Consider the following 54,170-nt stretch of genomic DNA (forward strand, 5'->3'; position numbering starts at 1 on the left):
GAGTTGAAATCGTTGTGACCTTGATCTGCACAAGGACATTTCATTAAGTTGACTGTTGACACTGTGATAACATTCATCCTGTGCAGTTGTTGCATCCAGAGACAAACGATCAGCTGGTGAAATGACTCATGTCACTTTATCACACAGACACACACGCCAATGACGTGTATGACATGCGAGGGTGAAAATACTAAGAGGGAAATAAACTCATTCAGCTTAGCTGCAATTTCCAGTAAAAAAACAACAACATAGATGATAAAGTGGAAGACAAAGCTCTCTTTAAAAACTTTAATGTAGACAAAACAACACAGAGTGACATAAAAATAATAATAATGATGAAAGGAAAGTGGCATGCATAAACTATTAATCTCTTGTTTCCACATGAGTATTTTTTTTAATTTTTTTTTAAATGAAGGATAATATTTATTATACAGTATTTACAGCATAAATGAAAAGTCATGGCAATGTAAAGCAGGACCGACATTTTCAACACAAAAACTTAAAACTGCAGAGGAAACAGTCCAGCACTGGTTTGAAAAACAGATACCGCGCTGGTTCGTTTGTGCAACTAGCTGCAGTTTCTTTCAATCTATAACGTTTCCTTATGTATTTGACTTTGTTTCTTTGTGCTTTGACGCATGAAGGTTTTAATGGTGTCACCACACTGAGCTGAGATCAGTGAGGTTTACCAGGTTTAGCACAGAGAGACACTGACAGGGGTCGCCTGACCTTCTACAGATGGAAGCTGTGCTGGGTGTTTGTCATGTGACTGACAGTAAAAACAGCTGATTTGATACAGTCAGTCCTGGAAGTGAGTGTCTTTTTAGCTCATGGTGATCATCTCATATTTGTCTTTCAGACTGCTGTCCTCATCGTCGTCTTCCTCCTCCTCTTCCTCCTCCTCCTCCTCGTCCCCGTGGGGCTTCTCGGACTTGTCGCGGGAATGGTGCAGCTCAATAAACAGGTAGTAGACGACGGCCGCAACCACTCCACCCACCATGGGCCCCGCCACAGGAATCCACCACCAGTAGTCTCCAGTGCTGCAAACGGCAGAGAGTAAAGAGCACAGAGGTCACTGCAGGTCACCAGAGCCATCACTGGATCATTTACACTCACTGACTGAATCTGTTCTGTGCATATGACATTATATTATGCTGTCTCATGCCACCAGCTCAGGTCTTAATCTGGTTACTTTGGTAAAACCTGAATAAATAACCATCTACTTAAAGGCCCAGTGTGTAACAATTAGGTGAAATTATTTCCATTTGACAGAAACTGAATATAAAACAATTACACTGATGTTTTTTTATCAGTGTACAATCTGCTGAATGTCGGATTTTTGTTTTCTTTACGACACAATGAGCCACTTTCACTCAATACTATTTGAGTTTAAGTGATAAGGCTAACTGAAGGCTCTCATAGGTTCTCATACATGTTTGGAAGGGAGGGGTGAGGTGAGAGAGGACTTCACCAGCAGTGTTGGGTAGTAACGCGTTATAAGTGACGCCGTTACTTTATTCAGTAACTAATAATGTAACGCGTTGTTTTTTTAAATTCAGTAATTCCGTTTCCGTTACCAAACACTGCGTTACTCTGTTCCTTTTGGTGAGGTTTTACAATGGCACACAATTTCCATAACATTCTAGAGATCAATAAAGTTTAATTGAATTGAAAAACAAAGCACTTGTCGCCCTCTAGCGTCCCACATGTAATCAAACACGCGCCATGAAGAGGACTGGACAGGTCAGGGCACGGCATGATGGCGAGCGAGTAGGGGAAGATAAGTTTCTCCTCGTGGAGGCATTCACATTATTTTTAACTGTAAAGCAGAGGGAAAAGCAACATTTCGGTAACTTGTAGACTGTGTCCCGGTTCAAAAATACTTTCTACGGCGAACAACAGCAACAGCAATCTGCTGAAGCACCTGGAGAAGCGGCATGCTTCGACAAAGTTAGCAGCTAAGGTAGCTAACGCAGCATCCGAGACCGAGAGTCACAGCAGCGAGCACACACCCACTCCACCCAAGCAGCAGCGGTTGGAGTTCGAAAGACGGACCCATAGCCAGGCACAACTTGATAAAACAATAGCACGGTATGTTTAATTGTTTATTTTGATCTCTTTTAGCAATATCAGGCTATTATTCCAAGTAAAAAATTTACAAATAAAAACACGTGTTTTTCCCCTAAAATATGTAGTGGAAAACATGCTACCTATCTGTGTCAAGGGTTGTGTTTGTTTTAATCAACAGTTTGTATTATTCAGCATCAGTACAGAACTGAAATGACGGCTTGAGGGGAACTCAATCAATCCTTTATTTAATGGGAGCATGTAACTGAGTTACCAACTGAGTTACTTTTTACTTTTTGAAGGTGACATAGACCGGAAGCTCCAATTAACGCTGCGTTTGTGTGTGTATCTGCGTCATTACCTCGTTTATGAAACCCTAAAGTTTCAGAACAAACAATTCAGCCACTGCTGAGAAAATAGTGTTGTATTGTTTTCCTGGGCTCTGCGAAGGATCGACACTTCCTTAATTTGATGTCGTCATCAGAAATCCTCACCACCGTAGCGCCTCCCGGTGCGGGCACTAGTCCGGGCACATCCGGTTGCGTACATTCAACCGCAGAAGAAGAAGAACTACTCTCGTTGTAGCTGCTGAGATGCAGAGCATCCACCGTGCCAGAGGGGGAGCTGTGTATCTGAGAGCTGGCCTATCTATTACGTCACTTCCAGGTACCTGGCCAATCACAGGACAGTTGTAAAGCTCTCGTTGGCTGGCCAATCACAGCAACTGTTTGGTCTGAAACAGCGCGGCTGACGAGAGCGTCAGTGAGGAGATATTTTGATCGGCTCGTTTGCAGCGATTAGGAGGTTTTTAATCATGAAAACATGTTAATATATGTAAGTAGACCTCCATAACTAACATATATGTGTGATACAAGCATTCGATGTCACCTTTAAGTTACTATTTTTCAGTAACTAGCACAACACTGTTCTCCAGTAGATGGCGCTAAATCCCACACACTGTATCTATAAAGGCAATTCCAAATTGCAAAGTCATAACTTTTAAATATTCCTCATAGACTAAATGAATTTGATGTTGTGTAAAAAATCTGTTTTAATACAACACATTATGTCACATTTGTATAAAGTTACACCTACACGAAAGGATTTTTATCGTAACAGTGCTAACCACTAATCCACCGTGCCGTTTATATGGACGACATGCAATGGGCTGTCATGTAACGCGTCCTTTTGTCAGTTAATCAACATTTTCACACCCTTTTCAGTATTATACATTCTGTAATTCATGCATAAAATCCAACGCCTATCAGTTAAGTATATAAATCATTTGGAAGACAATCATTCTAGCATATTTTAACATATACAAACTATTCCATAAAGATCGCCTTGACCATTGCAACAGATACTTTTAACTATTTGCCTTAATCTAACTCACACAATAGACCCAATACAGTAGCAGAGTTACCTGAAAACCTCCATCCCCCACCCTGCCACAGCTGTGAATAGTCGGGGTCCCAGGTCTCTCGCCGGGTTCAGAGGGTATCCACAGTTCAGTCCCATGGAAACACCGATGGCCATGATGATCAGCCCTATGGCGAGAGGCTCCATGCCTTTAGGCGCGCCAATGTTTCCACCGTCGATGATGGCGAGGATGCACAAGACCAGCATTCCTGTCCCCACCACCTCAAGAAGCACAACGCTGTTTTGTTGACTTCACAGAAATACTTTTAATATGATGAATATAATTAATAACACTAGTAAATTCCCCAGCTTTTATTCTCCTCCCTCTCCTGCAAAAATATTATTTCATATTCAAGTCTATGCATCTGTACGTGCAAACAAATATACGAAAAAGAGTCTTCTCTTCAAGAGAAGGTTTATCATAAGTGCGGTGAATTATTTAAACAGAAAGTATTTTTGTACCATGACCCGTTCCTCACCTCCAAGTGCTATTGCTACATTTCGCTGACTCAGGAAACATTAACATAAGAACAGTTAGACGTGTTATTTTTTGCTCACTGCGCTAAAACCAAACAGACCGAAAAAGGGGGTTAAGTATAGATTTGGCCTCCCAGTTAAAATCAGTAAATGGGTCAAAAAAAAACCCGAGCAGAAGTGGGAGTGTTCTCAGACTAATTGGGCCAGTCAATGTCACATTAGTCGAATGAATCAGTGTGCATAATTTAGACTCAAAATCCTACAGACAATTCACAGTGGAGAGGATGTTGTTGATGTCACTTTGTCACCAGAGCTCACCTGATCGATGAAGCCGCCCAGGACTGACAGGTGTCTCGCAGGGTACGAAGCAAAAATATGACCTGTTGCATTGATTCCTGTCACTGACAAAATCCCACTGGTGAAGTCCATGAAAGCATCTGTGCAGAGGACAAATGGCCATCTTTAGTTTTAAAAAGCTTTTAATGTTCAGGAGAACACTTGAAACTTAATTCTATTAATAGTTATAGTTGAATTGCCAACGATCATCAGAATCCGAGCATCTTTGCTATCTTTGCTTTGTCTTCTTATACATAATGTGCAAATTAAAAAAAACGAAACTAAACTAAGTAAGCATGTATAAGCTCAGGTGTATTCACCGTAGTATAATCCAAACACTGTAGCAGCTCCAGTGAAGGCGCCAAGAAACTGAGCAAGGACATAGATGGGAAACTTCCAAATCTTCAGTTTGCCCAGAATCACCATGGCCAAAGACACGGCGGGGTTGACATGGCCTCCTGGGACAGAGGACAAAGGACAGAGAGGGTATGATATCCTCTTAATTAGTAGCAAGGAAGTCCAATTTACAAGAGGCAGCAGAGGGAGAGCAGCCCTAGGGACAGAGCTGGGTTTTGTTGTGTTTGTTCATGAAGCAGAATAATGGCCATTTGTTTGAAAATGATGCTATAAATACAAAACAAAGGAGCAACATTCCCTTCTTTCTTTTTCTTTTTTCTTTTTTACCAGTCTCTACTCACATAGCTTGCTTACTACAAGTTTAAAATAAAAAAGACCTTTGAGAAAAGTCTGTGATCTGGCTTTGTTAATATTAATAAATACTATTGTTTCTTTCTGATATAGAACTGGAGATGCTGCTCAGTGGAAGCAAACAGACAGACACATGTGAACATGGGCCTGTGATCAATGGACTTTTGAAGGACATTTAGTGCCCAGGGCGATGAATGACCCCAAAGAGGCTCTGCACTAGCACGAACAGATCAATGGTCAATTCACATCCGTTGAATCTGAACAGGAGTGCTGGCTCGTTCCTGTGGAGACGGCACACAGTTGGACAGGAAGCCGTAAAGTTACATTATTACACACTGCAGACCACGAGTGACAATGGTGAGATTACAACACATGCAAACAACCTGTTTGATATCACGGCAGCAGAGAAGCTGAATATGATTATAGATTATGAAAATGGATGATGTATTGAAGTCAATTTGACAGGATCATGATCAGCTGAGCAAGTAATTGATCTGGGCAACATCAATAATAATTTTTCATCGTGTTTTTTTTTTTTTTTTTTGAAATGCATCGCATCTGAAGTACCATATATATAAAAAACTACTTTCAAGCATATAAATAACACACAAATGTGTGAAATCACGTTTACCTGACACTCCACCGGCCACGTATGCTGCCATCATCAGTCCCACAGAGAAGCCTATGTGGACAGACAGCGGTTCACCCAGGGTGTTTCGACTGAGGACAGTTTGAGCTACTGAGCCACAGCCAAACAACTGACGGAGAAAACGAGAGTGACAGGTTTTTACACACATACTCTCATATTTGTGTGACTTACATCTCTCACTAAAAGAAAGGTTGTTAAAACATCTGAAGTCTAAGTTCACTGGACCTCAACAAATGAAATGAACATGAACATGAACATGAACAACAACCAAAAAAACACAACAATCATGAAGGATACACATCGCCAAAGCTTGTCAACCTTCTTAATTAATGCTTAGTGGGAATGAATGAATGATCAGTTACTTACAACCAAGACAAACGTCCCCAGAAATTCTGCCAGGAATTCCTTGAGTATTCCATGTTTGAGAGCACAGCGTTGCCTCATGCTTCTCCTGTGTTGTATTTCCATGTATCGCGGTGCAAAGTGCCGTCTAAAGTGCTGCCTGATGTCCAGCAGCGTGAACCTCTGGAGTTATTCAGAGTGCTCGTGTCGAATCTCCACCGCTGCTCGATCACTCAGCCTCTCAGCACAGAACATTGATCCATTTGTACAAATGCACTCTTCCTGTGTCAGTGCTGTCTGTCACCACACAGCCACTCACAGCACAGGGTTCAGGTAATCACCAGGTGAGATTTGGCTTTAAATTTCTCGTTTTAATCTTGTTTGTCGTCACTAATACAGATTCATGTAAACATCACACAACTGGATTTATTTAGTTTATGTTTTTTCCTTTTGCCCCAGCATAACTAAAAAAGGATTTTGATGAAATTTTGTGGTGATGTCCCAAGGTAGAAATAATTTGATTTCAGTAAAGATCAGATCCACATCTGGAGTCTTTCTTTTCCCATAATTGTTAACCTCACCAGATACATAAGTGTACTGACACTGTAGGAAACTATGCAGCCTTGGTGGAGGATTGTACCTTCTCGAGTTTCTGGAAGTATATAAACATGACTGAATGTCGGTAAAAGCATGTTTAATACATTTATTCACAAGCTTTAGATTTGAAGTTTGCATTATATTAACTCACACAAAATAAAAACATAGTTTGAGTAAATAAGTCAGAGTTTGTCAAGAATCAGTTTGTTAGATGTTGTGGTTTAAGCCGTGGCAAGGTGCCACACGGGAAAACATCGTAGAATCACACCTGAGTTGTTAATATGCAGAATTATAAAATCAACTATTCCTCAATCAGTCTGAGCCAAAATCGTCCGCATCGTTCAAATCGTCCTGCATAACCTTAATGAGAGGAGGAGATTTCTTCTTACGCCTGTCAATGCAAAGAAAACAACAAATTATGTCAAATTTAATGATGAAATGGAACTGTATCAAACATGGAGGCTCTGTGGCAGAAGGTGAGCGGTTCACCTCATTTCATTCCGCATTGTGCTCAGTTGGCCATGAAGCTGCTCGTTGGCCTCGATTTGTTCGTCCAGTTCTCTCTGTAGCTTCTTCTTACTGTGCTCCAGACGCTCGATCTCCTCCTCTGCCTCATCCATCTGCCTCTTTGCCATCTTCAGCCTCTGAGTCAGCTGTAGAGTTCACCAAAGTGAGAAACTGCTGTTTGTGACTGCTTGGCTTTTTTTCTTTTTTTTTTTTTCTTTCTTTACAGTTTTATGCCGTTGTTAATCTTACCTGGTCTCTCTGGCTCTGCAGGTTGACGTGCTCCTCATCCCCCTGCATCTTCATCTCCTTCACTTTGCGCTCCAGCTTGCGGTTTGCCTGCTGTAGGCTGTTGTTCTCCCTGACGAGGAGGAAAAAGCACCAAGAGATCACATCACTGCTGCAGCGTCCTGTAATTCAACACCTAGCAATAGTATTTGGACCAGACATCCTCTCACTCTGACCACAGGGAAAGTGATAGGAGCATCAAGTGTCTGATGGATCTATTATCCAAAGTGTCTTCTAGTGTTCCGATTAATAAACACAGACTCAAATATATTTATATCTGTCAATATTTGAACACTGACTGCTCTTCTCCTTGCAGCTTCTCCTCCAGTTCCTGGATGCGGCTGTTCAGTTTGGAGACCAGTGAATCCTGGTTGGTCCTCTGTGATCCTTCCAAATGAGTCACTCTGCTCTTCAGGTCTTTATTCTGACAAAGATCAAAATGAAGGATGTCGTAAATAAGGTACATTTATACTGTGTTTTTATGAATTTTTGCTTTTCTTGTGGAGAATGGACCTGAACATGGTGTGACATTATTCCTCCGACCTACAGGTGGTGGTAATGTCACACACAAAGAACACAGCAGGTTTTCCACAAGGATTTTTTTAACAATTGCATGGAACCCATTTGTGTGGCTTTAGGATCAATGCAATGAAATAACTGAATGTGAATAAGAAAATCTGATTGGATATCTTTAAGTAAATTTACACATACATTTCAGTGACAACACTGCGATAATAACAGATTGTCTGTGAGGCACGTACAATAGGTTTGCTGAGTAACGTATAGCTTTGGAGAAGCAGTGGAAGTTTTACTACTAAAAGTAGTTTGGGGAAGATCACAAGAAAAACAGAAAATTTATTTTTCTCATGAACAGTTTGTTAAATATTGTAATAATATTGTGCCCCTCTGTCCTAAGCCCCTCCCACCCGAGCATAGACAGACACACACATTTCATACAAGAGGCAGTTTCCCCTGTTCTCCAATGACTTTCATTTTTTTATTAGGTTGTTTCTGCTAAGTAGAAAAGCCATTAGCAGGGCTATCAGACACCTTGCCTACCCAGGCTTTAACCTGGGTTTTTTAGAAATAAAAATGAGTCATAAAACAAGGTCTATTGACCAGATTTTTCAGCTACATCTCATGCTCACGGTCAAAGGGATTGAGTTTCTCAGTTCTCACATGGAAAGTTGACAAGTTATCAAGATAACAGAGATTTATTTTGTCACGGATAAATCTGGTATATTCCAGAGGACATGCTACAAGTCTAAACTGCAATAACTCATAACAAAGCTTTTAAGGGTTAGAACCAAGCAAATATGAATTAAAATAAATGGCAAAGTTAATACAATCATAGATGTATATGGAGTCTCTGATTGAGGATGATCTTTAGCATTAGTGGAATTTGTGCTCAGAATGATGAAGCGGTAGATAATGGATGGATGGATGTCTCTTGAGGTGGGGGCAGAGTAATGGGGTCAGAGGTCAGTACCTGTCTCTCAAGACTCATCTTGTCACACTCCAGGTCCTGTCTGACTGATCGCTCCTGCATCAGCTCGTTCCTCATCTGATCCACCTGTCACACACACACACACAGAGAAAAGGTTTCACTTATAACATTAAACATGAAGCGAGAATGTTTGGTAAGTCAACAAGGGCAGAACAAACATATATATATGTGTATGGTTACGTTCCTTTTAAATTGAAGAGAAGGCCATACATTATTACAAAGCACGGGACAAGCTTTCTCAGGACAAATGAAAAATTTCCAGCTTAACTTCCTAATCCAAGAGGAAGTACTGTCTGTTCTGAGCGACCACATCAGAACTGAAGGCTAGTTCCTCTCTCTAATAACATCCAGAGGCCCAATGGAGGGGGTGTGAATAGCTGCTCATAATAGTTAGCTCTGATTTGTCTTCACTCTGCACCAAAAACAGTGTCTTGTATTAGTTAGTCTGCAGTACAATTCTCCCACTAATGACGTCCTACTTTACAGACACACTGAGGATCTTTATGACTGCATCGGATGAAGAATCATACATGAAGTGAGAGGAGTTTATCGTCATGTTTTCAGGCAGTTACAAAGTGAGTGAAGAAATAAAAACAAAACTTGTTCAACAAGCGAGTCTGAACGCACCAATCAGCGGCTTTCAGGGTCAAAGGGGGAAATCTGAGTACTCAGCTCTACATCTGTTTATGATAAAAACAGATGGAGGGCTGGGTGTTCACACCACATGCACATACTCTATCACTGAATGGTTGTTATTCATGTTTTTTTGTAAAAAGGGAGGAAGTAAACCTGCCTGCTCTTTGGTTTTGTCCAATCTTTCCATCAGACGGTCTGCACTGCCGCGCTCATCATTGAGATCTTCTGCAAGGCGACTGATTCGTCCCTGAGAAGAGAGGAGAACACAAACAACACAACTTGGGTGTGGGTGGAACACTGTCTCCAGTTTGAAGTAAAAGAAAAGAAATGAATCATTAAAACATTTCTGTGCAGATGTGAGTGTTTGACCCTTGAAGAGGGTGAGCGACAGACAGGAGATCCCTGAGAACAAACACCCAGACAGGTCTGATAACTTTACACAGTAAACATGGGCTTCATCGGCTGATACGCAATGTCAACAGTGAGCACACCAGAGTCACAGTGCAATGTTTTGTCATCAGCAAGACAAACAGTGCTGAGCTGTGAGATGTTGTTGCCAGGGCTCATTACAGTGCCCTTACACTTCACAGGAACAAGTGAGTGCAAATACTGGCACCTGAACAGATAAACACTTCACATTGATAAAGCATATTTGACTGTGTGAACAGAATACACAGAGAACCGTATATTAATGGTATTCACATGCAAATAACTCCAGTATATGTTGTGGTTTAATTAACACAAATAAACACATTTCTTACAACTTCAATATGTCATGTATTGTCTCTTGTATTGCGTTATAGACAAGGTTTAAGAATCAGGGAGAGAAACACCATCAAGTTTTTATCCTTTTGATTCCGATGTCTGCTAAATGAGAAAATACTGTATTTATGTATGTCAACATTAACAATGTATCACGTTTATTCACACTGATGTTGATGGAAATAATATGTCTTTTTGACATTTTGTGCTGTGTCAAGGAATGATGAGACTATTCTTTATGTTCTGGCTACTTCTCAGGTCAACAGGTTTCCTGGGTGGAAGTGCCTGGGACATTTACCTCCATGAGTTTGACCTGTCGGTCTCTGTCGTCCACTGTGGCTGCGTTCTTCTCCTCCAGCTCCCTCACCTTCAGCTCCAGCTGCTGGACTCGCAGCTGAGCGTCCTGCTGCTCCCTGCGACACCGCTGCAAATCCTCCTCCAGAGGAAGGAGCTGAGCACAGGACAGAGATCACTGAGTAAACACATTCTACGAGATAAGGCAAGGCATGTTTATTGGACATTGTTAAGAAAACACATAAAGTCTGAGATAAAATGTGTAAATTGGAAAGTTTAAGCCAATCCCGGAGGATCTTCATAGCAAAGAAATTATGAAACAAAGAGGTCATAAATCCTTTTTGCCTTGTCTTTGATTCAGCTTTTATTTTGATGACTAAGATAGTTGAACCTACAAACTGAAATATCTGAGAGAGCGTGAGTACCACACCTCTTCCTGCAGTTTTTTGGCTGCCTGTCGAAATTTCTCCAGCTCTGCTCCCTTTTCCTGCAGCTGCCTCCGCAGCTCAGCCAACTCCCTCTGATTCTTCTCTTTGGCCTCGTCGACCTGGTTCTGAAGTACGTCGGTGGACGCCTCGCACTCTTCCATGATGCTATTCATCTGAGCACACAGAAGAACAAAGAGCTTCCACAGTGAGATAAGTTGAGTGCCTTGCATTTGAAAAAGGGGATGGAAGATGACAAGCTTCAGGGTAAAGATAACATACTTTTTGGATCATGTTTGTCTACAAAAATGTGTAATTTTTACCACAGGACTCTTGTGTCACCTCTCACCTTTCTCTGCAGTTGCTCTACAGCACGGTCCTGCAGCCTCCTCTCATCTTCTAGTTCAGTTTTTGTCTTCCACAGCTCCTCTCTTTGTTTCCTCTCCTCCTTGAGCTTCTCCTTCAGGTCCCTGTGCTCGTGATTAAGTTTGGTCATCTTACTCTGTCAAAGGAAAACATAGACGAGGGAAAACTCTGGGAGTTTAACAAAAAACACGTCATGATATTAGATATAGGCTTAACCAAGCTGTTTCTCTTTGTTAGTTGTTCTTCAGAACAGGAAACATGGAAGGAGAGAGGGGATGAAAAACAATAATGTACTTATGTGGTACTAGGAAAATGGACTTGTTATGCATCAGTGACATGGCTGTTGCCATACCTGCACATCCTCCAACCGAGTGAGCAGCGATTGGTTGGACAGACACATCTCTTCCTCAGTCCTTCTCACATCCTTAAGCATTTCCTCCACCTGCTGCTTTTCCCTCTGAGGAACCAGACAAGGACATCTTTAATAAAACAAACTTCGACTTGCAAAACACTCCTCTTCACACACCCACACCTCCTCCTCACCTCCAGCTGCTTTGCTCTCTGCTCCAGCAGTCTCTCCGTGGTCCTTCCCTCCTGGATTGCCTGGCTCAGCTGATCCACTTTCTTGTTGAGGTCCTGCACCTTTCCTCTCAGCTGGTCTCTCTCTTGGCTCAGCTCCTTCAGCTGCACCTTAACTACACCTTTCTCCTCCTCTGCCTCAACCCTCTCTTGACCCACTACAGCGTTGCTCTAAAGGGCAGGTTTGAGAAAATTGTGAGAAGTGAAATCAAGCATATTCTAGTTTTTTGAAATCGAAGACTAATCAAAACAAGTGCATGCCTTCCCTGTTACCTCTTTAGCCAGCTCCAATTCCCTGAGCAGGTTATCAAGTTCCTGTTCATATTCATTCTTCAGAGCGGCCAAGTATTTGTCATGAGTTTCCACCTCCTCTTTAAGTGTCCCCTTTAGGGAACTGAGCTCTTTTTCCTGGCTGTGCAGCACCTCCTCCTGCTCCTCCTTCACCTGCAGCATCTCCTGGAAGTCTGTGCGCATCTGTACCATTTCCTGACACAAATACAGCCCAACATTAAGAGGCTTTCCAGCTGCTGTTGATTTGTGGAGCACCTCTTCTACACCTGATTTCATTTACCTTCAGGAGAACGTCTTTCTCTGTGTTTATCCCCTCAACGTGTTTGGCTTGGTCCAGCTCATCGTGCATCTCAGAGAGCTGCTGCTGAAGGTCTTTCATCTCCATCCTGTATCTTTCTCTCTCTGCCTTCATCTGACTCAACCTGGCAACATATGAGAAAAACATGTAGACGGTTTATCCTGCTTTAGAGTGCTGTATAGGACTAGATGACGAAAACGAGAAGATCTGCACAATAAATCCTTATGGTGTTTGACTATATTTAACTGGTCTTCATCAGAACGCACATTAAAATAAACCTGAATGACCTCAGAGTCTTTGTACATGCCCTGTAAGAGACAGTGGAGCACAGCATTGAGCTGAAGAGTGTGGTAATTCCATGAGTTGTCTGAATAAGCGGAAGGATGCTTACTCTGTTAGTGATAGTGTTTGGACCCAATGGCTCCTGTGAGACCCTTCCTGTTGACCTGGGCCCTTTGGCAACGCGTGTTAAGCCTACAGTCACAAATCTAGGTTTTAAAATGGACAGTGATTTTAAGTGATTGGTCAAATTGGTACAGTAGTGAAGTCCAGCTTTTTTCACTAAAGACAGTAGGCAAAGGTGAAATCTATCCTTTCCAAACAGCACTTTGAGACAGTAATACAAGTCTTTATTACGCCTTGCCTGGATAACTGCAAAGTACTTTATTTTGGAGTCAGTCAGACATCCCTCTCACGTCTCCAGCTTGTCCAAAGAGGGAACACCTGACACCTATTTTAGTCTCTCACTCCACTGGCTGCCCGTGCACTTTAGAGTTCATTTCAAATTCTTTCATTTGTTTTTAAATCCTTAAATGGTCTTGCCCAGCCTTACCTCTCTGAGCTGCTTCATCCTTACACTCCTGCCCAGTCTATGAGGTCAGCTGATCAGATGCTCCTACGGTTACCAAAATCTAAACGGAAACTCAGAGGGGACAGAGCTTTTCTTGTGGAACAATCTTCCACTGCATGTTAGACACGCCCCCTCACTGTCCACTTTTAAAACGCCTCTTAAAACCAATTTTTATTCTTTGGCTTTCGACCCAGTAGGAGATGTTGGTTTTATCTTTTTTTTATAGTTTATTGCATTACTTATTTGTGTTTTTATACTTTACCTTTTATTGTTTTATTGTATGTTTTACTGTTTGTTCTTAGGTTTTATGTTTTTATATTTTATTTTTTTTGTGTACAGCACATTGTTTCAGATGTTGTTGTGGATTAACACAAAATTGGGTTGGATTGGATTGTATGAACTCCAGAACTGCTACTTTCCTGAACAACCAGGAGGTCAAATTAAAGGTCAAACTTACTCCTTTTTTGTAGACTGAAGTTGTGCCTCAATTTCAGTCAGTCTGTCTCTCAGCTTGCTGAGCTCTGTCTGACTTTTGATCAGCTCCTCCTGAAGTTTCATTTTCTCTGTCCTGGCCTTCTCGCATGCCTTGGCGAGAGTCTTTTCATTCTGCATGACACAACAACAGAATGAAAGCTAATATCAGTGACAGGAAAAGGAAGTGAGTGGTTCGGAGGTGAGTCAGCAGGATGGGACAACACTGTACCTTCATTTCAGTTTCCAGTCTTTGCTTTAAGTCGGACACTTCCTTCTCCAGCATGATCTGTTTCTGCTGCAACTGCTTCGCCTCAGCAGCGTAATTCTACATCAAAGGAGAGGCACAGGATGTTAAGACAAAATCATGCTGAACAAATACCAACACTGGCAAACATCATCCCAACTCTTACCTTCTCCTCCTCCTCCACATTCTTAGCAGTCCTCCATTTGAGCTTGTTGATCCTTTCGAAAAGCAGGTTGACCTTCTTCTCAGTGGTGGAGTCATCATCTGTCGTCCTGTGAAGCATGAATCATCATAATATCGTAATAGTGTAATGATAGTAAATAAATAAATAAATCCCATCATGTCCAGGCTCAGCAACACACCACACATTTTTTGAGCTGGTGAGTATCTGTTACACTTTTGATATGTGGACAACATGTGTCTGGGTTTTTTATTGATCGGTTTTCAGCACACAATAGCTCCGATTTGGCACATTTTTGAAAACAGGCACTGGTGGATCTTATTAGTTATTTATCAGTTGAAAAAGTTCATGCTCTGCATTCCTCACTGCTGTGTCTCTGAGCACACACAGCTGGATCAGCGCACGCTTATCTGACTGCATTGTACACGTCTGAGCCCTCAGCTGAAAATGTAAATGTAAACTAATTTATAAAGCTACAGGGCCTCGTTTTAAGTGATTTTTTTGACAATATTTGCAAGCAATACTATAAGACCTGAGTGAGGAAGCATTTGTGTGTATACAGCGGCAGCGTAGGGGCTGGTGATGGTAAGAAATGTTTATCCCATCAAACTTCTGAATGACTTTTTTGAACATGAACATTTCCTGGACACATCTTCGTGTTTTAAGTCATACTCCAACCTTACTTTACTAGCATCTGTTTTTTACATAAAACAAAACACACTATGTGCAGTAATGTTGCCAGGTGACACAGGATCTAAGCAGAGAATCATGTGAAACTGGGATGTGACAATGGTTTAAATTTTGTTTATATTATATTATACACGCTACAGTTTTAAGTTGTTTCAGAAGAGTATTTTGATGTTTTTGTAAATATGCTTAATATACTTCATGACGACTGGAAGCGGAGGGAAGCAGCTAGTCTGACTCACAAAAAACACTAACTCTTAACACCTCTAAAGCTTGTTAGTTGGATCAGTTGGATCAGCTGTATTGCATATCGCCTGAGGGTAGGAGAGGTGGAGTCACTGAGTGAGAGGCAGGGGACACTCTGGACATGTCCCCAGGCTATCGCAGAGCTGACACATTGGGACAAACTTTGACACAACTGGCAACCTGAACTGTGGGAGTTTGTATGTTTAAAAGATGTGACATATAAACAAAGTTGCCTTTTGGCTATGCACAAATTGCTGAGCTAAGCAGCTTCACATTTACTGTGCAAAAGCAAATTATATCAATGTTCGAATCTGTCAGAAAGAACATAAATCTCTATTTCCCAAAATATTTAAACATTAGTTCAACTAAGACAGCTGAATGTGGAGGGGGACTCACCCATCCTTGAGATAAGTGAAGAGCATCTGTTTTGCTGTATCTTCATTTGAGTCAACTGAGAGTTCTTGCTGTCCTTTCAGAAGATCAGGAGTTACCTGGTTAAGGGATATTCAGCGAATAAATAAAACATTGACAAAGCTAACGGTGCTCCTAAGCAGATCTCATTACCTGTGCATCTCTATCATCACATTCATCAGTCTGGTTACTACATGGTTTCTCTGTATGAAGCACTTTTCCATTGTGCACTTTGAGCAGTGTGCTGGGCTTGTTCTCCTTCGTTCGGCTTGTCAAAGAGCTCTCTCTGCTCTGGATTCGAGCCCCTGCTGACCCAGACAGATACATCCCACCTGGAGTCTCCCCCCTGATGCTCTTCAGAGATGAGGGTCTACTGGAGGAAGGGGAAGATGAGGAGGAGTCTGAGGTGCGACTGCTGTCCACGCTCCGTGACCTTCGACACTGCTCTAGGTCCAGCCTGTTCTTCCGGCCACCCCTTCCCCTCTGCTGGCTGCTGTTGAACTGACTTATTAACCTTCCCACTGATATGATGGAGTCTGTTTCCACCGAGTTTGGGGACCTTGCAGGGACGTGTCCAAATGCGGGAAGTGTTTTGCTCCGGGCCACTTCAACTTGGTCTTCTCCTGGACCCTCAGCCGGCAGAGGGATCCTGGGTTTGGTCATGTTAACAGTTGGGGTCGTGTCAGGCAAAAGTCCTGATTGAGACACTGGGGCTGTTTGTGGTGGAATGACGAGGTTGAGGTTATTATTGTCAGGGTCATAAGGTCTTAGAAGCTCTGGGTGATTCTGATAATGAAACCCAGAGGAGCCTGCAGCTCTCTGTGTCTCAGCTGGAGAGTGTCTCTCATCCACAGACCTCCTCACCATGCCTGGGTTGTACCCAGTCTGGTGAGTGATAACAGAGATGTCCCTGTGGTTCTCCTGGCCAGAACTGTTTAAAACAACGTACGGTTGACCTTTGATTCCTTGAACCTGCACCCTCACTCCAAACATGTTCTCCTGACTTCCTCTGGGACTGTGTTGCTGCATGTAGCTTCTCTGCATCATGATGTCTGAAGAGCCACTGAGTCTGTGAGAGTCCATCCTGACTCCACTAGATAATTAGATGAACTATGAAAAGAAAAACAAATTGTTTAAAGAAAAAAACTGCACTGATGGAGGCAAATCCTGCATGGGAAAGAAAAATCTGGGAAACTGAAAATTGATGCATACAGAGGTCTATTAAATTAACAAATGTGACAAGAACAGACAATATTCAGTGATCTTTGCCAGACTCAAAACTATTGCACTAAACCTCTAGGTCACTTTAAAACTGTGCAGTTTCTTTAAAGCTTTTACCCATGTAATTAAAGTGGGTAAAGTACATAGCTGAGTTCATGAGAATGTCCTCTAAAATAAACTAATTTTGCACTAACATCATTTATTCAAGATGTACAATCTGACAACTCTCCTGGAGTCCTTAATTAATAGCTTATAACTAAAATAAATACTTTACCTGTAAAAAAAAAAAAAAAGAAAGAAAAGAAAAAACTGCACAGGATGAGACTAAACCTGCATGGGAAGGTAAAATGAAAACTGATGAACGCTGAGGTTGCATCTGTTTACCAAACACTAGAGCGGGGTCGGAGCCATGGAGGAGTATAATGACTCACAACCAGGGAGCTCGTCACACAGCTGCACTCGTCCACAACAGAGACACAATAAAGACACACTGACAACAGCTTGATATTGCTGTGCAATGAAAACAGCTCCTTCAGTGTCCTAAGGACTGTGTACTATTGTGCAGTCAAAGCGGAGCCAACTGCATGACGTCCACAACTGGGCAAGGTCTCCAAGGTGTTGTCACCCGCGTCATGGTAGAACACATGAGGAAAATGTCAACAAATATGTGACTGTGAGGCTGAGAGAACAGTGAAGGTCTTGTGCTGCAGACAAAACCTTATCTTATCAAAAGCACTGTCCACTACATGGATACTTGTGTAGCACCACACACACACGACAGCTCTTTTATTGTACGTTGTATGAAGATAATTATTACATAGAGAGGTATTTAAAAAAAATATGTTTATATTATTATGGAATAAATGATAATAATTAACTAATACAGTATATCAGTTATGTTGTAAATCAATAGTAAGAGCCACGTCTGAGTTGCCAGGTTGTACAAACTTCATTGTATGTTCATGCCACAAAATTAAAACTGCCACTCATTGGACATCGGACATGACGCAGGACATGAAAAGGTTTTTTCATTAGCTCTAACATCATAAAAGTATTTGGACCATTGGATGACTTTATTAGAAATGTGACGATAAGAGATGACATGCAGCGATTGTCACCTTTAAACCCTTGAATAGGGATGTCACAAAACCACATTGTCGTGTCCGATACCGGTATCACAAACTCGATATCGATATCAGTCCGATACAGTAATTGTAGACCTTTTAAACTATCTAGCTGTCAAAGACACATATGTGCCATTTCAAGCTATTTCAAAGACAAAAATTCTGTTTAAAAAAAATTGTTCTCCCATGAAGAAGAAATAACTTTTTTTATCTGTCTGGTTATTTTGACCAGTTATTGGACCAATACTGATAATGATTATAGGCTCATCCTTAATATTAAACCTTAGTCATAAATAATAGCTCACATCTGTTTGGTTTATTATGTTTCTTTTGTAATAAAAACAGATACATGGATGAGTTAGAAATCATTAATTTAAAAAAATGGGGGTTTCCACTTTGATGAAAATTCCATATTCAACTTGACACTTCCACTCCATTCCAGCAGACATTTAAACGTCATCAAAAATCCCCTAAAATGAACTGATTTACCAACCACACATTATTATTCTATTCATCTCCAAGAGATTTAAATACAAGTCGCCTACAAGAGCACTTTTTACACCTAACAACTAAAACAAATCATTTATCAAACAAACAATTAATAAGCTAGAACTTACAGATTCAAATCAAATGGTGGCAAAATATTTGGTTTACTTGTTTTTGAAGTAGTTTCGGCTTCTTCATCAACTTCACACTGTATTATATTCACTTCAACTGGTCAATAAGGAAATAAATTAACGAATATAAGTGAAAATACAACTGAAGCGGGATGTTTTAGACGGAACAGAAGAGATGAAGAAGTGGATAAAAATGAGAAAATATTCCTCTTAACTAAGCGCAGAGAACATTAGTCTAAAAACAAAGTAAGCTGCGCTGTCAATACAGGAGCAATGACGTGAATCTTTGCTTTCAGGAAAACGTGTTTATGAAGAAATCGATATGAGATGAAACTTACCCGCTGTGTGTCCGGCCAGTGACTGACTGCGGTAAAGTCAACCGTCCATCGTATTTCCGTGGTCAAATCAACCGCCCCTGCAATGTGAGTGCGCAAATATTCTCAACTTTACGACACATACCCTGCGCTTTTCAAGCTATGTCCGGTCTTCAAAATAAAAGTGTTTACCGGAAGTGCGTAAAACAAAACAACATTATTAATAATAGTAATATGGTGTTGATGATACATTTTGTTAATTAAATGATGCTTATTCGAGGTAAAAAAAAAATATAATATTTTTTTATATATGTTAAATATGTTATTTTTAAAAATAGGTCAGGGAATGTGTGTGGTGAGGTCTTGAAGGGGAGTCATAACGCCACCTAGTGATTTAAACTGTCATGGACATTGCTGATAATGGATATACACCTAAAAATAATAATGCAATGAGATGTTGTTGTCTCTCTAAGTGATTTTGGTCTTATAAAATGCAACAAACCAAAGTTAACTAATAAAAGCTAGAATCAACAATCTGTATCTGTATTGGTACAAAGAAATGTGTGAGTGTGTAGGAGCATGTAAAACCCACATGAGCTATTTTAAAAAGAAAACATTTATTGCTACATTATTATTTTGACACATGCCTGCAGGCTACTTTAAACTGTACACACTGTACATGTTACAATATCTGTATTTCAGATTATTCTTGATTATTATTTAGCAATGTGATATGCAAACAAGACATTTATTCTGTAATACTGTATTGCTCAGGGCATGAAATGTGGCTACGTCTAACAAATCTGCACAAAAATATTACATATTTGTGTAAAATCAGAATGAAAACGGTAAAGAGTGACATGGATAAATTCACAATATCTGTATAAAAGATAAGTTACATAACTTAGAAAATAAAACAAAAAAGTTCTATTTAAAAACATGCAAAGAGCTTTGACTACGTCTGACGAGCAAAAATTACACCCGGAAGAAAAGAGATGTGTCATTGTGTTAAAACAGTGCTGTAACATGGATTTATAACAAATATAGAAACAACAGATGACGTCCACACAGTTAGGAACATTCTTGGAGATCTGTTCATTCACAGAATGGTCAAACTCCTGCAATACTCACACACACACACACACAAACCACAGGACAAATTAAATCTGTCATTTTGACACACGTGTGGTAACATCAATCCTCCTGAGCTCAGTGGAAATCACAAATGCTATGTTGTAAATAGTGATATGCTGTAAAAGTGAGACAGAAACATGTCTGGCCCTGCACAAATTAAACCTGCAGATGACACTGAATGTCATTTCTGGGTTTTTCATCCATTCACATATAATGATAATAACATAAAGGATAATCAATAATAAATATACAAAATATGTACAAAAAAAAACATCTGCAGCTTACAATGCATTTGTCTGTTCCGAGTTAAGTTTAGGCACAAAGTTAGAAGTCCGTTTGGGGAGGGAGGAGATGATTGTTCAACTGCATCACACGTAACAATCAGAGGAGTCGAGCTCTCTCCACTTCTGAATTCAGAGAAAACACTAGGATTTCTCCCAGGATGCTCTTCAGTCAACATCTGGAAAAAAACACAGTGGCATCAAAGGCTGACACGTGAAAAGCAGAGCGGGACAGCATGCACGGTTGGTGTAAAAATAATTTAAATAAGAAATCAAGAGATTGTACCACATCAGTATTAAAAAGGGCCACAGCCGAGATACATACGATTTGTAATATGTATAAACTTCTGAATCTGCTAATCACTAGCAACACCCCTGAACAGACTGAATAATACTTGAAAAAATGTATCAACAAAATTTCTTTTCCAAAACACTCCAAATAGAAATAACCTCTGTAACCTCTGGATTCACCACTGAATATGTCTAAAACACACAGTTTAAACCCATAATCATACAAATAAAACAAAAATAGATCACAACTGCTAGCACACTGTATAAGATTATGTTAACTACTTGATGATGTAGATAATGTCAGATGCTCAAAGATGGCCCATTGGGTTTCCCGGGTCAGTCAGACTGGGATGAAAAGCCAGATGCATCGATTGTGGATCTGTCATGATGGCAGAGGCTTTCTCTTCCTCTCTCCTCCGCAGACACGCTGCCTTGGGGTTAAGGTTCCTCTCTGCGGGATTCAAAAAAACAACCGAGTTAGAACTTGACTATGTCTCTGGTTTAACAGGAACATTATTCATTTCCATCACTCACACAGACACATAATTGAGGTCCATAAACCTCTGAATTGTAATAATAATAATAATAATAATAATAATAATTTATGTCTTTTTTGGGGTTTTGGTGGAGTGTAAAATCCCTGGAGTTTGCTTTCATTACCACATAATGTGCCATTTATATTTACATCATGAATGGGTCTTCTTCACTGTGGCTGCCATGGTTCAATTTACAAACAAATCTTTATATTTTTTAATAATAACTGAAGGCTACAATAGGTTCTAATACATGCTTGAAAGGGAAGGATGAGGAGAGAGCAACATGCAACTTGTATCTTTAAGATCAAATTCAAGCATGTAAGCATTAATGTCCAATTTTCGAGCATTTAAAAGTACATCTAACATACAAATGATTATTTTACTGTTCTAAATCACATTAAAGAGATGGCGTTATGTTATAAGCAACCAAAATCATTAATAGCAGAAGTATAAAAAATTAAGGAAAACACAGAAGTGTACAGAAATTATGTAAACTGAAGCCCAGGCAGAGCAGTTTTCATTTTACAACTTATTTTCATTATCTTTGCTATCCCCTCCTCAGAGAGGAGGAAGGACACACAGCTGCCTCTTCAGTGGTGACACACTGACCTCTGACTTGTTGCTCCAGACTGAGGATCACTGACACGGCCTGGTGCAGCACCAGCAGTTTGGTCTGCGGCTTCTCACTCTTCAGGTGTAGCTGACACATGTGACCGAGCTCCTTGAAGGCCTCGTTGATGTCACGCACGCGCAGACGCTCTCGGGCGTTGTTGGCCATCCTCCTCTCACGCTCCCGTTCAGCCTTCTGCTCTGGACTCAGGTCCTCATCTTCATGGGCACTAAAAAGAGGAGAAATACACAATACTCATGAATATGTAAATTATTTTTAAATGATATTTCTATCATTTCGAGTTTACAATAATCTAGTCCAGAGAATGTGACTGTGTTGAGTAACACTGTGGGTTTCTCTGCCCTCTGCTGGTCACTGAGCCGACACCATGTCACTGACACTGTCTCATGTTCTCATTTGTTCTGTGTAAGAGGCTCACATTGACAGCGAGCTCATGTAATCAAGCAAATACTTCTAAATGAATAAATAATCTGCACAAGACTTTATTAAAAAAACATCTTTCAAATGAATAATTACATTTTAGCCAAAAGACACTATGTGTGTCGTATGTACATCTTAATATCTTATTATTATATCTTTAGGTTTCAATAAAAACCCGAACAAACAAGGTTTAGTAAAAAAGGAAATTGTAGCTGCAGGTCATTCACATATTCCACAACTCGATTATAGATCTAAATAAAAAGAAAGCATGCACTCAGACATCAGAGCTGATGTCATGACGAGGTTTGTCCTAAAGTAACCTCAGGGAGATCAGGACATACAGTCTAATCTGTGAGGTCTGAACAGTATGCTGTTAAATCTGAATGACTTCTATGATGCTTCTCCCATTGGCTCATTTAACACCTAACATCATATTTTATACTTTTGCAAAAGAAATGAAGACACAATATAATACATTAGAACACAGTGGTATGTTCTAATGTATTATATTGTGTTCTATTTCTTTTCTATAATGTGTTCTATTTTTATTCTTTATCCTTTAACTGTTGCAACACGTGAATTTCCCCAGTGTGGGATCAATAAAGTATAATCTAATCTACTCTTTTACTTTTTTATGATTTTTAGGCCAGGCACAATACTCATTTTTTAGTACAGGTGCAACATTTGTCTTTTTATTCTGTTTTATTTAGACAGAAATTCCCTGTTGGTACAATGAAGCATATTAAATTGGTTGACTGAGACATGAAAGCACAACCGTGGTTATTTTTAAATGCACTACAGACATAAAGTTGACTTTGAGTTGATTAATCAAGCATCGGAAACCTAATCTGCATTTTCAGTCTTTGTGTTTCCAACTGTTGGTTGAGCTATTTTACATAACATTTTAATTTACTCTCATCAGTAATGGAGATAATTATAAGCAGTAACTAAAAAGTGGGTTGAAAACTGCAAACATTTAATTCGGACTATGGTAAATGCATATTGTGAAAGATAAGTAAAGGAGATAAGAAAAGAGTGCCATAATGCCACATTATGGATGCCAACTGCTGTAAAACACCAAATACAACTGCACGGTGTGCAAAGACAAGAGACTGAAAGAAAAGAGAAGTAGTAACGGTCTGGATGATTAAATCAGAAGAAGGCAGTAATGCCACATTACGGACGCCAAGGGCCGTTAAAAACCACCACCATCACCACAAACGTGTAATGTAAATCTGTGTTTACCATGGTGTCTGTACCGTTAACTGTATGCCCCAACAGCTGCTCTTTTCCCTCCTTTTTCATCCTTTAATTTACTGCAACCTCCACTGACATGAAGAAGAAATATGAGGCAGAGCTAAATGGGCTGGCCTGGACACAGCTGTCCTTCACAGAAGGGGGTCTGACAGCTTTTAAAATTAGTGAAACTGAACAGCAAGACGGCACTAATACTTGCCTTTGCTTTGAGTGAGACTTTTACTTTGAAACCTGCTGTGTCATTACATCCTATATATTTTTTTTTTTATGTTCTATTGTATTTATTTTTCCCCCAAAAAAGAATAAAATATACTTTTATCCACACCATAAACGTCAGCAGAGAGGCCTGACTCTGCATAATCAGCACAATTAATAAGAGATGCCTTTTCTTCTCAGCAGCAGGCTTCACACCACAGATATTTATTTCTGTTTGCGTCTTGAAAGGTTTTGTGTACCTCTCCCTTGCGCTGTTGTCTTCTTGCGCTTTAAGTTCGCTCTCGTCGTCGGATCTCTGGCTGTCAGAGCTGTGACTGTGGTTGGTGTGCATCATCTCTTCCCTCTCCCTGCTCTCCATCTTCAGATCGAGATTACCCTGAATTCCCAGACCTCCTGCTGTAAGGGGATATCACAAGAATGAACAAAAGGTCCTAACAGATCAAAGGTTGAAAAGTGCAGATAAATAAATACGGGGATACCGCAGAGAATAACTCGCCTTGCATAGGCTCAAGTGTGACCCTCTGTCTGGCTGGGTATGGATGGCCATTCTGTGTGCGGCTCTGGAAGGCTGAGTGGTTGCTGTTCATATTGACAGCATCGACCTTTATTGACACACGAAGAATGCATCAGATCAGAGCAGTATTCATGTGTTCATTAGTCTCTGGCACTGGAGTATAGAGCACATGAAAACATGTTGAGCGTGCGTGCGTGGAGCCTTAAATTGTTTCTTTAAGACAGTGAGTCTGGCTCAGTCACACACACACACACACACACACACTATACAACTCTTAGATCCAACCAATGATGAATAAGTCACAACACCAACATCTGCCCTCTCATTTCCAACATTACCCCGCGCAGATCTCTTGCTCTGCAGAATTAATTTAATCTAAGACACTTTTAATCCTTCCCTTTAGACTACATACAGTCCCTAAACATACCACTAATTCTTTTCAGGAATTATTTTCCCCCTAAATCTGGACGCGTTGTTTATAAAATAAATAAATAAAAAGTAAGAGAATTTAATACCCCCCTCCCCCCCTCCCCCAAAGGATTAGACTAAAAAACCCTTTCCACGGCGTATACTTCCACTCCAGCTGCGATAAAATCCCCTTGGTTTGCTGAAAGGGAAACATGAAAAAAATGGGAGTGTATGATGTCAGCATCCCCCCCCCCCCCATCACCCCACATGGAAGCACACTACGCTCTCCATACACGGGTGACACATCACAGTGCTCTCCCATTGTGCTCTGTTTCCTTTTTCAACAAACCTTTAAATGAGGAAAACATGCAGATATAGCCACCGGAAAATTCCCAACACTGAATACCAGCATGCACTTATACTGTCCACACACACACACACACACACAATATTTCAAAGTAGTGTTTGTTAACCATGGCTGGAGTGTGACAGGTGAGCTGCAGAGTGTTGGCAGAGCCCTGGTGGCTGTGGTGGGTCTGGTTCAGCAGGCCGTGGATGTCAGCAGGCAGACTGGCTGTGGGGCCAACGGCGTGGTTCCTCAGGACATGGATCACATCGTCAAGTCGGTCCAGACGGTCCTCCACCTGAGACTGCAGACACCACACGACAACACGCGTGCTTAACGTTTCTTCACTTTAATAAAAGGCAGGGGTGTTTTGTTTTAACTGTGGCCCTGCAACTCCTTGTTTTTAGCTGCAATGTCGTGTTATTTTAAAGATACAATTTTGACTTGAATGATTGAAACAGTCCATTTAGGAATAGGTGCGAAGACCAATCCTCAGTCTTTAAAACTTAACACGTGGCATGTCATTTCTGCCACTAGGGGTCTCTCAATCAAAACAACAACAAAAGGCCGAGTTTGATGAGGTCAGGCACCGAGTAGTCGTGATCATTTAGAGACAAATATACAAAATTAAATCAATAAAAAAAAAAAAAAAAAAGACAACACACTGGCTAAGAAGCAGTGCTGGATATTTCCTTCCTCACGCTGATGTTTCATAAGGATTTGACCTGGACGTTATAGCACAGACAGTAAAGTGGATGATGTCATTAAAAGATGACAAAATCTAATAGTCTGTTTTTTATTGAGTTTAAAGAGTGACTGAAATATTAGTCCCATTCATTTTGGATATTGAGATGTATATGATATAACTAATAACTAATGACACATCATTTAGTAATTAGGATTTTAGTATATTGGTAAATGTTAAAATTTATGTTAAATGGTAAACTAACACAGTTGGTCTTCTAAAGAAGGCATTTTTCCTTCAGTCCTACATTCACTCGTTCATCTTCTACCACTTAATCCTCCACATGAGGGTTGTGGGTGGCACTGGAGCCCCTGTGCTTCTTTACATTTTTTCTGGAGCCCCTGTGCTTCTTTACATTTTTCCAAATTTGTGGTTTGTGTTTCAAAAGCTTTAAATTATATAATAAACAAAGAAAAAAGGTTCTTTCATAATGTCCCAATTTTTGTATAGTACGTAATATTTATGATATAATTATGTCGAGTTTAAATATACTTTTAAGGCGTGTACTTGTTGGATTATTTTGATCTGAAATGTAGGTTTTTACCATTGATATGAGAGAAGACTCGTAGTGCGGGGAGACGGATGCTTGTACTGAACTCCGGGGCCACATGTTGGTGCCTGGAAGGAAGAAAACAACCAAAACAGAAAATGAAGATATCAACATATTAAAATAAATCAAATTTCTCTCTGTGTGGCACCTTGGGCTACATCTACTCCTCCAGTTTACCTGCAGGTTCAGCCGAGTTCGGCAGTGGAGATGGAGTCCTCACTGGCGTGGATGAGCTGGAGGGGAAGCTGCTGCTGGTGTGATCAGGGGAATAAATCTGGCCATAGACAGAGGGAGAGAGATGGTGGGGGAGGGGTGAGAGCAGGGCATGCATCATTTTAAAAGCACAACTTGTCATTTCTGCGTAAGGTTTTACAGCTGCCGCCGCAGCCTTTGGAACAGGCTCGTAACCTGAGCTAAACTCATCAATTCTGGTCATTTTACTAGTCACCGGCCAATAAAAAATCCAGCAGCACAAAAGTAGCCCTTCGTTAATATGCACTTGTCTGTTGCTGGCAGGGAGGAACGACTATTTCCTTTTTGCATTATACCTCTGAGACTCTCGGGGCTTGGGTTTATGTGCCGGTCTGACTGTTGGAACATAATAAGACATAGATGTGTTGGTCTAATGGGATTGAGATGGAGGATACTTACAGAGGCCAGAGCTTTGCCCAGGGTAGCGCCCGTCTGTGACCCTCCTGATACATTTCCCTCTCTCCCTGAGAAAATAAAAAACAGCCATCATAAAACACAAGAACAAAGACGTCTCAGAAGTCTGAGCTGAAACAAAACGGTGGAGATTAGTTTCTCAATTTCCTCACCTGTTGAATTCTCTGAGGCGTTGACGGATGGAGTGCGCGGCGTCGCACAGTTGCGGTGAAAAGTGGACATGGGTGGGAGAGCCCTGTTCATATCAGGAGCCATCACTGGATGTGAAGCATAGTCCTGAGTGGTAGAGCAAAAGCCACAGTTAAATACACAGGAGACCCCAAAATACCATGCAGTCAACACCCATGCTGTCTTGAATGTAAATCTCACCAGGTGACTGTGTGGTGGTTGCAGGCTGCTGTAGCTCCCCGGCTGTGTTTGGTGGATTGTGGCTGCTCCCAGTGCACCTTCATAGCCCTGCTGGTTCAGCCCATTTACAGCATTCCAGATGTCGGGCGAATTGCTCATTCCCTCTAAAATGAATGACGATATGTTATAGCCTGCACAGGAACAGCATCCCAAACAGCCAAGGCTACTGTGGCGCTCCACAGAAAGTCTCTATCGAAACAATTGAATTCAATCCCTAAGTTTCACTAGTTCACTGACAGTAAAGTAGAAACCCATTCGATTGACTGAAATAGTTTTGTTTTCAGAGACTGAGAATAAGTCTTTTATATGTACTTGCACCACCGTGTTTCTACAGCAACACGACTGGACGAACCATTTCACATTTTGAAGCGGAAGCTCACTATGCAAACAAACATCCTACGACATCCTTTCTGCTATGTGAAGGCCACCATAGTTCCTTTTTACACACTTGGGAAAGAGAGGAGTAAGCAGAGGACTCCTTCATTTGTTACAACCTTCTCCATTAGACGTCACTAAGTCTGTCACACTGACCCTTTAAATATAGTTTATCAAATACAGGATGCAACTCTTGTATAGTTTAATCTTAACTCTAAAATGTTGTTCAAAGACTAAAATACCTGTAGAATCATTCAATTCCTATCCGCTTCAGCTGTTTTTTGTATTTACCACGCTAAAACTGAGAGGACAGAGAAAAATCTACATGTAACATTGTCATTATTACATTATTGTTACAAGGCTGATTATCACATTTGGTGCACGGCGGTACCTACGGTACATTTAGCCTCACAGAACCATTGGCGTAACATAGAATCTCACAGTTTCATTTACATTTATAGTAATAAATATACATTTTGGTTGGTGTTGCAGTAACATGTGTCCTGATTTAGAATTGCACGACTTTAGGGAAGAATAAGAAGAAAAAAAAGGGGGGGGGGGGGGCCAGGACATAAGACCCACTGAATTATATCAGTCAAAGCAGGTCACAATTATCTTCACAGGACAAGGCTTTATAATTATACCTGATGACTGTTTTGGAGCTTACTGAAAAGAAAACGGCACTTGTACAGAGACAATGGGTGTGAGCGAGTAATTCACCAAGCAAAACTATCCTAATGACAGAAACTGTGTCTCTCACCAAAGAAGGCGCTCGCGAACACACCAGTGGCGGCCTTGTTGGACGGATGTGAAGATAAGTTCTGGTTGATGTCATCGTTTGTGGGAGACTGCCCATAAACCTAAAAACAGATATGTATATTTTACCATCAGGAAAGACATCAATACCACTTTGAATTACACATATATGACTCAGACTGATCTTACTGACACAAATGCATGAGTAGTGTGAGCACCGGCTGAAGCAACAGTATTACGAAGACAAAGCAGAGAGCTGATGCACACTTATAGCTATTGCGATAATCCATAAGCTGCAGATCCATGCACCTCTTCATCCGGATTTAGCAACCATTCACCATGAGAAAGCCCTGCCCTAATCATGATCAGGTTCGGCTGGCTTCAGAAGACTGGGATACAATTCCCTCCGAAATAAAATTGAATTACAGGCCTCCTCATGCTTTTCCCTTAGAAAGAATCCAAACAGAGGAGTGAGTCTCACCATAATGCTCTCTCTCTCCTGCTGGAAAGCAAAAATACTGTAAATATCAAGCAGATCAAAGAACTAAACTAAAGACGCCGTCGGTTTATTTGTTTTCTTTTTCCTTTGCATGTAAGGAACTGGCTCCACACGGTCCATATGCACACAACACTTCACATCAACACATGCTCACTCACTCAAACACACCAAGAGGTCTGGGCTGCACCTGCACCTCCCTCGATTGCTTTGATGTGCCCCAGGAAATGAAAATAAACCTCCCTGCTCAGCATCAATGGGGTGTCAGTTACCCGGACGACAACTTCTGTAAAGCAGGTTATTAAAGACTCTCTTGAGTCTTTGCTCGTGCAAGCACACTCACAGGCTCTCTTACACACTCACACAAAGACACACGTACTTAAGCACACACACACACAGACACACACACACACACACTCACAGCCATGACCCTGGCTGGCATGAGTCCCATGGTGATTGTGGGCTAGGCCAAACAGAGGAGCCCCTGCCGACACTGGGCCCGTCTGAGCCGCCATGGGCAGCATATGGTGGAGGATAAAGCCAATTGTCCTCCTTACCATCAGCATAGCAGGCGACCCGTTAATAATGGTCACACCCCCGTCCCAGCACGCCCTCTCTGGCCCCCACTGGAGAGGGACCATCACCATGGCATCCTCTTTTAGCATAGCATTGATTTGGGAACCATCAATCATGGTATCACAAATGATATGGGAGTTGTTGTTTTTTTTTTTTTCCTTCCAACAAATGAAGACAACAACTAAAAGGGTGTTAAAATAAGATAAAACCTTCATTTTTCTTTTCCGTTCATATTTTGAAAATTTCTCTTTGAGTCTCTCTTTAAGTTATTTTGATCTAAAACCGCTGATAAACATGCTATTCAAGGCCTATATGCCGTGCTCCACCATGGCCAACTCCAGCCACATGCAACCAATTTTCTGCCTCTGTGATCCACGATGTCTGGATATGGTTAGTCTCACAGAGATCAAAGCTGCCTTTGATAATGGCTGCAGTGGTGGAGGAACGGCCTCAACATAGCAGGGTTAAATCAAATAGAAATAGCAGCAATCTGCTTCATGTCAAGATGGTTTCTGCTGCGAGGCTTCACTACATGGTGCTCAGGGACAGGAAGCATGAATCTCATCGGAGCATTTGAACATGAGTTTGTCAACATAAAACCACAGAGTGAGTGAATACTTGTAGGGTCCCCCCCCCCCCCCCCCCCCCGATAGAATTATAACATTAATGTAGATGTGTGTGTTTGTGTGTAATGGTTGTGGGTGTGATTTGTGATCATCTTGATAATGTTAGAACATTTGTTAAAATGTGTAAACTCCCAACTCCAAGACAATAGGCAACAAAATATTATTAAAAATTAAAAAAAAGGAAAAACAGTGAAAAACAAACTCTTGCATTAAGTTTGCACTGTTGGAATCACTTTGGTCTAAATAAGAGAAAGCATGATCACATAATCAAGGCGGTGACAATAACACAGTGAGTACAAACTATGGACATATTCAAAAAAACAACAACACACAGCTCATTCTCTCACTCAGTCATACACATATAAATGCACTTGTGCAACAATCCTATGCCCCAGCAAATGTTGTGTGCAGTAACAATCCCACTTAGGTAAAATGACAATATGTCTTACTTTTATTATAATTGAATCCCATCTCTTAGTAAGTCAAAAACAAATGGTTTTAACCACTGTGCACAGACAGATAAAGCAGACAATTTGTGATGAATCACAGAAGTGAAACATCCGAGCAGAGCATTTCAGAGCATCATCACATCCACATCGCATCATCTAACCTCTGGAGAATAAAAATACAAACATAATATTCATGTAAGAAATGTACTCACTGATTTCATGTTGTAGCAGTACATCAATGAGTTGTTGTTGTTGCCTGTTCCAGAGACAGGATGAGCACAGTACATATCTCTGCCCGACTCAGTGCAAGACAGTCCACACACAACTCCTCTGTCCGAGTGTCTACTCATGTATATACAGTCCACATGTACTCCCTCTTCTAACCTTCCCCTGCTGGTCACGCAGCTACCCGCACACAACTTATGCAAATGAGGGCAGGACCATTCCAGGCAGAGGAGAGGGGTGGCCAAGGGTTGATGCCATTATTGTGCTCCAAGTTCAAGCCTGGTCCAGAATAATATAATACTCCCCACTGACTCTTTATTATTTACAATCATAATAATAATTATTATTATTATTATTACTTTATTATTTGAGGAAATTCAGTCATGTTTATAAATTAAAATAATGTTTGTCTGTTTGTGTGATGACAAGGAGCCAACATTTACATTTACTTGATTTGAACTGATCAGGGAAATCCACATCTATGACCACACAAGGCTCCTGTAAAATGTTGTGTTGTTCAAGTGTCATCCTCTTTCCCTGACATCCGGCACTGGTGTGAAAGCACAAGCACAACAAGCACAGAGGAGATGCCTCCTCCTCCACCTCCTCCTCCTCCTCCTCCTCAGTGAGCAGTGATGATGATGCCATGAAGCTTAGCTCCTGTTAGACAGGTAAAGGTTTCCAGTAAACAGTATACCACATATACCTGTCTGACCTACATTTACAAATAGAACTTTAGTTTGTGGGCACGTGAGGAGTTGCACGCTCCTGCAGCAGCTGGCTTAAAGTGTATTTATACAGTAGACTGTCTGGGTGAATTCTTATTGAGCAAGCGTTCAAAAGTCCACTAGTGTCTGCTGAACCATCATCACTGCATGAGCACAACAACGACGTACAGTTTCTGAATGATAACTGGAAGGACCTGTCTGCAGCTGCCTACACTGCTCATGTTGAAATGATTCACCAGAATATGAAAGTTTAGAGAAGAATAATGCAGTTTATGTACCATAGAAGAGAGTTGAAACAGCACAGCACAGACTAACAGTGGGGACACACTGTCCTGGCAAAGCGTGCTGTCCTGGGGAAACCTCACAAAAATCCAATCAAATAATTCCCACTGCGGCAGCTGCAAAGTATTTATCTTAAACACATTGTCTCACTAAAGCCTCCAGTGTTTACACTGAAGCCACAGGAGACTGTGGCACTGTGGCCAAACCAACATTTCCCTGGAGTCTTTCCACAGCATCTTTTTTAAATTCATCTTTGAGATGAAATGTTCATGATGATGTCCATGATCAGTGTATGGCTCTGAATGCACAGTCAGTGCTATTTAACAATGATTACATAGATACAGATGACTTATGACGATTTACTATAAATGACTTACTAACTGAAAAAGAATGCCTTACAAAATATATACAGTATTATTTATAATATTATTCAATATTAATATACTTTTAGAAAATATGTTAAAGGGATATGACTCGATAAATGTATACTTCTTTTCTGCTCCTTTTGAACATGAGACGTTAGTTACGTTTATTCTCTGGTAATTTATCTAGGTCTTTGCAATGTTTTTTTTAATTAATTATTTAATTATCTTAATTATACTAACGCAAACTACTAACTTAAATACTTACTAATACAATGATCTCACCATAATGATGTACAGCACTATCTACAAAATAAAAAAGTCATTATGTTGAGTTAGTATGTTATATTTTGATTTAGTGAGTCATTCTTTCTTTAACTTTCTCATTATTTTGAGACAGTACGTCATTATTTTGAGATCTCAAATATTTGTTTATTACATCAGCACAAATGTGAAGCATGTGAGTCAAAACACCATCACTAAATAAATAGAACCGGCCTATTGAAGAAGCCCGTTTATTAGTAGGTGATTAGTGTTTACAGAGGCGAACGGCACCTAATCAACTGATCTGACAGCAGAGAAACAAACAACACTCATGTCAACTGGTCCCAATATACCTGACGGTGAGCTGTCCTTAAAGTCAAAGCCTAATCCTGACTGTCCACACTGGTGTTAACTGGGTTAGGAGGTCAGTCTCCTTGTCCTCATTAGAACAATCTATCCTGCGGGAATCCTTTTTCATAGAATAGATGTTTATTTTTCATTAAATTAAGATCCAAAGAATGCTTTATCTAATGATGGCGGCAACGGCACTGGCTACTAAATGACCTTTTCTCCTGACAGCGATCACTTCTCTTATCGGCAAAGCAAAGCGTGCACAACACCCACGTATCTTGGGTAAATGATCCAAAAGCAAATATATACAGTCCCCTAACCCTGAACTTTGCATCAATCTTAGTTAATTGCCGTCTTGTCAGGAGTGTGATTATTCAAACAGGTAATGCAAATGTTAATGAGCTCACATTTGCATATCTTTATTTTCCCATGGTTGAAATGTCATTGGTTATGACGCTCTACAATGAAACATGTCACTGCTGATGGCCCCCTGATACGTTGTTGGCCATTAAGAGGCCAAAAAAAAAAAGAGCAACTGTAGGGGATGGAGGAGAAATAAATAAGAAGTCATGCTCGACCTAAAATGGGGGTGTTTATATGCAAATAAATAAAAACATATTCACATAATCGTACACCGTCACTGCAGTCAAAGTCCATTTTTTATGGAATAAAAATGTTAGAGGTGCAGAAAAAAAAGAAAGTTGTGTTGATGTGGTTGTCAAATAAGAGCAAAAACAAAACCCCTCTGAAGTCTGAAGTCATGGTTGTCCTTTTATTGTATAATGTGCTGTTGTGCGTACTATGCCTTCAACACACACTGTTGTTGGCAGTGAAGTGTTGAAGTGTTGTTGGCATATTCCTCATCGTCATGCGCCTGATTTGACATGGCTTAAATAACTATCTTCCTGCCAGTGATTGGCATTCACACAAGAAGGGGTGAGTGGGACTAGGGAGCAGATGGTGACATTCCACATGACCAAACTGATCAATCAGCATGCTGGGACGCAGGTGCAGCACAGGCGGGCAGCACCACACCATCTATTTCACCATCTACGGGGCACAAATACACGGGCACCAATCATGGCGCCCTGAGGGTCTGCATGCTCCTCTGTCCCGCTGTGCCAAGGTTGATGACATCAGAATTTCCCATCCGCTCTTCCACAGGATGCCAAGAAAAAAAAGGAGGAGAGAACGCTGCATAAAATCTGCAACACAAGTCTGAGGCCTGGGATAGGTTATGTAAGTGACGTCAAAGCCAGGGACTCCCATATTTCTCCCTGCTACTAAACTGATAAGGGAAAAAGCAGAGAAAATGACAGTTAGATTGGGGGATAAAATGGTTGAAATGACCTGCTTAGTGCAAATATTGTGGGTAACTGTTACACGAGCCCATCCTCATAATTAGGTTTGGCATTCCCAGAAGAACCCTTTAATTTATAATTAATCTGGTGATATTTTTATAATAATTGTCTATATAATTCCTCATAATCCTGGACAATGATTGCAAATTATTTGCTTTTGACTTAGGAAGTCATTCCCTGAGACTGGGTTGGGACCCACAGATGGGACACGGGAGATTTTTTTGTGTGCCAAATACAGTGTGAAGGATTTAGCTACATGTAATAGTGTAGTAGCATGTTGCGGTGGAATATCTCTCAACTCGAGAACCTTTGAGTGAAGAAAACACTCAGATTAAAAGAGATTACCCAAGAACTTTAAATAACACGCATAATAAAAATAAAAAAAAAGTTTAATTCATCAAATAATATTAGGTGTTTCAGATTTCCCGACTTTGACCAAAAGCTTGAGGAACCTGTGTCTAAAATGTCCTCAGTATTAAACTATATGAGATAACCAACAAATGGTTGATATCTTGTGATGGATAAATTAAATCATCATCATAATTGTAGTCAATTTCATTTTTAAATTGACAGATTAAACCACAGTAATTTCAGCTATCATGATCTACTGTCCATCAGAGCAGCCATCAGATAGTCAGATATTCAACAGTAGCTAATATAATATTAGTTTTATCAGACTGATAAAACTAATTTGTCTATACTGAACTTTGACCGTTATAATGAGATTATCTGTGACATAGAAAAACAAAACAGAACGACACTGATACCCACCAATCCTGTAAAAAAAGATGTCATTTTATGTCAGTGAATGCATCAACAGGCCTGTACTGTGCTGTACATGTGTCCATGGCTGTGGTGTTTGATACCTGCTCACATGACACTGAGGATCTACAACTTTAGGATAAGACCTGAACACGAGGAGCTGATGTTATAGGCTGCTCTGAGTGCTGAGAGAAGAGGGGGTTGTAAGAGGATTGGATCGGCTGTAGATTAACGGGGCACGTGCGAGCATAGACTCACTGACCTCTGCACCACAGTGACCTTGCTGTCCCACATTCGGCAGCACCTATGAGGAGGAGACGAGGACGGCGTTAGGTCACTGTCAGTCTGATGTGTGATCAGGTTAATATTCAGGAAGCAGGTCACGACATTATAACTCCACAACAAACAAAACAGGGCAATAAATGTGTTAGTATTTTATATTTGAACTACAATATAGCAACGTCTTCAGAATTGAATTTGTGTCTTTTAAAACATTTTAAACTGTAGTGCGTAACCTTTAAATTTAAACTGGTGTCCTCTACATTCAAACCGTTGTCAAATTAGTTCACACTTTGCTGATTGAGATGAGCAGCTCTGCGTGATTCTCTTTCTTCCCCCCTCTGTATCGTGGTGTTTAGATCTTGTGTTGCCTGGCAACATTCTTTGGCTGCACACAGGAAAAGTGATAATTATATGTCAAGACACAGGAACATTGCGCTAGTAAAGTGAACCAGATGCAAACAGGTTTGAGTATGACTGAAAACACAAAGAAGTGCACACAGAAAGGTTCAGAAGTGAATTATACTGCTTTTAGAAGTTTGATGGATCTAGGTGTGTAGTCCACATAAGACAGACAAGTGGACAACTTGCCAAGTCCGAGTATACATGCGGAGAAGAAAATTATTTATTGGTCATGTACGTCTGACTCCACCTCCTTAGGTGGTGCTGTATCTCTCTATAAGCTTGTTTGAAATTGAAACAGTTTCCTGTTGACCTTTACGTCAAGGTCAAGGTTTAAATTGACGATGAGATGGCTCGGTATGTTTCATACCTGCTGTACATGTTAATCATGATACACATTAGATGGAGGATGACTGCTGCGGTTGCTGTGCTGTCTGAAGAAAGACGCCGCTGCAGTTTATACAAAGTCTCATCTACTTCCGGGTCAAAAACTGGAAAGGAAATGTTGGTGCATGTGCAGAACGTCAAGTCCGACTCCAGTCCGACTAAGTGTATACATGCAGGAGTAATCGGACTATGAATCACAATATCCAGGTGTGTTAGTCCAACTAAGACTAGCTCGATTTAGTCAGACTAACATGTTTACATGTAAGAAAACCAAATTATTTTCTTTGTCTGGATAAAATTGGACTTTTAACATGCATGTCAACGCACTGACTGTCTCAGTCAGGTCACTCACAGATGGAGGATGCGGCACACATATTTTGTATGTTAATCTTTGTTTTGTCTTTAAAATGAAAACAATGTTGCATATGTTTAATGAGCACAACAGCGCGTGGTGTGACATGTGCAGTAATGGTGGAAAAATGTGGGCTGACAAGTGTCTCAGGACACGCTGCTGCATTGAGGAGAAGTGTGTGTATCGTGTGATATGATACTTTGGAAGGAGTGTACATTTTAACATGTGGAGGAATGAACAAGGGCAAAGACGGCAGAGATGAGACCTTCCAGCCCAAATCAGAAGTGACAGAAGATTGACAGTGAAATAAATCAGTCCAGAATAGCAAGCAACCCAAGGTCAGAAATAAAGTGAGAAAACAATGACTAACAAGGAAACAGCGTTTTACTTGAGATTCAGATGAAGTGTCATCGTTCCACACCTCAGGTGTTGTTAACAAGTCAGCAAATGACAGGGTTTGATGTGTGTGACCCGTTGTGGAGAGAAGGAGAAATGTGAATAACTATACGTTGATGCAAAGATCTATTTCATCACACATAATTATCGATTTAAGCATCAAGTGGTTCTACACTGGGTTTTTTTTTTTAGTTTAAAATAATAAAAGAAAGATATAAATAAAAAGATCTCAAAGATATTTCCACAAAGATTTGTTTCTGAATGAATGTTTGGTTTGGATCTTGTACACAGGAGGCTGCAGAGCAGAGCTCATCTACGACATACTGCATATTTCATCCTTTGAGAGTTGCAGTGGGAGCTGGAGCCAATCACAGCTGACATTGGAGGAGAGACAGGTCACACCCTGGACAGGTCACCAGCCTAAGATACTGTATGTTGTGTGGGGAGGGGAATAATTGTAGGATATATCATATATTTATAGCTACTGTTTCCGATCTTCATGCTTCACCTCATGACTTTCTCTTGTCTTATGTCCATTAACAGTAAGACATGTGTCTGTTATCTGCCCTCTAGGAAACAGCTCACTGCTCTATTGACATTTTCTGGAGATGAGAGTTATGGCTCAAAAAAGAAGTAATTAGGTTTTGGTAGTGATCCACACATTGGAAAATGCTCTCGATTGTAAACAACCCCTTCAAACTCACATGGCTTACACTGTGATAAATATAAACATTTATACCACTGCATCTAGGTAGCTGAAATATTTACACAGTGTAATCTTTTGCAAAGCAGCGAGCGTTCTCATGCCAGTGCAAATTTACAGAATCAGCTTTCATGCTTTACCTAAAGAGTGAAAAATGTAGGTTCAAAGGTTTGAATCAAAATGAAAGTAAGTCATTTTTCATGAGCTTTCTTTAAAAAGAAGAAGTACTCAATAGTAATAGTAATTGTATTCCATGTGATCTTTTCACTTGTGAGGTATAAATGCGATTCGTGAGATCAGGTACAAACTCTAGTTGCACTGCAGTTTATTTACAACAGTAGTTCATTTTTATGTGATTTATTGAAAATGATTAAAGCTAGTTTCATTATCATTTTAGTGCATTTACACATCATTTCCTTTCCATTTATTAAATCCGTTGTCTGGAAGACTAACAATATTTATGAATTATGAATTATGAATCTTGTATCTTGTATAAACAGGCCTGTCCTCAGTCTACTTCTGTCAGTTCCTGTTTTCATCAATAGATGGCAGCAAACATATACATGATAACAGAATTTATACAGGTCTTGTTTTTCTTGACCTGGTGACTTCATTTTTCTGAATTTACAAATTGATATTTGCGTGAAAGAAGCACATGGATCATTGCTTAATTTTCTCCATAATTAATTTTCCTCCATATTAAAAAGGAGGGATTATAATCAAATTAAGACCACTTGTGAATTACATTTCATTTATAGCAGGTTTACTGTTATGAGCATCATATTTACATCGACACAGACCCTTTTCACTTTAACTCATTAATGCTCTCTGGTTAGTTTTTTTCCCCACCAACGTTCAAGCGGAGGAAACACAATATTCAGCCTGATGAGCAAAAGAAGCAAAGGAAAATCAGTTTGTTCGTCTTTCTGCATTTTTCTGTCTGCGAGAATCTGATCACATAAACTAAAAACAGAAACATATCGAGATCAATACATGCGCTGGTAAATGACAAGTTTACATGGTCAAGTGATATCATCCTGGCTGTTTACCCGTCATTGTCACTATCTGATCAACCAGCTTCCTGCAGCAGCGCCCCCGGTGGGTGACAGCGAAACTGCATGGCGCATCAGGCAGCGTCAAGTTAAACACAGTGGAAAACCACAAACCCCGGTCAGGAGTTTTTAAATTAAAACTCTGTTTAAAAACACATTTACAGTCCAGGACATCAACAGAAAATGAGTGTTTATGGAACTTTTATTTAGAAGTGGCAATAAAGAAGGTCACGTTGAAAGATGATTATGATTTATCATCATAATTTAGTTAGATTCAGACTTCAGAGGATAAGGGAGATAGGAGGATGGATGGAACACAAATTAATGTAGGTATTTCTAGCAAGTTAACAGTTCTATATAACTTGTATGAACTTAATCAATGTGTGGCATGTTTTAAGTTTGCCAAGGGGGTTATGTTTTTTGTCACATTTTCAATCAGTTAGTCCAGTGGTTCTCTATTATTTTTTTTAGTTAATCATCAAATAAAAGATATTTGTGCCATTGTTTTTAAAGCACTTTGCACATACAGTATGTCTAACCCAGGTCTCAAACTCGCAGCTCGGACTGCGAGTTTGAGACTCCCCCCCCAATCAAGTTAATGTGGCCTGCCACTTCATATCAAGTTATAATGAGTTATTTTGTATGTTCCTGTTTTAATAATAGATACATTTAGCATCATAAAAACGTTTATATTGTGAACTATGAATTGTTCAATATCAAAACGAACACTGTTACTTTGAAATGATGTGAAACTTCGTCATAAATATTATTAAAATTGTTACGATGTCTTTTTCTTGGGACCTTTACACACTCAGACCCCTCTGCTCTAACCTGACCGGTTACCACGTAAAGACATAGTGGTCTTATTTTGAAAGCTACGTTTCCGGCCTCGCCTCTGCTGTGTGTGTTAATTGATGCGGGCTGTTGCTGCAGGCGTGCTATTTGCGGCAGCGAAGAGAGAAATGCCTTTTGTATGCCCGGGTGTTATTTTTCTTTCCGGTTCTGTTCGGCGTCTCTGCTCGGCTCGGATCCCAGTGTTTGTAGCCATGCTGTGCGGCGGATGCGGCGGCCTGTCCTAGCTGACTGAGCCGCTCCAGCAGCGGTGGGTCCGGTGCAGTGCACAGCCGGGGATGAGGCCTACTCGTTAAAGCTCCCCCACCACCCCTCCATCGTGATGGCTGATGATCAACAACAACCTGGTCAGAAGCCTGGCGCGGGATTAGGCTCTCTTCCAGCGCTGGTGCCAGGACTGCAGGGGCCCGAGGCCAACGCGCTACAGTTCAAAATCAAGAATTCAATTTGGTAAGGACGGACACTGTGCTCGCTCGCCGCCTGCCTCACTGTCCTTCTCGCTAGCTGTAGCATCATAATTAGCGTATCTAGCAGTGGAGAGCAGGGAGGCTGCAGAGGGCTGCACAAAGCCCGTGGAAATAACACGGTGCTGCTGCCTCCCGTGATAACCACCGAGAGTCAACCATACACGGCGTGTCCACGCATCAATAATACTCAGAGTACGGGTCACCGCAGCTTGTGTGAGTGTCTGTGGTTATTAGTGTGTGGAGCCACAGGAGGCCATGTTACAGATGACACCGAGTCTGGCAGTGGTGCTGATGCTCAGGATGACAGGTGTCAGAGCAGACTCATCCACAGACACAGACCCACTGACACTACTGCACACACACACCATATCACTGATCCACAGACGTAGACCTACAGATACAAAATATATCCACAAACACACTCCGATCCACTGACACAGCTCCATGTAGCCTCAGTCACAGATCCACCGACACACACACATCCACAGATTTAAAAACGATGTGTGTGTGGGAATTTGATTAAATGGCCCAATTTCTGTTAATGATTCTGTAATATAATAACAGTTTTATTAAATCCACTGTGGCTTTAGGAATCCTCCTCAGGCTGATTTTTAATTTCTTTTTAATACAAAATACAACTTATCACTCAGGCTTATTGATTCTTTATCCACACTTAACAGAAATGATATAAAAGGGACTAAATTCACTTTTTTACAATGACCCTCAGGGGTTTTTGCATTTGGATAAACATTCATCGTGTGTGTGTGTGTGTGTGTGTAAGTGAGACAGTGTGATTCATCTGCTTCCTTGTTTTAAGGCACCTGCTTTGATCTTCCCCGGACAAATAACTGAATCTAAAATCACCATGAGCTGAAATCACTGTACTTCGCTCTGAGACTGCGTCTTCAACTGCCTGCCATTATTTGAGTTTCAAGATTGTTAAATTTATTACCTCAATAAATCACACAAGACTCTCTTTCTTTTACTGCAAATGTTTTGACTAGTCACAGTGACAAAGTACAGTGTGTAAATAAAGTGAGGGTGGCTGAATTCTGTTTAGCTGCTTTGGTTATGGTGTTCTTTCACCGCTGGCTCACCGTCAGTGTTAACTGGGACACATAAATGGTTCATTTAAAAGCTAACATGTTGTTTCCTATTTGATTCAAGCTCACATCACAAGGCTAAAAGTGACACAAACACAGAAAATCTAACTGTTAATTCTGATTTTCGCATATCAATTTGAGTTGGTCCAAGTCATGTGACATAAGTGAAAAAGGTTTATTATTATAGGTCATTATTGACATGCACCAGTTGCACAACAAAGCCAAAACAACCATAGGGAAGTGTTCACATGTGCCAAAAGTCAGATGCAAGACATGTGAACCATCAGTCTGATCTGTAATTAATCAGAATTGATGTGTAAATAAAGAGTGTGATTGGTGATGTGAACATAGCCTTGGAGTAGTAGTAGTAAGAGATCTTGGATGCAGCCCAGATCTTAAAAAAAACAAGCCATAAACAACAAGACTCGTTAAATTATGACAAGGCATCGACCTGCGTAAGTGTATGAAATGTTTCTGTTTATATTCACACACAAGTCTTGATCGGGCTGATGGTCTAACTAAATCCTGACCTGTAACCAAACAAAAGGACCATGGTTCTTAGACGTTCATGTAGATGGTTGTGCTCATCATCATCTGCGGTACATCAGACTGGTTCGATTTGTGAGAACAACTGCAGTTAGAGATTGGTCCTTGATGAAAATGTGCTCCAGAGTGCACTTGATGGCAGAGTCGGGGTGAAAATGAAGGTTGTTGTCTCCTTTAGCACATCTGTGCAGAGACCTTGAGTCAGTTCGCCAGGAAAAAAGACCTGGGGACTTTAACAATTCACTTTGTTTCAATCACATTTTTTTTTCAGCTCTTGTAATTCAATTTATATTAAAAAATTATTATTATTATTATATTATAAAATCCAGGTGTGGTCCGACCTAAATATAATATGTTACACCAAGGGAAAGTGCTTAAAAAGACAGAAAACATTAAACTATCTAAGGATCCTGCACATGTATCTTTTATGTGAGTCCTATTCATTCAGATTTCTGACGCTTTCCTCTGTTTGTCATTGTAGCAAATCTGTACAATCAAAAGTGGACAGCATATTGGTGAGTATACATGACACAGTGTCCAACTTTAGGACAGACTATCTGTCCCCTTACATGATGAAAGCGTCTTTCATGTTCATACAAGATAAGGTGTCGTGTTTGTGCTATTTAATGTTCAAATGACCAACTGAAACCACTCCAGCATGTTGACATTTGCTTATGCTCTAAAACACAGAAAACAACATCTAAATATAACATAGGATGATACTAATATTTAACTATGTACTAAGAGTACTCATCTCTGACTTCATTCAGCTGAATTGGGTTGTATGTTTCACCCCCCCCCAAGCCAATAAAAAACGCTTTGTTGGGGATTTGTTTGAGCTGAAGTGTCACCTACACGTTGTTTTCAGCAACAATCAAAAGTGGTGATTAAGCTTTTGTCTATTTTTATGTGGCAAGGTAAAAAAAAAACACACACACACACAGAGAGAGACAATGTCAGTATGTCTCTGTGGTGTTGGGCAGATTTCAGCACGCAGGTGTGGTACATTCAATTTCAAGTCGTGTTGAAACGTTTTTGCATCTGTGTGATGTTTACACGTGAACATGATTGGACACAGCACATCAGATCACATCAGACCATCCAGTGCTTTGAGGACGAGAATAAAGGGTCAAAATATGTCTCTTTGATGGGCTCTATATTTAACATGGAGAAACTACATGTTAGAAATTCACAATAGTTTTTTGTTATCATATCATCTATCTAGTTTTAGTTTTATTATGAATTTAATGACAAATGATATTGATCAGTCTGATAATCAATATTTTTGTGTAATTTTGCATCTTAAATTCTATACTCTCTAGATGTTACTGTGGTATGTCTCATCTCAAATAGCTTGATGATGTCGTTCATATTGATGGCGTGAACAGATGCTATTTTCTCAAAAGGAAGTTTACGAAAGGAACTGGGTCAATTTAGTTCAAAATGTGCAATGACTAGGTCTAGGTTTCACTGGCAGAAGAGATTCTAATCCCAACAACGTGACTTCCTAGTAAGAATAAAGGTTAAAATGAAAATAATTATTTTGTTGGTTCAATGTTAACATGAATGTGGAGTAGTACTTGCCTCATGGTGTTCTTGTGTTATGTTTTTACAATTTCCATTTCTGAGCCATTCAGACACAACTCTGAAAACAAAAAAATGTAATTCTTGTAAATAAAATCACACATCTGAGGTTGCCCAGGGTACTGGTTTAGATCCTAACGCTGGTCGCGTTGGCCGTCATTTCAAAATCGAACAAAAAGAAAACGTAAAGGAAAAGGAAAATTTAGCTCCCAGCGAATGACTCATTCTATGCTTGTAGCGACAGAGTGTAGTAAACAGCATTTTCATTCACTGCTCATTGGCCCCCTCATTCATTCAAGTATTGTTCCCCTAGCAACACAGAGACAAATAGAAAGGGAACAGGTAATAGGAATCCATTCTTAGAAACCTGTTGAAAAGCAGAGAGTTGAGATCTATTGTAAAGCGGCTACGCAGCTGTCATACATATGTCGTTTTTTGAGATTGTCTCCGAATTCTAAACCAAATTTTCTCTGCACCCATATTTTTCTGACCAGTATCAGTACATTTGTAAACATGTAGCCATCAGACCTGAAACAGTATTAAGATTATGTAGATAAATGTCACTATCTTACTTCGTTTAAAGTTCAAGTGTGTGATGGGTCAGCAGAGAGCGTGTATTAGCAGAAATTGAATATACTACCCATACGTATATTTGTATAAGTGTATAATTACCTTAAGATAAGAATTTATTTATTTTTGTAGCCTTAGAGAAAGTATTTTACATGTACTTTAGGCAAGAGGCTTGCTTTACGGAGGACGTCATGTTTCTACGGCAGCCCCAAAAGGACTTTTACTGTGCAAATGAAGAAGAATGACCCTGCCCTCCTAAACTCAATACATAATCAAACTTAAAAACATCGGTATCTAGGAGGTCCTCATCATCTGATAGATGACACTCTCTGCTTGTCATCAGCGACATCCGACATGGGGACACACTGCAAGAATTTTTGTGCAATTTTAGCCACGATTTACAAGTTGGGGACAGTCGGCATGGCTAGTTGGCACAGAAATGTGCAAGCGTGTGAGGCTAACCGACCCGACCTCAGTCACACTAAATCAAACATTTTTTTAATTTTTTGAGCCGACTCTGGCCACAATCAAGTATTGTGTGCTGATTACCAACCCAACTGTAAACACATGGTGCCAACAGCCAATGAAAAAGAGTCAGAAGACAAAGACGACAGCGTAAAAATAGAGTCGCTCTCACAAGAGTTTGGTATGTCAATTGGTTTCAGTTGGACAAATCATGTAGTCTGTGATTCCTCATCAGCCTCGGTCATTTAATGTGTGATCTCCAGTCTTTTCAGTCGTCATGAAAAAAACGATCTGCTGAAACAGTCATTTAGTGTGAAGTCCAAGCCTTTTCAAAATCAGTAACGACTGTGAAAGTTGTGTGGTGTGTCCTCTGTTTGTTGAAATTGGCAGTCTCTTCAGTATATGTCACTAATTCTTCCTTTCTGGACCTTAAATATGTAGTCCTCATTAGATACACAGGACATTTAACAGTCTGCATTTTGTTAACTTGTTTTTTTTTTATTTTTGCAGCAAGATGTTGAGAAGTTTACAGACATCGAAAAGCTCTACCTCTACCTTAAGTTGCCTTCTGGTCCCAGCAGTGGCAATGATAAAAGGTATGACACTCTAACACACACACACACACACACACACACACTACTCATGATTTTCCACATTGCTCTCTGGCCTTTTTGTCTCTCACACACACACGCATGCACTTGTGTTGCTTTGTTGTGGCTCTCATTGCAATTTTGGCACTGTTGTCTGATTGCTTTTCAAAGTTCAAGCCTCAATCCACCACACACAGTTTAGCCTCCTGATAGTAATGGAAACAAATTGAAGTGATTTCTTTTTATTTTTTGCATTGTGGCTTTTTTTTGGTTGATCCCTGCTAATTTTATTTTTCTTCATACAAAATAATGGCTTCTTTTTCGGCCATGTGATTGATAATCATTATGACGCAAACCACTGTTAAATGTAGATTCTTGCTATACCTAGCTGTCTGTGTTTCATTTGTTTCCCCATATCTATTCATCACCCCAACCCCCAAATTCTGCCCATTTGGACTGAGAATGAGAGGGGGTCGTCCACTCCTGGATTATGGTATTGAAGTTTCTGTATTAACAAGAAATGATGCATCCAAGTCTAAGACACTGTCTCACCAGATATGGTTTTTCCTATGTATCAATCCTAGTGATCAGAGTTCCATGTCATCAAGCCGCACTCAACAGATGTATGCATTCAACTGGATACGGAATCACCTAGAGGAGCACCCAGAGACCTCCCTCCCAAAGCAGGAGGTGTACGATGAGTACAAGTGAGTGTGTAACCTTCAGTGTGGGGTCATGAGAGGTGAAGGCAACAAAGGAGAGGAGATCAGTGATGCGTGTTCCTTCTAAAATGTTGTGGCTGATTCTCTTCTCTTACAGGAGCTATTGTGACAATCTCGGCTACAATCCACTGAGTGCTGCAGACTTTGGAAAGATCATGAAGAATGTCTTTCCTAACATGAAGGCACGTCGCCTGGGCATGAGGGGCAAATCCAAATATCCTTTTGATTCTGATAAACTCTGTTTGTCTGTGTCCACTTTGTTTGATGCGATTTAGTTGCCAAGTGTGAATTTTCACTGCTGTCAGTTAGAGCCACTTGGTTTTCTTCATTTAAAAGTAAAACTTGTACATTTGTAATGTGCATTACAAACACAATAACTCTGAGCTGAATGTTTAGCATGTGTAATATATTGTTGCCATTTTTGCTTTCCTCCTTTGGCAAATTGTCCCTAAGAGTTTAGCATTTAGGATGGTTAGTATATAGCTATTTAAGTCACTATGGAATGGTTTGCTAGTAGCTTCCACGCATTTACATATGATGACAATGACTCATCTTGTACTTGGGAGTACACTGATCCCCATTCAATGAAGCGCTGTGTTGCCACAGCTCTTTGTTACATTCAGATGCATCAACTCGACTGTGGGGTGTTTCTCTGGCCTCAATGCTCAGCAGCTCCGCACCATTGGTTCAAACATTTACTACTACTTTAAATGCCAATAAGTATGGCAACAAGACCCTCCTTGCAGCTGAAAAGCTAAAACGTTTCTGCTGCAAAAGTTGGATTAGAAACCGTTTCTTAAAAGGATTTGGACAAACTCACCTTATTGTCAGAATTATAACCATTTCTCTGTCCATAGTTTTTTTTATTTTAGATCCCTTAACTCCTTCTCACATACTGTTATAGCGGGTTAAGGAAGAAAGCTTTTGTTCACATGCCGTCTTTACCCAACCTGGATCTGCAGAAATCTGGTGATGGGGTCAGTGTTGTCATCATAAGTTTGAACTTTCAAGCAAATATCTGTTTTTTGACTTCTAAACTATTCAGACAGTCATCCACTAAGTGTTCTGCTCTGTCTGACTTCAGTGTGAGCTCATGGAGTCATCAGGCCAGTCGCCAAGCGCTGAAGATGAAATGAGGTCTGCGGCCTGTGGACTGGTGTGTGAGTGGGCTCAAAAGGTCTTGAGTCGTCAGTTTGACAACGTGGAGGACCTGGCCCGCTTCTTGCTCAATAGCCATTACATTGGTACCAAGTCCATGGCTGCACTTACTGTTATGACCGGAACACCCACAGGTAAAGATGTCCGCCGATCTATTTGGCGAAGTTTGTATTCCGTGTGTATGTGTTATTTTTGAAATATTATTTGTTATTTATATTTGGCTCATGATGATCAGTAATGGATGTCATGTTTTAACATCCGTAAAGTTAAAAGTGTTTCCCTTGGAAAATCAATGTCTCACATCTAAGTTTAAAGTAGTTCTGTTTTTTTGTTTTTGTTTTTTCTAGGCTTTCTGTGCTCGGTGCATCAATTGGTCTGCAACTCTCAGTTTGTGTGCGCTCAGTAGATTTGAGAGAATTCTAAAATAAATGATGATTTCTGAGAAAATTCATTGTCACACTCGAGTAAATCATGGAAATGTAGCTCCATTAAAACACAGTGTAAAATTAAATCATCATAAGAAATGATTTTAATCAATAAATTATCACCACTAACACATTCTTAATGGAAATTAGAAATTCCCCCTCACGGAAGAATAGTAATTACACAGCCTACAGAAAAGGCTATTAACGGTAAAATGTGTTTTGGGTTTTTTTTAAAAAGAAAGAAAATTAAGCGTTTGCCATTTTAAATACTTGATATTACTGTTATATTTTCCTTGCCTGCTAATTGTGTAGTGCTGCAAGCCTTTGAACCATAATCATTTGCATTTTTCTTTTTTTTGACAGGAATGAAGACACCGACTCCTTCTGCGTTTATTCCCACAGCTGAGGCAAACACTTTCCAGCCACAGGTGAAGACCCTGCCCTCTCCCTCTGTCGATGCAAAGCAGCAACTACAGCGAAAAATCCAGAAAAAGCAGCAGGAGCAGAAGCGCCACTCACCCCTGCCCAATGAGGCCCAGGTCAAGAGAGCAGAGGCCAGTACCCCCGGGCCCACCATTCCCACTGGCAGCCCAGCTTTGCTTTCCCCACAACCCACCATTGGAATTGTAGTAGCAGCTGTCCCCAGTCCAGTCACGGTGCGTGGCAACATTTTCTGTACTTATTGTTTTTGGATATTTTGTTGATAAATGTGCCTTAATTTTGATTTTATGTCCTCACTGTTCTTCTCTCAGGTACAGAGAAGCAGGCAGTTAATGACCTCGCCCAGCCCTGTGGGGACAGCAGAAGGGAAAGTGTTGCCTGTGAACTTCCAAGTGGTCACTCAGTCTCTTAAGCAGTCTCCCAAAACTCCTCAGAATATCTCAGCCAGTCCTGTGGGTGACCGTCTGGCACGACACAGTACGCGATATGCTCAAATCCTGCCCAAACCCTCTGCCTCCAGTGCCATCACGCTGCGCTCACCCCCCACCCTGCTCATCACCAACAGTCCCATAAAAACTGTGATGCCTACTTCGCATGTGAGCTCCATGAATGTGGTAAAGATGACGGCGATCGCTCTGGCTCCCAGCAGCAGCAGTAGTAACAGTAGCACTACAACTGTGCGTCCTGCATCAGCAGGTATGACTACTACCACAACTGTGTCGGATGATTACCAACAATCACATGGTGCACACTCCGCTATGCCTCAGTCTCCTATGGTCAGATCCAGTGTCCTAGCCCCCACCTTGAACCTCTCCATTGACACTAAAATATTGTCTGAAGCTGGAAATGACAATAACCCTGTGTCCGGTACTGCTGGGGTCAAAGAGGAGAGAGTGTCCAAGTTCAGGGCAGCCAGTGAGCCCAACTTCCTGGTTAAATGTTCTTCAGGACTAGATAAAGGGTTTAAGATAAAAATTGACCCCATATCTTCTCCTTTTGTAGCTGTAGCTGGGACTCAGGACAGCAATAACAGTAACTGCCATGACGGTACTTTGTACTTGACTGTTGATAATCAGAACGCCAGTGGTAACTCAACATCTAACGGGTCATCTATTCTTACCCCACATTCGAAGGATCCCTGCTCAGATGCCAAGAGCCCCAGAAAGCGTACAGGCCCAGGCGTGGACTCCCATGTGATTCCTGTAAAAAGGGTGTTTATCTCCCAGCAGCCACTGACTATAGTTGACAATCTAAAACCTGGAGTAAGTGCTGCAGTGAAGAGGATCCCTCGACCGGGAACCCCTGCCAGACCAGAGAGTGCCCCCTGCAAAGTGACTGTGAAACACACACCCATAGGGCCCACGCAGATCCTGGCACTGTCCGACTCACCCATAACACACACTAAGGGCTCACAGACTGTTGTCAAACCCCAGGCCTTGGTGGCAAAACGTGAAGACAGTTCTCTCAGCACTGACACCAGCACTGGAAACAACCCGGCCGATCAGGTGTTGCTACAGCAGATCACTGGGGACCCACGTGCCATACCAGCCAACTCAGGAGCACATGAAGCCTCTGCGATGAGTGACATCAAGAGCACAATCTGGGAGGAGGGACAGCTTGATGAGCTTCGTAAGCAGGCGTTTGCTCAGCAGATACCAGCAGAACACAAACAAGCCCCCACTGACCAACTTTCCATTATAGCTCAACCCCCTGAGACTTCAGGCCAGCTCACCCTCACACAGGAAATGGTTGACTTTGCTGGCTCTCAGCCCAACATGGATTACTTCCCATTCAATGATGATGACATGACCCAGGACAGCATTGTGGAGGAGCTAGTCCAAATGGAGGAGCAAATGAAGCTGAAGGGACTGTTCAATAGCTGTGTTGAAGTGTCTCTACAAAGCCAGTCATCCAGCAACCAAGGTTCCATCCTCAATGCTCAGCAGGCCAGCACAACCTTCTACCACTCTGCACACAGTAGTACCACTCCTGTCCAAACCCCCACTCCAACACCCACGCCAACCCCGACACCCACCCCCACTTCTGAAATGATGCTTGGGCACAGCATGACGAGAGAGAGCCCATGCTCCCGCATGGCTCCCATCACCCCTGTGGACGGAGCCATGGGTCGCCACACCCCGATTAGCACACCTCTGTCTGGCAGCAGCAGTGTCCCACCAAGCCCAGTAGAGTGCAGGAACCCTTTTGCTTTCACTCCCATAAACTCCAGTATCACAGGTTATCATGATGCCAGTATTGTTTCCAGTAGCCCCGTTAAGCCCATGCAGAGGCCCATGGCAACGCATCCTGACAAAGCCAAACTAGAGTGGATCAACAACCGCTATAATAGCAACGCCGGCGGCCCGTTGTCCAACCACAGTATTGGTATTCTGCCCAGCTACCAAGACCTGGTAGACGACCAGTTTCGTAAGCCGCATGCTTTTGCAATTCCCGGCCAGTCATTTCAAGCCCAGTCGAGACAGGATGCTGTTCAATTTGGACGACTGACTCCCATTTCTCCTGTGCAGCAACAACAGCAGCAACTCGTAACGGGTGTAACTACCCCCACTAAACAGGAAAGTTTTGCTGTGCCTGCTCCAATGGACAGCAAAGCATCAACTTCATCTGCATCCAGTACTTTCCGTTGTCGCAGTGTTAGCCCTGCGGTGCGCCAGAGGAACTTCAGTGGCAACACAGGTCCTTCTACAACCACAAACACTACCACTGTCACCCGTACTGTGGTCTCACCCTTTAACTCCCCCATCACCTCCGAGGTGCTCAGCATCCTGTCCAACAGCCACACAGTCAGTGCTGTCCACATGGCCCAGCGTAGTCAGTCTGTACCTTTGAATATCATGATGCAGAGTGAGATGCTGCCCATGCAGGGTCAGAGTAACACCACCAAAATCACCAACGTCCTTCTCAGCAAGATGGAAGCTGAAGGGGATGATTCTGTTCGTGGTCTGGGTATAAACAACCTCCCCTCTAATTATACGGCCCGAATGAACCTCACACAGATACTGGAGACAACTCCAGGCTTCACCGGAGGAACTGCTCACCAGACTCCGCTGCCCGTCAGCTCTAGCCCTGCTGCCTTTGAGCTCCAGCAGCATGGCTACCTCACAACTGGCAGTGGAGAAGAGGTGAGTTTCCCCACTGTGGACAGTCAAGCACAAGCGGGTCCTGGTGAGCAAGACTCGCAGCAGCAGCAGCTGCAGGAGAATCCTGTTCAGACACAACCACAGCTCCTCCTTCAGAGCACACAACAGCAGGAGGTGGAAGATGAGCAACAACAGCTGGACATCAACAACACTGTAAAGGACTTGTTGGGGGACGATGCTCTTAACCCCAGTTCCCAGTTAGTGGGTCAGGTAGCTTCAGAACTCAATGCTGTGGCATCTGACTTCTCAAATGACATCAGACTGACCTCAGATCTGTCCAGTAGCATCACTGACCTTACCACATTGGACACAAACCTGCTTTTTGACCCAAATCAACAGCAGGAACAATATGAAGATTCAACACTGGAAGAACTGAAGAACGACCCGCTTTTTCAGCAGATTTGCGGTGATACTGTGAACTCTGGTTTTGACTGGCTAGAAAGCAAAGACCAGCCGACTACAGTAGAGATGCTGGGCTAATGTTATCTTTTACTCTGTATGATTTCTGTTCTGTTGTCTGTTTGGTGCATACTAAGTATATCTGTTCTTAAACTGAAGTTTGTTGGGATTTGTCTGGACTTTGCCATCCGTTGTGTTAAAAGTGCCAGGCTCACCAGAAAATCTCCTATTGATTACTTAGTTACTTCTCGCCTTTTCCATTTGTCACCCAGAGTTTCAATACATTACCACTTCTCTTGTTCACCTGAAACCAGAAATGTAAGCATTTCTAAAAAAGAAAAAAAAAAAAAAAACAACGTTTGAGTACTTGGTGGCAGCATTCACTTACAACAGCTGATCTGATATGGTATGAGCATTTGGTGAAACAGAATCTTCCATGTAATAATCGATAATGCAATATTTGTATTTGACGGAACATCTTATGAAAGTGCGAAGGTTAGGAAATTTGGCACAAAATACTTCACCAAAAGAAAAACATATGCTGTTGTGTAGTATTTTCAGTGAGTGCAGTTGGAATTCAACCAAATGGAGACAATATTGGGATTGTAGTATATGCACATAATAGCTGTAGTACATTTGCCTGCCATATCTGAATATTAAAATAGGTAGCATCTTGTGCTGCCAGGTGCTGAATTTATGACATAATCTTTATACATTTATCATAAACCAAGTCAGTGGAAAACTGATTCACATCTGAGCATTCTCCGAGAGTGAACTTTTCTTAAAAACCTATACTTCTTGTACTGTTTAATATCTTATAAAGGGAGTAGATGAATCAGTAGGGAGATGATGAATTTAGGCCTCTTTGTGGACTCGACACTGAAAGGATTCAGCAACTGCTGCCTTATTTCGAAAGTCCAAGGCCTTATGCCATCTTTAAAGAGACTGTATAAAGTATACTGTTAAGATATCTTCAGAACCATCCAGAGCTTCATCATATCAAGGCAGCTGTTACTGTGATATTTTCAGTTCTCTTTCTCTTTCTTATTCTGTTTTTGTTTTGCAGTTACAATACGGACGTGTATTGTATAGGCAAACGACTTCACCCTGTGTGCCCCTGTAAGTGATGGATTTAGAGGAATTTAATATGCTATCATTTCATAAAGACCATGGCAGGCACACATTGTAAATTTTATTGCTATACTCCCAACTTGGATAAGAATATTAATGGTATGGAGAAGGCTTAGTTGCGTAAAAAGCTAAAGGCTGATGTTGATGTTGATGTTTTGATGCCATTTTAAGATCAAGTGGACATGAAATTCATTCAGCCTTATTTCCATGCCAAAGATGATTTGTTTGTTTGGATAACATAAGAGATTATTACACTTAGAGACACTCCTAGTAAACGTTAACAACAGCGGGAAACAAGCAGCAGCGTCTGAAATATGTTGCATTTAACAGAAAGGATTAAGTTGCATAAATCTTAATGTACAGTTTGTAAATTTGTGAAATGGTCACTGTCCTATGTTTTATAGGTAACCATGGACCTGAAAGCATGTTGAAATCATCACTGCTAGTCAGGTAGGCTATGTGCTAACAGTAGGATGCTTGCTTGAGTTTTTGGCTATTGTCAATGTTGTATAAGTCATGTTTAAGCTCTATCTGTAAATAGGATAGATACATAGAGATTTGATGTATCAAGACACTATATTATGGCCATTATTCTAGCTAAGTATGTGCCATTTAAAAGAAAAAAAAGCTTATCAGATCTATAGTCGGCAAAAGATACTGTATGTTGTGTGTTACATTTCTGGCTCAATGTGTCGTATAAGTAATGCTGTCTGGTCTCGCTTGCTGATTTATTTTGTTTTCTATACAAAGATAATAGGTCTCTGCGGTTGCAGAAGTGATATGTGGTTTGAACAGGATCAATAGCATGGTGAAAAAAAAAAAGTTGTGTACTGTTAAGCTGGTTGCAAACATCTCTGTGACAGACATTGTACTCTAAGCCTCAGCAGACACTGGAGAAAAAAAAAAAAAGATTACTCATGTTTCAACAAACTTTGGAGGTTCACACAATTGCACTAAATTTTTATGACACATGGCTTTGCCACATCTTTATGGACAAATGTAACGACGTATGCCCGAAGAAAAGAAAATTATGACGAGTGCGGAAATTAACTGAACTGTCAGAAAATGACTAATTGTAGCAAAATGTGCATTAATCTCAGTGAGATACACATTTCTTACTCATTCTCATACATGAGAATATAAAGCATTGAGGGGGACAAAAGTTAAATAACCTTTTAAAACCTACATGCTCATTATGTTGATAAGTGATTGTACGCACGCATGTGTGATGACTTATGTTGTACTTTGTTTTCTTGGTAACCACTGTCTTCTGTGATTTGGGCAGGTTCTGTTAACCAGACTGGCAGTGCTAGTTTTTTGAGTTACATTAAATTGTTGTTGCTGTTTACTAAGTTAATGTTGTTCTATATGTTTTTGTTGACTTTTTCTGTTGATTTTACATATTGTTTTCTTCCTTCCTTTTTTTGTTTTTGCTATATGCATTTTGTGAAGAAATTGAACATCTTTTTTAAACAATGAGGCACTGATATTTGAATATGAATGAAGGAAATGCACCTCTTAATGTGTACAGGAGCTCCATCAAGTGGTGGCTGATTCTTCACCTTTGACTGACCCAGAACCAACTCTGTTTGATTATATTGTCCATTTCTACCAGTAAAAAAACCCTCCTCTGTGGTGTTGTCTGGTGTACTGCTTAATGTACAGTAGCTTGTTAATATTGCAAATGCGTTGTTTCTTCTTTTTTTCAATGGAAAGTACTCACTGGTGAGATTTTTAAAGTGGTTTTAAAAGCCAATAAACTTTTTTAAAGAATGTTCTTTTTGTGTGTTTATGTGCTGATACATTTTTGTATTTTCTTAAAGTTAATAAACATTTGAAAAGTAAAGTTGCAGGAATTAGTGTCATTACAGTTAAATAATAGTCACATGTGGTGCATTCATAATTTTATTGGTTGATTTCTTAGATAAACAGTGTTGTAAAAATACAACCATACAATAGGGGATGTACCCAATAAAAAATGTTTAAACTCCACTGTAAGAATTAGTGACATCTAGTGGTGAGACTGCAGATTGTAACAAACAGAGCGGACGCCTC

The 54,170-nt window shown here is 40.8% G+C and overlaps 4 protein-coding genes and 1 long non-coding RNA gene across 10 annotated transcripts; 2 read left to right on the forward strand and 3 right to left on the reverse strand.

The window, feature by feature from the left end:
- Window positions 1-303: 303 nt before the first annotated feature.
- Window positions 304-6,578, reverse strand: LOC131470057 (aquaporin-9-like). The gene is made up of 6 exons (XM_058645561.1): window positions 6,023-6,578; window positions 5,639-5,765; window positions 4,620-4,757; window positions 4,282-4,400; window positions 3,491-3,708; window positions 304-1,040 (listed from the first exon to the last, which is right to left on the reverse strand). Exons 1-6 carry the CDS (start codon window positions 6,122-6,124, stop codon window positions 824-826), a joined length of 921 nt encoding a protein of 306 aa, XP_058501544.1. The 5' UTR covers window positions 6,125-6,578; the 3' UTR covers window positions 304-823.
- On the forward strand, window positions 1,734-13,851 carry LOC131470058 (uncharacterized). Of its 3 annotated transcripts, XR_009241860.1 has the most exons (6): window positions 1,734-2,091; window positions 5,101-5,364; window positions 7,373-7,847; window positions 9,381-9,469; window positions 9,721-10,126; window positions 10,551-13,851. It is a non-coding gene; the product is annotated as an uncharacterized LOC131470058 (long non-coding RNA). The 3 variants fall into 3 exon arrangements; XR_009241861.1 differs by lacking the exons at window positions 1,734-2,091; window positions 5,101-5,364 and having other exon boundaries at window positions 7,278-7,847; window positions 9,721-9,815; window positions 9,885-10,126; XR_009241859.1 differs by lacking the exons at window positions 1,734-2,091; window positions 5,101-5,364 and having other exon boundaries at window positions 7,278-7,847.
- LOC131470056 (cingulin-like protein 1) lies at window positions 6,688-19,028 on the reverse strand. 2 transcript variants are annotated; one of them, XM_058645560.1, is made up of 19 exons: window positions 18,939-19,028; window positions 15,792-16,748; window positions 15,624-15,691; window positions 14,280-14,385; window positions 14,099-14,194; window positions 13,853-14,001; window positions 12,528-12,669; window positions 12,230-12,442; window positions 11,921-12,127; window positions 11,730-11,834; window positions 11,361-11,513; window positions 11,017-11,187; window positions 10,591-10,743; window positions 9,688-9,777; window positions 8,877-8,960; window positions 7,687-7,811; window positions 7,352-7,460; window positions 7,085-7,248; window positions 6,688-6,986 (listed from the first exon to the last, which is right to left on the reverse strand). In XM_058645560.1, the coding sequence occupies exons 2-19, from the start codon at window positions 16,719-16,721 to the stop codon at window positions 6,908-6,910; spliced, it is 3,144 nt and encodes a 1,047-aa protein (XP_058501543.1). In that variant the 5' UTR covers window positions 16,722-16,748; window positions 18,939-19,028; the 3' UTR covers window positions 6,688-6,907. The 2 variants fall into 2 exon arrangements, with proteins under 2 accessions (XP_058501543.1, XP_058501542.1); XM_058645559.1 differs by having other exon boundaries at window positions 15,624-15,718.
- A 484-nt stretch (window positions 19,029-19,512) lies between these two features.
- Window positions 19,513-30,966, reverse strand: LOC131469473 (transcription factor 12-like). Of its 2 annotated transcripts, none has more exons than XM_058644421.1 (13): window positions 30,808-30,966; window positions 28,453-28,552; window positions 27,279-27,421; window positions 27,062-27,185; window positions 26,895-26,959; window positions 26,421-26,517; window positions 26,238-26,311; window positions 25,076-25,252; window positions 24,177-24,282; window positions 23,920-24,073; window positions 21,766-21,995; window positions 20,903-21,071; window positions 19,513-20,508 (listed from the first exon to the last, which is right to left on the reverse strand). In XM_058644421.1, the coding sequence occupies exons 1-12, from the start codon at window positions 30,943-30,945 to the stop codon at window positions 20,929-20,931; spliced, it is 1,551 nt and encodes a 516-aa protein (XP_058500404.1). In that variant the 5' UTR covers window positions 30,946-30,966; the 3' UTR covers window positions 19,513-20,508; window positions 20,903-20,928. The 2 variants fall into 2 exon arrangements, with proteins under 2 accessions (XP_058500404.1, XP_058500403.1); XM_058644420.1 differs by having other exon boundaries at window positions 23,920-24,076; window positions 30,808-30,965.
- Window positions 30,967-39,395: 8,429 nt separating this feature from the next.
- On the forward strand, window positions 39,396-53,888 carry LOC131469718 (DNA-binding protein RFX7). 2 transcript variants are annotated; one of them, XM_058644992.1, is made up of 10 exons: window positions 39,396-39,803; window positions 41,951-41,984; window positions 44,599-44,683; window positions 45,132-45,171; window positions 45,263-45,385; window positions 45,498-45,614; window positions 46,293-46,377; window positions 46,485-46,692; window positions 47,347-47,639; window positions 47,736-53,888. In XM_058644992.1, the coding sequence occupies exons 1-10, from the start codon at window positions 39,676-39,678 to the stop codon at window positions 51,063-51,065; spliced, it is 4,443 nt and encodes a 1,480-aa protein (XP_058500975.1). In that variant the 5' UTR covers window positions 39,396-39,675; the 3' UTR covers window positions 51,066-53,888. The 2 variants fall into 2 exon arrangements, with proteins under 2 accessions (XP_058500975.1, XP_058500976.1); XM_058644993.1 differs by lacking the exon at window positions 45,132-45,171 and having other exon boundaries at window positions 44,599-44,684.
- Window positions 53,889-54,170: the final 282 nt, after the last annotated feature.

This window comes from Solea solea, chromosome 12, assembly GCF_958295425.1.
Source record: "Solea solea chromosome 12, fSolSol10.1, whole genome shotgun sequence".
Lineage (NCBI taxonomy): Eukaryota > Metazoa > Chordata > Actinopteri > Pleuronectiformes > Soleidae > Solea > Solea solea.

Bases quoted from the DNA above. Each gene is read 5' to 3' on its own strand.
- LOC131470056 (XM_058645559.1), bottom strand. From the start codon at position 16,721: ATGGACTCTCACAGACTCAGTGGCTCTTCAGACATCATGATGCAGAGA. The intron at 11,188-11,360 runs GTGAGAGGTGAC...CTGTGTGCTCAG, and splicing joins TAGAGCAACTGCAGAGAAAG to ATGAATAGCATCATGGAAGA. The intron at 7,249-7,351 runs GTAAGATTAACA...TGAACTCTACAG, and splicing joins TGCAGAGCCAGAGAGACCAG to CTGACTCAGAGGCTGAAGAT.
- LOC131469718 (XM_058644992.1), top strand. From the start codon at position 39,676: ATGGCTGATGATCAACAACAACCTGGTCAGAAGCCTGGCGCGGGATTA. The intron at 39,804-41,950 runs GTAAGGACGGAC...TTGTCATTGTAG, and splicing joins AAAATCAAGAATTCAATTTG to CAAATCTGTACAATCAAAAG. The intron at 46,378-46,484 runs GTCAGTGTTGTC...GTCTGACTTCAG, and splicing joins TGCAGAAATCTGGTGATGGG to TGTGAGCTCATGGAGTCATC.
- LOC131470057 (XM_058645561.1), bottom strand. From the start codon at position 6,124: ATGGAAATACAACACAGGAGAAGCATGAGGCAACGCTGTGCTCTCAAA. The intron at 5,766-6,022 runs GTAAGTAACTGA...TTTCTCCGTCAG, and splicing joins TGGGGACGTTTGTCTTGGTT to TTGTTTGGCTGTGGCTCAGT. The intron at 1,041-3,490 runs GTAACTCTGCTA...TGCCGTTTGCAG, and splicing joins TGGGGGATGGAGGTTTTCAG to CACTGGAGACTACTGGTGGT.
- LOC131469473 (XM_058644420.1), bottom strand. From the start codon at position 30,945: ATGAGTAGACACTCGGACAGAGGAGTTGTGTGTGGACTGTCTTGCACT. The intron at 26,312-26,420 runs GTAAACTGGAGG...TCTTCCTTCCAG, and splicing joins GAACTCGGCTGAACCTGCAG to GCACCAACATGTGGCCCCGG. The intron at 21,996-23,919 runs GTACACAAAACC...TCCTCTTTTTAG, and splicing joins GACAACAGCGCAAGGGAGAG to TGCCCATGAAGATGAGGACC.